Raw genomic sequence first — 72,089 nt, forward strand, 5'->3', positions numbered from 1 at the left:
AGATCTGGGAGGAACCTGCGCTCCACAGGCAGGGGTGCCCCTGATACCCGGAGAGGGGGCTTGCAATAGCTTCTGCCCACTGACAATGAGCATCTTTGGACACTGGTGTTCGGTGGGGAGGTAGGAGGGTGGAGGGGGGGTGTTGGGCTTTCTTGGGTGGCGGGTCGATGGGGTGTGTAATATAATTTCACATATGCTATAAACATTACATAATCATCCAATGAGATGTGTGGACATTGATCTTTGTGTACGAGGCCTTTATTGGCGTACAGTCCACATTGTGCATGTTCCAGACACACACAGTGCCACAAGTCCCGTGTCCATGTATCAGCCACCAGGCGTGAGTGCTAGAAGCATGAATCTATGATATTCTGACGAATTTCACGGGCCTCCTGTGCCTCGCGGACTCCTTGAGGTGCTGCCACATCCCCACCCTCATCATGACCATCTTCAGGTGCTTGTAGTTCTGCGTCAGGGGGCATGGGCACATTTCTACGTACGCACATGTTGTGTAGCATGACACATGCCATGACCATCTTTGCAACCTTCTCATGGCGGTACAGGAGTGCCCCGCCAGACCTGCTGAGGCAGCGGAAACGAGCCTTCAGTAGGCCGAATGCCTGTTCAATGACTACACGGGTACGTGAGTGGGCATGGTTGTAGTCCTCCTCATGCTGGTTCTGTGGGTTCCGGAGTGGTGTAAGGAGCCATCTCTTCAGTGGATACCCGGCATCACCTGTATGTGGACAATAAAGGATGTTTGTGGAATGACATTGCTACGTACGCACCCCCCCCTTCCTGCCAGGTCATTGCCGCATCACATACCCCACATTATCATGCATGAAATGAGACTCACCGAGTAGCCTGGATCTGTTCCCTGCGTGTCGCTCCATGTAGCGTGGTATTGTAGAGTTCCTCAAGACCATAGAATCATGGGCTGATCCAGGAAATCGGGCACAACAATGTGTAAAGACCCTTTCGGAGTCACACACCATCTGTACATTAAGAGAATGATATTGTTTCCGGTTGCGGTACTGGGCCTCCATGGCATGTGGGACAACCAATTCCACATGGGTGCAGTCGATGGCACCAATGCAACCCGGTATGCCGGCCAGTGCATGGAATCCCACTTTTGTGTTTGTAATCTCCTGCTCCGAGCGTGGTAAAGAGATGTAGTCGTCTGCGTGCTTCAGGAGGGCATCGAGCACTTGCGATAGTGTCCGTGACAACAGTGGCTGTGAAATGCCATGCAACTGTCCGACTGTGTGCTGGTAGGTGCCTGTGGCCAGGAAGTGGAGTACAGACACCACCTTCAGTAGGGGTGGGATGGCGGTTGGGCTATCTATCATGCTGACAAGGTCAGCGTGTGTCATGTTCACAATGGCGGTTATGGTGTCCCCGTCCAAACGGTAGAGGGTATGGATCTGCTCAGCAGTGAGGTTGAACGGATGAGCTCGGAGGTGTGGGATTGCGGGCTGCCTGCGTGGTGGTAGTGGCTGTGCTGGTGGCCCTTGCTGGCCCTGCCTTGCCCTCCTCCTCCTCCTGAGTCTCCTCTGTGCGGCCGGTTGTTGTAGTAGTTGGTGTTCGTCTTCTTCTTGAAGTTGTAGTACTTGCAGTGCTATCAGGTCCCCCAGGGCCAACATCGCTAGTCCTGCCGGTAGCATTTTGGAGTGGGTGTGGTTGTGGGAGGGGGTTGGGTGTGCAATTTATGTGTTTTCAGGCTGTATAGCCTCCACCTGTGGTGATTCATTCCACCTGTGCCAGCTGCAATCCCCTTTGGGCGAGCACGTCCCGCACACAACGCTGCAATGTGAGGCATGGCATCTTGCTATTACAATCATGTATTTAATCCCGATGGCAGTGAAATATTGGCTTATATGTTCATTCTGCTATGGTCCCATTGTTTCACATACTATCTTTGCAGTCGCGAACAAATTTGTGAAGGGTCAGTGGAATGTAGTACTCGATTAACGGTGGACCCTCATGCAGCACTGTACCGAGGTTCACCGACGGGCGGGGCGTCCCATTTGTGAGTGAAGCCAGTTGCCATTTTCACACACTGCCGCACTACATGGATGAATTTGTGATTTCAAGCGGTCACAGATGCCTTATCGACGTGATGTTGCAAATGAGGAATTCGAAGGACAGCGCTTTCGGTTTTCAGCTAGCGGCGAGGAGACGCCCACAGGTCTGACTGCAAATATAACGTTCTATTGTTTAATGTCCTTGGGACAGAGGCCATGGCGAGAATGCAATGATTGATATGAATAGTATGGGATGCGCAATAGCGTAGTGGACGATAAGGCAGGAAGTTCCCAAATACATGTTACTTCACAACACTAGAATTCCGGGCTGGAGCACAGTGGATTTTGCAGACTGCATTACGCACAGACTCAATGGAAATTTCAAATGTGATGTGAGTAAATAATCAGGCGTTTTCATACCGGGATGAGGGAATGATGTATGGATGCATGGACAGATGATTTAATTGAGAGTTTGCCATGTACATGGCTTTTCGGAATCTATCCCCTTCCCCTGCGCTATGTGATGCAGAGCTGCCATAGTGGGACCATCGTCTATCTGCCCTTGTTGAACCCTCCCTGTCTCGACGCGCCTTCAGACACTTGTGTCTATGCACGTTACTAATCCCATCTAATGGATTCTGTCTTAACAGACGCATGCACACAAACACTCGTTTGTAATAGTGTTTTCACCTCGATTTATATAGTTATGATTCGCAAGTGATTTTTGGGTGGAAATAATCCTTTTGAGTGGGCTAGCATGCATATGGCTGTAGATTTAGTGTGATCATTGAAGTGAGTAATACGAATGAAGTTCTGATGCCCATGCTATTCTTTTTCATTTCATTTGGGTGACAGGTATCTCCTCCCCTTTTGCCGCTGCCATCTGTATGCCACTCCTGCAGATGGCTTTTACTCCCGACACCTGCTGCTTCGAGTTAATCAGTGGAGCACCATTACGATCTTATGGGACGATCGCCAATGGGCCACATGCCCTTACGCAGTACTAGTGGCTAGGAGCTACATATCAACCTTTCAGCTGGACTAATGCCTACCTAATGGGACGGCCCTGCGGTTCTCGGCGCTTCCATGTTGCCTTTTTGAACGTGAATGTAGCCCCTGTGTACCATGAAGGAACAGGGCGTCACACAAGAAGAAGCTGGTCATTTATTGCGGATGCAGCCCACAGTAATGAAAAATATTTTGGAGTTTATGACCTAATAGCTGTATGGGCTTGGTGAATTTGATGTGCATTAAAATTTGATTCTGATTTCAACCGTGTAGCGTTATTCTTTGCAAGTAATGTAGCATATTCCTATTTGTGGAGCGGTGTATTGTGAGGAGATCTGCATTGGGTTCCGGCTTCTGAGTATAGTTGCGTGGTACTGTACTGGCCGCGTTTGCCTACGAAGCCCAGTAAGGTCAGGGATGGGGCCTGCCATTATGACTGTTTTAATGATGTCATGCTCAGGGGCGGGGGATTAGCTTTTGTGTAACAGATGCCGGTCAGCCAGGTGGATTGGTGGAATTATGTGATTATCAGAAAATGGCTGGTCACAGGTGCCTGTGTTTGCGTGCGTTTCTTGGAGGGAGACTGAGGTCATGTCCATTGGAATAGCTTCTGTATTCGTGCCATCTGTGCCCTGCAGCTCCCATTGGCCCCTCTTGAGATGAGCCTGGCTGCTCAGTCACTCTGCCAACTTGTGTGGTACATGCTTATGCTGATGGTTGGTTTGTTTACTGGCAAGGGTACAGGGCTGGTGCAGTCTCCCTCAGGATACTGCTTTGAATGTTGCCTTACACTGGTGTCAAGCGATGGGGGCCTGTTGTTGTTTTGTCTCATGTTTCAGTTCATATTGCTGTACTTGAACCTTCACGTGCCTGTGCTGCATCAGTACGGCAATGGTGACATGCCAAATATGGATGGCCACTCACAAGGCACTTGGAGCCCCTACATTCATTTGTTCGTTGGCATGCATGGGTGACTTGTACATTTCACTGGTTGCATTGTGTAACTTCATTGCACCTATGAGGTGTTGTGCAATGTGGGCAGGGAGTGGTGTACAGGCACTCAGTAGGGCCATTTACGGTTGGTTCACGATGCCGTAATTCTCACCATGGCGGAATGGTACTTTCCGCCATGCTTGATAGCGTTAAGTAAATGTCCTCTAGGGTCAGCATTCGCGTACCGTTGCGCCATGGTGGTAATTATGGTTTTGCATGGCGCGCGTGCGCGTACTTGGTGCAGTTAGCGTTGGCGTTCACTACGGTGTCGCTGATGGCATCGTACTTTACGGTGACGGGTCATAATCGCACCGAGCGGTATTCGATGGCGGTATTACATTTCCGCCATCGTTTTTCGATTTCCGCCAGGGTCGTAATGAGGGCCAATGTAAAGTTATATTCTGAAGTGACTTGAATGTTCATAACAAGACTGGCTGAGCTCTGCAGGTCTGCAGCAGCCTAACTGAAACTGGATTTAAAACTACCAAAAATCGAAAATGTTTAAATTAACTGAGTGACCTACTTTTGAGTGTCACATAGTTTGTCACTGTTGAAATGTCATAGTTTTGAACTTAGAATCAGCATTCTAGCTGCATATGTAAAAATTGTCTTGACTTAAACTGGGGAACAAAAAGTGACATTTTATCTGAAACCTGGCTTAATGAAACTGAATTCTGCCCACCAGCTACCCCCGACAGGAGTTGAGACTTGCACAACAGCTGTGTTCCCAGGCCTAGCTGCCTTTTGCAGTTCCCACCAAAAGGGATATGACACTTCTCTGATTGAATTACCTGGGCTCTGCAGGAAATTGAACAAAGCCCTGTCCTGACTCAGGCAAATGTTTTATTGGGGGGGATCGTAAAAGTGGCTTCCTCCTGGAAGGAAAGGGGAGGAGCACTGCCTGTGAGAGCAAGCTGGCTTGGCAGAACTGGAAAAACCAGAAATTCAACCTTGTGCTGGGGAAACCACACCCCTTTGGGGACAGAACATAAATCTAAAAAGATGGATCATTCATAGAGCGGACTTGTGAAAATTTTATAAGTGATATCATTATTCTTGTGATTTTTCTGTGCACATTTGAAGACGTGTTAGGACCCGGTGGTATGTTCAGGGGGGTTTTTAGCGGAAAAGAGGATATTACTCTAAATGTATGTATGTTAAAAATCTGACACTCCACCACCTAATGCCCACATGCTTTGCGAACATTTGTGTAAATGCGGGGACAAATCCAATATTGGTAACCCCACCAAAAAGTGAAATATGTTGCCGTTTTTGAACCCAAGCTCCTAGAAACGACAGAATTGGAACAGGGGCTACCATCAGTAAATGCATGATGCGTGTATGCAATGCCAAACAACTGTCTATCTATGAAATATGTCTATTAGGATCAGATATAGATTGTGTGTAAAGTTGACAGGGGTGGGTTCTCTGTATCATAAACAGACCTCATCATGATGACACTTCATTTCATTCCCCCAATCAAGGGGAAGAGGAGGAAGTGGCCAATGACAAGTGGAGAGGGGTAGGGCCTAGAAAGCTAGCCTCTCCACCCACTTTCAAAACACATAAAAGCAGACAGTCAGGACAGATAGGGACATTCTATTCCATCTGCTGCGGGATGCTCTGCCGGGAAAATCTATACTTTACCTCCATCAACCTCCAGGGAGCCAACATAGAGACTTCAATCTATCCACCTTCAGAGACCAAGACTTTACTTCAGAATTTGTAGCAGAGAGGTCAACTACAAGCTAAATCCCTCTTTAGCAGGCCTCAATTCATTGCAACTATTCACAGCCAGGCGAGCTGTTGGAATTCTTTGCAAGAACTCTTGCCATTTGCCAGAAAGCAGTGTTGTATCCAGAGAGAGACCAGCTGAACCGGAGACCGCTGTATCCGGACCCACAGACCTGATCAGAACCAGAGACCGCTGTTAGTAGAACCAGAGAGCTGACCCAGATCACTGTGAAGTGCCGAGACCAGACCGGAGTGCAGTCCAAAACCTGACCAGATCCGTGGCGAGGCCTATTTCTAAATATATTGTGAGTACCTAGCAGAACTGTGCAGAACCAATCTCTTAGTTAAAATAATATAATTCAATCTATTTTAATCTAACCAGAACTGCCTCCTAACTGTCACCTGTCATTTGCAAAGCTGTCACCTGTCATTTTCTATCTGCAAGCTGTAACCTGTCGCTTTGAACTTTTAAAATTTCAAATCCGAAAAACTACCTTTATTTAATCGTCCGTATCTCTGGAACCGTTTGGGCTAGGAACTTGGTTTAACTTCTGAAAGCTTAGAATCTTACCTTTCCAACAAGCCTAGAACCGACTCCCTACTCCTTATACTTGCTCCGTAACCACGATTCTCGCACTCGCGAATTTTACCGCGATTTGCGATTTGGTTAAAAATCCAGCCACGTGTAACCATCAGCAGTCAACTCTTTCCTGACTAAATTTCGTTTGCCTCTTAAGAACCATCCCTGAATCATTGCTAAAGTGAGCCTGAACTCATCCCAAGTATATTTCACTCACCCTGAACCTCCTAAAGGGAATTAAAACCATTTTCAGCATATTTCTCATTGCATTGTCACCATATTCAAAGCATTTTGCCTGTGTTTCAAAACTCCTATCTGTTGTATAAGCTGCTCGGGGGGAATTGAACTGAATTCTATTTGATTGCATTCCTAAGAACTGTGTCATCTTCATCTCCTTACAGTGCATAAAAGGGGGGGTGAATTGTCCAAGAAAGTGATTACATTGTCTTTTGCTGAAATCCTATCAAGTTATTTTCTGTACTGCATTTCATTCCACATTGCATCCATTTGAAACCATAAAAGTATTGTTGCTATCGTATCCATCCTATAACCACTCATCATTGATTATAAAGAAGTGTGCTAGTGCCGGACTATCCATTATTGATTACTGCTCAGATTAAGTGTGATATTCAATTATTAATTTATTATAAAGTGTGATATATATATATATATATATATTGTTTAAATTATCAAATAAACCGTTTAAACTTGCAAAACAGAACTACTTCGTGGCTCAGTGGGGTCAGGGGGATTCCAAGAGAGGGGTGTTATATAGGGGTAGTCATCCAGAACGCATGAACTGGACGTAAAGATATATCAATAAGGGTTTCCATTCAGTATCCCAGACTAGGCATTGACTTAGTTGTAGTGTTGAATTGAATCCTCTTACAAATTGGTGGCTCGAGCCGGACGTTTGGGTTAGATCTATCTCTTGTGCAGATTAATACAGTGTGCCAGCTGACCAGATACACATATCCGGTCGGATCACCACGCTGTGTTACGCTGTAAAGCACTCCTCAAAGGAACGCTTTAAGGAAAAGGTCTGTTTTGCAAAAATAAAATATAAACTTCTGTAAGTCAGGAAGGAACTCAAATTCCAGAATGACGACCTTGATAGATATGAAAATAGCCAGAGAACACTTCTTACATAAGCTATTTGAGAGAGGTGAGTGGAATCATCAGGACCAAACGGTCTGGTTGCAGGAAATCGCGCAACAGGTCACTGAAACAGGGTCAGATATATGGGGAGATCAGGGTCCCCTACATGTGGCCCTGAGTGAACTATACATGGCCCCGAAGGCCAAGGATGAGCACCACAAGATTGCCAGGGTAGCGGCATATTTATATTTACATATGGGAGCCATGCAGGACAAATGTGCTGAAGGCCAAGATCTGGCGAGTAGGCAACTGCTGGCACTACAGAAGGCCCAATCTGATCTGGACTCTTCTGAGCAGAGGCTGCTCAGGAGCCAGGAGTCAGAAAATGACAGCAGACGGTACATCACTAAAATAAAGGAGGATATGGATGTGCTGCAACAGGAAAAGGCGGACCAGGATACCAGATTTCTGGCCTTGCAGAAGGAGCACCAAGAAGGTTTGGACTCCCTACTGCAGAGCCAGAAAAAGCTGGAGCAACAGTTAGACTTCAATAGGGCATGTGCTGAGCAGGTAGTCACACTGCAAAGCCACCTAGATAGGGAGAAGGCAGAGAGCAATAAACTGATTTTGAAAGACCTGGATACCCAGGCAGAGTTTGACCAGGAGCGCCAGAAAACTGGTGCCTTCCAAAGGCAAAGGGACGACCTGGCGGCACAGATGCAGACTCTTAGTCAGGAAAGGGATACCTTAGGCCAGGAAGTCTGCCACTTAAAAGGAAAATGGAAGAAAATCACCTGGCCCTCCAGGGACTGGGTGACCTCCAAAAAGAACACCAGAACTTGTTAGAGCACACCAGGAGGGTGGAGGATGCTCTAGCAGGAAAGGAGCATGCCAATAGGGACACAGCTCAGGAGGTAACCCTCCTGCAGCAGACACTGGCCAAGTACTCCAGGACCAATCAGGAGGCACAGAGAGAAAATGAGGCTCTCTGTCAGCACAATGATAGGCTCCAACAACAGGTAGCGATGCAGGAGCGACTGATAGAGTCTAGAAAGGCCTTAACTGAGGAACTGAAAGCGCAGGCTCTTGCATTGCAACAGAAAGCAGGGGCGGATAGAGACCAGGTTCGCTGGGAAAGGGAAACTCCTGAGCATAACCTCAGGAGCCCTAGTACCAGAGGCATTTATCTCTCTCAGTCCCTGGACTCTGCCACCCCCCTGTCCCCTGGCGCACATGAGCACCGGGCCACAGGGATGGCAGATTACTATCCAGCCAGAAGCATGGGGCTCATAGGCCAGTACCTCCCAGGAATGGATGGGCGGGCATCCGGGTATGGGCACCCAAGCACAGTGCAATTTAGTGGGGAACCCCAGGAGAATAGGCCCATTAAGGGCATCCTGAAAACTTCTGCCCAGTTAGGTCAGTGGGGGGGGGGTACCCATCAAATCCTGGCAGCAAGGAGGAATCTGAAGACTCCTCTGAACGGCGCAGGACACAGGAGACCAGGTCCCCACATTCTGCCAGCCAATCCCAGGCCCGCAGAATCCGGGAAAACCTGGAAGATCAGACAGGAACCTCTGGGAGCAGTGCCTCTGAGTCAGAGGATGAATGGACCAGGGTTACCCGAACCAAAAAGGCCAATAAGGCAAAAAAGGGCCTTGCTTAAGGACCCATTGAAGCAAATAAAGGCAATAAGGAGTGTCATCACGCCTTATCACAAGAACGCCAAGTATTCTGTTTGGGAACACTTGGAGCTTTACGAGCAAATGATGGAGACTTTCCATTTGAAGGACAGCCAAAGCTCTATTCAATATGTAAAGTGGACCTTCTCACCAGAATACTCAAGTTTCTTTGCGGGGCAGGAGGACCAAAATCATTTAAGATGGTCCACCTATAAGGCGGCCATCTTAAAACATTTTTCTGTTCACAGAAATCCTCAAGAGGCTCGCAAGGCAGCCTACAATTTGCAATGTGGGGAGGATCAGGCCCCACAAGAATTTGTGCAAGAACTGAAACGTGCCTTTGCGCAGACCACCAGAAGGGTGCGCACAGACAGCAGAGAATTTGTCAATACATTCTTCCATGCCTTGCCCAAATATATAATGACCCAGCTCGTGAGAGATTTTCATGAGAAAAGATCTTTAGACTGGGTCATTGAACAGGCTACCCGGATCTATGAGGTGCAGAAGCCCATAGAAAATAAAAGCAATACCCAGAAAAATCCCAAAACCAACAGCACCCCTGCTGCTGCCAAGGTGGCAGAGGTAAAGGTCACCCCCGTTTTGGACTTGGAGATGGGGGGGCCTAAAAACCTACCTGCACCTAATAATTCACAGCCCAGAAGGCCCTCGGGCCAGTCACAGACAGGGAGTCGAGGAGGTAGTCCCACAAATGGGGTCCCCCGCTCCCCTGACTATGTAAGTCCCCGCTACAAGGGAAACCGACCAATCCTGGGTTATGTGTGGACAATTTTAATTAAAACAGTTATATTTTGCCAACTTCCTAAGTCAGTTTTATTATTGGTGTAAGAGTAAAATCTGCATCCCCATCCATCACATATTGCACTACCTCACTTAAAGGGCCTACGGGTTCACGTGGTAGCAGAGGGAGGGTGGTTGAAGTGCCCATTGACCAGTAGGTTTCCAGTGCTTCGACTGATTGGACACCCTCTGCCATCTAGCCGGAAGATCGCAAAGTTTTCTGTGGAGAGTGGCCGATATAAAAAACTTGCAAGAAGATCGATACAGGTGTGACAGGTCCCTCTTTGATGAAATTGCTCCTGGTTTCCACAGGCACTGAGCAGACCAAAGATGATGGTGGTCGATTGGAGGAGGGGAGACGATACCAAAGGTCTTGAGCTGAAGAGCGAATGGTGAGTAGATTGAGGGGACTGGCAAATTAAGCGGATGGGAATTGTGGTAATGAAGAAAAGTAATGGGGGGTTTGTTTAGTATATAACGAGAAGTGTTTAAACAAGGAGCGTTTTATAGAGCCTGGTTTTAAATGACTCCTACTGGACCTCAAGGCAGGTCCAGTAGGATGCATTTAAAAACCCCAAGGGGGTAAATAGGCAGCACACAAACAGGTTTATGATAGAGAATGACTCAAACTCCAAATGGGGTACTTTATGGGCTACAATAAAAGGAGTACCATGGTGTATATGTGAAAAGTTGACTAGTCTGTCTGTTTGTGTATTTCGTAATTGAAGAGGTGCTGAAAGCGACGAGAGTAAACTGTGAGGTTAAAGAAGAGATAAAAAGTTGTTATCTACTTTAGGTCTTTGTCGGCGCCGACTGAAATGATAGAGGCTCTGAGCGGTGAAGGTTGGAGCATGCTCATACTTGTCATTTTTCTGAAACATATTTGTGTAACTAATGGTAAGTATTGACAGTCAATTGAGACTTGTCACAATGGGGGATGTTACTCCACTGATGCATCTGTGCAAGACATTGCCAAAACACGTGCCTAAGCTTAAACAGTATAGTGTGGAATGGGTAAAGGGCACAGCAGACAAGAAGTTCATGCCATGGTCACAAGGGTGATCACTGTCAAAAGTGGTTTTGCAACACATGACCACATACTTGCATGCTGTGCACACAGGGCAGAATTTGGAGAAGAGGCTAGCTATTTTAGAACTCTGGAAGATGTACCAGGAGGAGCGGGAGGTTCTGCTTAATGAGTGTAGGGAGGAAGGTGTTAAGCCATCTACTCCCCTTACCTCACCTGAAGTAAACCGCAATAGTACAGAAGATGTAGGATTGCATCCATTAAAGGACCTAAAAGCGCCAACAGGATATAGTAATCTGATATATGAACTGCCTGCTTACAGCAGTGACGATAGTCCAGGAGAGACTAAAAGAAAGGAAGATATCTTTAAGATCTTACAGGGCAAGGAGGAGAAAAATGAACAACCAAATATATCAACAGGGATAGAACGATAGATTAAGAGATGAAAGGGGAAAAGGATGAAGCTGACGAGGTAAAGCTCAGACAGAACAAATGGATGGGTGGACAGATATTGCTCAAGCTCAATGGGAAACAATCTAGGAAGTTAGGCAAAGGGAGATCAAGGCGAACAGGATATAAAAGACAGGGAATGAGAGAAAAGATTGAAAGAAAATGAGCACAAGAGAAGAAGAGGCAGAAATGAGAACAGATGTAGCAGGAAGAACAGCAAGAAAAGGAAGAAAGGGCAGAGAGCAATCGAAGAAAGAGAAAAGACAAGAAGAGGAAATGGTTAGACAGGAAACGAGAAAGCAAAGAGAATTAAACAAAGAGATGGAGCAAAAAAGAATACAAAGGGAATGTGATATTGATCACATTCAGAAAGAGTTCATGGAACCGAGTCCAGTAATATCATGGGGCAATATAGAGGAGTTCCTCCCATCACAGGGAGAAACGTCAGGGCTGTCTAGGGTAACCATAGAGGAGAATGTTGGCATAGGAAGCATCAGGGAGAGGATCGATAAAGCCTATCGAGACTTAAGAGAAAGAAGCAAATTGGGAAGCCGCGGGAAGGGAGAACAATCCCTGGTCTTCCAATCATGAAGCAAGGAAGGAGACCTGTTATTTTTCAAGCATAGAGCCTTGTCCTTAGACAGGCTGACTTTAAATAGAGCAGCCTAAGGATAGGGTGCCAGATCCTATAGCTTATCCAGAGCGATCTAAAGGATGATCCTATAGCGAGAAGGGAGAGTCACCGCCATATGTGAGCAGGCTGAGGTCATTGCTAGGCAGAAGGTGATCAGGAACCATTGTCTCCCCTATGGATAGGCAAACAATGGTAGCTGATTGCGGATTTAGACTCACACAGTTCTCCTTATTGGAGAAAGGAGGGGCCAGACCACAATATATTCCATGGCCACAAATGGATAAGGATAACTTAAGGTGTAAACTTCCCAGTTTAATAGCGGGTGCAGGGAAATGGATTTATGAGCTCGAAAAGATGACAGGGGGAAATACCATAGCAATAGGGGACATTAAGGGTCTCCTAGCAACCGTTCTTGGGGAAAGGGCTGATGACATTTGGACGAGAGGAGGATACTCAATTATCAAAGCACAGAACACAACGCATGATGGAGCACCATTTAACAATTGCAGAGCAGATGTCTGGAAAGCACTGAGGGTGCAATATCCTGATACGTCAGCTATGGGTGCAATTATGGCACGTAAGATGAAAGATGAGGAGGATCCACTTGCTTATATTGAAAGTGTTCAGGAACAGTGGACTCTTGAAATGAGGGAGCTGTGCGGAAAATCAGTGGCAGTATTTTACCACATTCTATCTCAGGGATTACCAGAGCAAGTACAGGCTCAAGAAATTATGGGGAATGGAAGGAAAGCCATGGGCAGAGATACAGTTGACAATAGCGCATCACTGCCGGCAGTTGCAAGAGAACAATAAAACAAAGGAAGCTGGTAGAAAACTTGAGGACACCAAGTTAGTTCAGAAGAAATTGGTAAAGTATGCCATAAAAGGGGTGGTACTGACAAGCGGAGAAGGATTAGGAATGCAGCAAGCAGAGCGTGCATCTCAAGTGAATAATCAATAGATCAAGGAGGGAATTGGTTTATGCCACAAGGCAGAGCAATGGGCTACAGAGGAAGGGGTGGTTTTCAGAATAATTAAGGCGGTTTTCAGAATATGCAGATTGATAATCAGAATGTGCAAGGTGGATTCAACCAAGGGTGGCTAGTCAGAAGAGCGCCTCCTGTATGTTGGACATGTGGAATGAGAGGGCAAATTGCTTGCACATGTGGAAGCCAAGGGTATGTATAGAATGAGCAATTCTCAAGAGGGGGGCATCTTATCCTCCAGCATATAGCTCACAAGCTTAGAATGGGTTTGCCAAGATCAGACAGTATATCAAGCACAAGTGCTGCAAATACAACAGGCATTGCAGCCACAGCAAGCACCATTGAATCCGCCACAAGGGCAGTCACAGCACGCACCCATGCAGATATAGCAGAATGCAAACACGGGGCAGTTATTGACACCTAGAGTAGGGGTGTCACTGTGGTAGGAGGAAGTCCTTTTACAGGTACAGGGCTAAGCTTGTACCCACAATAGGACAGCTCACAGGGTAACTTGATGTGCTCAGTACTATCAGTGACATCAGACCCTCAAGAGGAACCAAGGGTTGATGTGACTATAGGAGGGAAATCTTTTTCTTTTTTTAGTAGACACTGGGAATTCTCGTTCATGCATACGAGAGGGAAAATACACAATGTCGGGAAATGCCATGAATGCGCAAGATTTCTCTGGAGCTATGAGTCGAGTTCCTTTTACGAATGAATTACCAGTCTCCATAGGAGAGTGTAACATGTCTGTTCCATTATTGTATTCAAGGCAGACACCGGTTGACATTCTAGGACGAGATTTAATGGCAAAGCTTAATAAGACAATTTCCTTCATCGATGAAGGTATAGTGTGTTCTACTCCAGGGATACATTATATGAATGTAGGTTTATTTATATTGGTATTTACAAGGCAACAGGCTCTGCGAGGAATACCACTAGAGCCAGTAGTCTTTCGTTATGGGGTATGCATTTTGTTGACATGGCTACCCGGCTTAGTGGGAAGGATTATGAGAATACCTGATGAGTTTTTGTTCAGGCCACAGAGACCTATGGACGAAGACGGGGGGATAGACTATTCCCCTAGATTTAAATGCAGCCATAGTGTGAGGGGAATTGGCCATGCTCGAAGGAACAGATGATGAGGGCAGACCATGGAGAACAGTGATTGCCATTGGGTAAGGGTATAGATTGTCTGACATCACTGATGAGGATATGTTTGGAGATGTTCCATTAGATGATGAAGTAATATTCGAGATGAGTATTACATATTGGATCAGAATAGAGAAAAGAGAAATTCCACAGTGAATGGTGATAGAGCAGCAGCGCTGAGAATGTTTTGATGAAGACTTGGAAAAAGTACCAATCTCTTTGTGGACTAGAGGCCCCTATGACATGGGCCAATTGAAGGGTATAGGGGAGGTTGAGATTAAGCTAAAGCCAGGAGCACTTTTACCTTGAACAAGGCATATCCAATGACTTGAGAGGCGGATGAGGGTGTTTGTAAGACTATATGAGCCCTGATGGAACAAGGTATTTTAGTGACGTCAGAGTCACCGTGTAATATCGCAGTGTACCCAGTAAAAAATTGAAGGGAGGGTCATGGAGAGTCATACAAGACATGAGACTGATTAACTACATTGTAGAGGGGGAGTTTCCTTTAGTTCTGAATCCGGCGACGATATGGTGTAGTATCACAGCAGAAGCACAATATTTTTCGTTGATTGACTTGAAGAATGCGTTTTTCTCAATCCCGTTTTATAAAGACTCCCAAGAATTTACGTAATTTACGTTTTGTCAAACTGAACTGAAGAGCACTCGTTTGCCCCAAGAGTACTGTGAGTCTCCATCGATCTTTAATAGAATCCTGCAGATGGATTTAGGCAATATTGATTTGAAAAGTGTTGTGCTGAAGTATGTAGATTATATTTTGGTTTGTAGCATGACAGTAGATGAGTGCAGACAAGATTCAATTCAGTTAATGACTATTCTAGCAGACCAGGGATATAAAGTGGATAAGTAGAAGTTGCAATATTGTCAAGAAGAGGTGTTGTACATAGGTCAGTTAATCTCATATGAGGGGAAGAGAGTCACACAAGAAAGAGCTGAGGCGATTATGAAAACAGCAAAACCGCACACAATAAAACAAATTCAGCGTTTTTGCGATTATGCAACTATGTTAGAGTGCGGGTATTTGATTATAGTTCAAACACAAGACCCCTTTTACAGGCTCTGTAGAAAGCACAAGTGAATAAGAAAAGAATGAAATGGACTGAGGAAATGGAGGAAGTGTTTGAAGAATTGAAGAAAGCAATTTGTACATCTGCAGTTTCAGGAATTCACAACTATGATGAGGAATTCTTTTTGTTTTCACATACGAATGGGCCAGTCATGAGAGCGGTGCTTACACAGAGGACTACATCGGGTTATAAACCCCTGGCATATTACAGTGGGATTTTAGATACAGTTATGAGAGGGCGCTCCTTGCGAACAGTCGCTGTGTTAGTTCTAAAACATGATTAACCCTGCCTATCCCCTTATGGGCAACCACTTGCTAGTCTCCAAATCTACCTCGGGGGGTGTGGATCACCATGCCCCCCCTGCATTTGTATCTCAGGCCGATTGTACACTGTGTTACTCCTAAATTACTATGCTATGGACACACAATCATAACCACACACTAAGAATTGACACGAGAAATAAGATAACAATGGGCACACAAAAACACACACAAGTCAGTTTCAATTATAACAATAGAATACATTTATTCATGCACAGCAATGCATGATGCAAACACTACTATAATGCTAATCTCGAATTTGCACCTTTTATGCTCTGGGTGCAAATCTGCAATGCAATAACTGTAAGCCTTACAGGCTTCTAATGCAAGCAATCTAATAGCAACTATTCCAGTGTATTCATACATATGGCAAGTGTCAGCATTCAGCATTCCTCTCCAATCCTCAGCATTCCTCTCCAATCCACACCACACTTCACACTCTCTCTCTAAGACAATCCCTGTCTGATTTCCCCTTCTCTAAACCCAAAGCTCTGTGTGAGTGTCTGTTCTAATTCACCATTGGCACATGTCTTATTCAGATCAATTAGGTCTCATATCAGCAGTACTCCCCTCTTGCCATGTGCAAGCTTCCTACTCTGCAACCAGCCAGTCAGTCAGGGCCTCTCCTTGGCCTCTCAGTGTTCTGGTCTTCCTGCCAATTCTCTCTCTGCCAGTCTCCCTGACAGATCGATCTGTATCAGCTCTCATCAGAATGTTTCCCCAATGCTTCCTCTCTCAGAGAGCAGCTCCATCCAAAACTCCCTCGATCTCAGAGTCAGCGCCATCTACATCTAAACACTCAGAGAGCATACACTCCTACTGCTCAATTATAGTGTCAAATGGTGTACATACATCTCTATGGTTACATGTCTCTGTAAGCTAAAATGCACTCTCTTTCTCTCTGTCAGCATTTCTAAATCCGAGCAGTGCCTGAAAGTCTGTGTTCTTTTCAGTCACTGCATGTTCTGCAATTGTGACATTTGTACATCATATCTTGTACCATGCTATCTGTGTTACGTGTTACCATACCATCCGTCTCCCATATTCCTCTATTCACTCCACTGTTAGCTTCTTAAAACCCTCTATCCTGCATGTCTCTCTGTGCAAAGCTCCTCGCTCTCTGCTGCCTGGCCCCCACCTTCTCTGTCTGTGCACACAACCCAGGGCCTGATAATAAAGCCAGCCCTTCTCCGCTTCTCCACTCGGACAAGAGTCACATTATCTGTGTCTGCCAACCAAACTCTTTATGAATTCCTCGCTCACAGTGGACCATAACATTCTCTCCGCAGAACCAAGTGGCACTTCTCTTCTGTCTCATTCAGGATTGCTTCAAAACCAGAGGCCTCATGCTTTCTAGCGGTTATTCTCTCTCGCAATGGCAAGCGCTATACATAATGTCTCAATACACACTGTAAGTGCACACTCATGCGTTGTGTCTCTAAATGCATACATAATACATAACAGTCAGTCTATCTTTACATGTGTCTACATGTCACTTCAAATATAACAGGCCTCATTCTATAGCAAATGCAAATGGCTACATGACATGTGGATAATGGATAACTAATCACTACTAAATGGGTAATGATTCTGTAATGATAACAAACCAGGCTTCTCCATACAATATCTGGTTTTACAGCTGGCAGCAGCCACGTTTGCAATAGAGAAGTATATTAGTATTGTGATGGGGTGTTCTATGACATTGTTTGTTGAGCATGCTTTGTTTGCCATTTTGGAGAAACCTAAGGGTACATTAACATCTCACAGGGTTACCGCATATGAGGTAGTTATATCAAATCCAGCAATCAAAATATTCAGGTGTAAATAGTGAACCCTGGCACGTTTGTAGCTGAGCCTGTGGCAGAGGGTGAGCATGTGCATGATTGTGCTAACTATGAGGAGTTCTATGATGACATTCCACACGTAAAGGAAAACGCTCTAGCAGGGGGGATTTTCTTTATTGACGGGTCTTCAAAAATTGATCAAACTGATGGGGAAAGGCATTCCGGTTCATTTGTGGTGAGACACAGATCCAATGGTGAATTTGAGGTTGTAGCAAGTGCAAGACTACTGTCTCACTTTTCAGCGTAAGCAGCAGAATTGGTGGTGCTTATTGTTCCACTCGAGAAACATGCAGGGTAGGAAGTAACGGTGTACAGTGACTCCACCTATGTAACGTCAACCGTGCTGCAGGGCTAGCACGTCAGAAAAGGAGGGGCTACCTCCGAGCAGATTGCACTCCAGTGCAACACGCATCATTATTGGACAGGCTCATTAAGGCACTACAAATCACAATAGCCATTGCAGTAGTAAAATGCGGAGCACATACTAAGCAAACTGACTTTATCTCTCGTCGGGATGAAGCCGCAGATGAAGAGGCCAAAAGGGTTGCATATTCACCAGATATTTTAAGTTTTGATACTCCAGATGTAAAGGAGAAAAGGAGAAAGTAGTCACAATTATGATTGTAAATGAAGGGTTTAATCATTTATCAAGAACACAGTTGATGGAGGTTCAAGGTGCTGCCCCACAGGAAGAGCAAGAATTGTGGAAACGGAGGGGTGTTCTTTATCCCCCTCTGAAGCATTGTGGCGACAGGAAGCACTGGAAAGCCGGTGATGCCTGTAGCCTTATTAAGAGTAGTGCTTGAGCAGCTGCACTACCCTGCACATGTAACTAGGGAAAGCCTTGCAGCAGCGATTGCAGAGGACTGGTTTGTACCAAACCCATTAGAACACATTGCATTTTATGTAGTAAATTGCATCGTATATCAAAGGTTTTCCACTGGCCATAATCTGCGACCGATCAGAGGAGTGATTCCTTGACCGAACGGTCCTTTTCAGCATTTACATATTGACTATGTTGATATGCTGCAAGTATGTAGTGGATACAGGTGTATGATAGTGGTGGTGTGTCCCTTTTCTAGATGGATTGAAGCAGATCCTTGTACACACCCTGATGCCACTTTCACAGCAAAGTTTTTAGTCCGAGAAGTCTTTCACAGATGGGGAGTATGTGAGGTAATGAGATCCGACAATGGGCCCCATTTCATTAATGACGTATTTGAACAGATTAGATTATTGCTTAGTACAAAACAATAGTTTTCTTTGGCATATCACCTACAAGCAAATGGATTATGTGAGAGGCTCAACGGTTTCCTTAAAGAGAGAATTGCAAAATTGAAATTGACATTCAAGAAGGGATGACTGTATTGCCTGCCCCTTTCATTATATGCATTTAGGAATCAGCATGGGTCAGATCACCACCTCACACCCCACGAGTTAGTGAATGAGAGGTGAATGAGAACACCTTTGTCTCCTCCATCAAGGAGCAGACGTGATGCCCAGAAGACTGCAGAAATTTTAGGAAATTAGTTACATGCTTATTTGACATGTATGACTGCTAGTATCTCTGTCATTTCAGATCAGCTCAAGCATAAGGTGGCTCAGTCTCAGGACACAGATGAAGAACATTCAAAAGCCAGACTTCAAAAACTACTTCCTGTACCTAAACTATTTGTTGGAGATTCAGTCCTAGTGCGTAACTTCACAAGGACGTTTGTACAAGCCCCATTCTAGTGGTCCCTACATTGTTGAGAACAGTACTCCCTCAGCAGTAAAAGTCAAAGGGAGAGGTGCCTGGATCCACTTAAGTGATGCAAAGCCTTATGGTGGTGAGACCTATGAACCCCAACCGTTGATTTGGAAACAAGACAAGAAGAAGTTCAGCATGTGCAGAATCGATCGATGACAAGGAAGAAGGACGCCAGGCTGCTGATTAAATACATGCAAGTGTGCATTTGGACTGTGGCTCACCCCAAACACTCTTTATAGATATTCAGATATAGTCTTAGGAGGGTAGCTCAGCGGCAACATAGTCACTCACCTTGGAAACAAGACGACACAGAGCAACACATGTTAATTCCCCGGGTCAGCGCTTAGAAACATCTGGGTATTAAGCACATTATAAATAACCTATCATATCATACCTATCATATTGTAGCAGCATTGAAAAACTAAGTTCTTGAGTCAGAGGAATCTTTTAATTGAACTGTGTTGACGTTCTAAATATGACAAATCTGGAGTTTGAGTTTGATGCCTGGAAACATAAGCAGTTTCCAGATTCATTTCTCCATGAGTTTCTTTTTGGTTAATTCAGATGGTCCTGTCAGATGTTGATGCCGATAGACTACTTCTATCTGCATTTGTTTACATACTTCAAGCTTATGTTGCTCTTGTTGGGGGTTGTACTAATATATGTGTTTTTCGTCAAGATCCTAAAAATGGCCCTGCAATTAGGAAACTGCTTATGGCAATAGTTGAACAGATCCTACAGTTACCTGATCATTTAACAAGGGTTCCTAATTAAAAAGGTTTTTTCCTTCCTTAAAGCAGTGCACAGGCACAATGAGGACTGTTGAGAATGGTGCAGTTTCCGAAATTGAGCAAACTCAACGAAGTGTGGAGAATTGTAAATGGTGGGGATTAATGCATTGGTCCATAATATATGCGTGCTCAGCATTTATTATAGTTTTTCTGATTTTGCTAATCCATACTGTATATTTCATTGGTCCAAGTAAGGCAGAAGTCCCTTCTATTCTTCCCACTCCAGTGATTCTCACAGATCTATCTGTTATAGAAAGACCAAGGCCATTTGTGATTATCTCTCCACCAGTGACACATGTAAGGTCACCCATTTCTCTGACAAGTGTTCCTATGATTCCCCCTTTAGGAGGGGCCCTCATGGATGTACTTCATGCGCATTATGCATGCACCCTCCTTGCAAGAAGGAGACACAGGAGAAGCACAAGGGAAGATTATGAGTTAAATAATTATTTAGACAGTACAGCACATTTGGGGAATAACATGTGGTATCAGCACATGAAAATGGTGGAAGAAAGGACATCCAAGGAGAGTTGCTATGTCTGTGCTCTCATATCTTATGCCATTGGGAATTCTAAGATATTCATAGCTATAGAAGCAGCCCAGAAAGCTCACTGCCTGATGCACCTTGCACTTTGCCATGCGAGAGGTCTGTTCCAAGGTTGAACGGCATCCTTGGTATGGGTGACCAAGAAGACGGCTCCAGAAGAAGATGATTATGTGCAAGATTTGAAGAAAAGAGAGAGATCCCACACCAACTATCATGTGATAAGATACGACCAGCTTGGAATGATTGAGCAGTAATCAGATGGGAAATAAACAAAAAGATAAATTGTCAAGGAAAGAATTAGAAATAAATACAAAGATGCAAGGAAAAAGGTCAGCTGCAAATCAAGTGAACAGTGCTTTCTCCAGATGGATGGCCTGATTGTGTGCAAGGTGCCAGCACTTACAGGACACTATGAACCAGGTATAAATACTGCAGAGAATGAATGCAAGCATCAGAGGCTGAAGATTGCAAAGTTGCTGACATGTATTGATGACAAAGGAGGCATGTTGCACATAGTGACTCTGGCTAGTGCAAAGCTATGCTTCAGAAACAATGGCACAAGAAAGGTTGGAGTGAATCATCAGTGCAACCGAATTTTCGATGTACCAGGAATGAAGGATGGAACAGTAGTGATACTGGACCACTACTGGACCTGCGGCTCCAGAGCTTATATGAAGTTGCCCAAGGACTAGGGAGGGCTTTGTTCTATGGTGATTGTCCATGTTCCAGCATTGGTGATTCCGAAGAGTGGCTTGAACATTGGAGAGTTTCCAAAAGCAGATGCTCACCTGAGAAAGAGATCAATTACATTTCTCAATCGAACAAAAAGGGAGAACTACTTTTCAGCTAAATCGATAGAAGCCTTCCATTCTATTCCATATGAACAAAGGTTGTTCAGTCAGACTTCGGCAGTATTCGCGACAATCTTCATGGCAGGGATCCAGACGATGGTGTATGCCAAATGGTTACAGATTGCCAGATGGGAGCTCCTGCAGACGATCAACATTACCATAAAGGGATTCAATGCAATCAAGGAAAAAGTGAGAGCCATAAAACTGATGACTCTTCAGAATAGATGTGTCCTGGACAAGATTACAGCTATGGATGGAGGTGTTTGTGCCAAAATCAGAGATCATTTTGCACATTCATACCTTCTCACAATGACGAGAATGGGACCTTGACAGAGGCCATAACGATGCTGACGAACCTGCACCTCAAAATGGAAGACGAAGTAGAAGATATTGCAGATGACAGCTGGTTTGCATCAATCTTCTCATGGGTTCCACAATGGATGGCGAATATTTTCAAGTTTCTCTGAGCATTGTTGGTGATGATCATGTTTGGAGTCAGTGTGATCAGATTAATAGCAGACTGACTCTGAACTGAGGTCTGCCCTCCTTCGCAATCAGATGTCTGCCGTACATGCACCCGTCTTGTTTACACAAGCACACGCTGATCCCCTTCCGTCAGTCATTACCTCCTCCAATCTGGAAAACACATACAGCTCTGGCAGAGATGCTGCTACTGATGATATCACTATTGCTGCTAGTGGCTCCGTTACTATTATTAATACCACATCTAGCATCTCTGGACATACTGACATCATACAGGACAAAACCTCCCCCTTTCCTGCTTGGACTGTAGCCCCTCCAGAAAAGAACATCACATGTAAAAGAACTTTAAAATGCTTACTGCTTAATACACGCTCACTACTGAAACATGAGCTTGAAGTCGCATCCTATATATCCTCAAATAATATAGATATCTGTGCTATCACAGAGACCTAGAACCATCCATCCTCAGGCCCCACCCTAGCCTTGGCTCTACCTAATGGTTATCATATTTTAGCCAAGACAGGAAAGAAGGAGTTGGAGGTGGAGTGGCCCTTATCTTTAAAGACTCCCTATCAGTGTGGAAAGTTGACATTTCCAAAATTGACTACTGTGACATACTTCATGTTAAATGCAGAATGCATGCATAGAACACATTAAATATTTTCTGGTTTATCGGCCACCAGAATCCATGAAGGATTTTAGCAACTAGCTCTCTGATATGCTATTTGCTTTCTTAAAACCGTTATCTAATGTCCTTTTATTGGGCGATCTGAATTACTGGTTAGGAGATAGTACTGACTCATGTGCCAAACTCTTGGATCGAGCCTTATCTAATCTAGGTTTTTCTCAATTAATTAATGTGCCTACTCATGTGAAAGGACACTCTCTTGACTGGTTGTGTGGTCTTAATACCACCCCCACCAACATAGATGTTAGTCTTTGTCCTGGTCGGATCACTTTTTTATCTACTTTGAGATGACTTCAGGTAAAATCATCGACAATAAGAAACCTGTTCTTAGCATCACACGTAGTAGAAATCTAAAAAAACTGATGCACGAATCTCTTGATCCATGGATTACTAGATTTAATCACATGATTAAAGACGACTCCTCCATAGAAGATATCACAGTGGCCTATCAAGTTACGCTCCAAGACGCTGTCGACACTTTAGCTCCCATCTCTAATTAAAAAAACAGTTTACCCATGATCTTCAAGACCTTAAAAGTACGAAAACCAAGGCACTTTATAAATGGAAAAAATCCCAGTCGGAAGTCGACAAAGAAATTTATAATAGTCAAGTCAGGGCTTATAAAAAGGCAGTGATCGCCGCAAAAATAGCTTATCTTGGTGATCGTGTCATCAAAGCTCAGTCTACTCCCAAGGAACGCTTTAAAGTGTTCAAAGAATTGGAATCTAAAAAGAACACCATGCAGGACTCTATTATTAAAGATGCCAGGAGGTGCAACCTAGTACAGGAGGCCATGGATAATAAACTTAACAACATTAATAATGGTATCGGTGATGCCAGAGCCTCTTTATCCTGTAAAGGTCTCAAGGATACTATTACACCTGCTAAATGCTGGAAGGAAGATGGACTCTTCTCTTTCAAACCCATTACAGAAGAAGACTTAACTACAATTATCCAAAATCTCAAACCATCTAATTGTATGGGAGATGTTTGTCCTGCCCTAACAATTAAAACCTGTGCTACCTCACTTATCCCCATCCTCTGTAAATTTGTCAATGCATCCTTCAGGGACTGTGCGGGGCCCACATGCATTAAGCACTCTTGGGTGACCCCCTTATTAAAAAAATCTGATCCCTCCCCAGATGACCCATTTAACTACCATCCTATCTCTAACTCCCCATTTCTCTTTAAGATTCTTGATAAAGTGGCCTATTTTCAATTACTGGTACACTTTTGAAATCAAGGCTCCTCAGACACATGGATCAAGGAGACCACAGCATGCTGATGATGTTGGACCTATCCGCCGCCTTTGACCTGGTAGACCATACTTTGATGGTCTTCAGGTTGAGGGAGGTAGCGGGCTTCTCTACATCGGCAACTGATTGGATCACTTCTTTTCTGAAAGATCGTCATTGGAGAGTGAGCAGCAATTTGACAGATGCCAACACCAAGGAGCTGACGCAAGGTGTCCCTCATGGAGCCTGTCTTCATCTCATTTTTTATAATCTTTTTACGGTGCCGTTTCTTGATTTTCTGGACATTAACAACATAGAGTTTACCAATTACACCGACGATACTCAGTATATCATACCCATCACTGGTGTCTTTTCAGTTGATGAAACTAACATCAACAGAATGTACCTGCTTATTCAAAGTTGCATGTTTTCCAATGGTTTGGCTCTTAATACAAGCAAGACAGAGCTTATGCTTGCGGGCAATGTCCCCAAGATTCGTAAACCTGAAGATCAATATTCAAAATTGGTAATTGATGAATGTGTTATAGTGGTCAAGAAAAAAGTCAAGACTCTGGCCATTTATCTTGACAGTAATCTTAACATGAAAGCACAGGTCGGTAGTCTGGTGGCTTCATCCTCTTACCACATTAAATAGCTTTCACATGCCCACCCATTCCTCTCCATACCAGCAGGGAAATGCTTGCCAGAGCATTGATTAGTTCCAGGCTTGACTATTGTAGAAGCCTATTGACTGGTTTATGAAATGGTGAACTGAACAGATTGCAGGTGGTGCAGAACAACGCTGTCAGGGTTGTTCTGGACAAGAAAAGGTCCCACCTTATCTCAGAGGTGAGAAGGGAACTTCACTGGTTCCCTATTAGGGAACGTATTCTCTGTTGGCTCCTATTTCTTTTAATTGTATGAAAAACTCTGGCCCTAGTTAGCTTTACGAGGAACTAAGACCAAAGTTGAGTAAACATAATCTCAGATCCAACAATCAATTTCAGTTTATGGTTCCGGCATGCAGATTATCGCAGACTAAGACTGGTGCCTTTTTTTCTGCAGCTCCAGTGGGTTGGAACAATCTGCCTCTGAAATTGAGATCAGAAAACTCCATTTATGTATTCAGAAACGGTCTGAAGACACACCTGTTTAAATAAACATCTGTTGGACTTTTTGAAACTTATTCCACCTTCGTACTCCTCTCTCTCCTGCTGGTCTGCTAAGTCGAATATGTTACTTGTTTGTCAGCGCCCTTAAGCCTTAGGGTCAGTGGATTTTGCGCTATACAAATGCTAAATAAATAGATAAATAATTACACAGTGCAATAAGACAGCAAAGAAAGCATTAGGAAAGAAGATCATGATCAATTTCGAATCAGGGTTTGGACTCAAACAGCTGACAGATGAAGAAATCAGAAAGTATATAAAAGCAAGTATTCTAGCAACAAAGGGAACAAAGATCGGGTATCCGAGAAACCACAAGAGGTATGTGGGAAGATGGATCTACTGCGGCCCGAATGGACAATGTAGTCACATGACCTGGAGTGTTTATGAACATGTAAATTGAGCAGGATCTCTGAAAGGAGTGATGAAGATATGGACTCTGAAGAAGCACTTTTTCAGACAAGGATGTCTAGATGTGAAGATTGATGGGAGAGTGGTCGATGAATCAACCAGAGGGAGGAGTGTAGAGGAGGTGCCAAATGCCTCTACGGGAAGTCCCGCCCCCATTTTTCCTATATGTTGGAAACCGGAAATTGTGACATGCACAACGCCAAAATGGTTCCTATACCGCAAAGAATCCTTGAAAGTAGGTATCCATTGAGAAAGCCCGATATGATGTACCTGCAGAGAAATGACAGTCTTTTAAAGAAGGTTCCGGAAGAAATGTGAAGATGAATGAGAGAGAAGACTGGTGATGTCACATGAAGCTGAAATGATGCACCCAAAGGAGATGCCAATGAAGAGGGTATGTAGACCTTATAGAATCTCATGGCGAAATGAAGAATTTAACAACATTTCATGTGCGGAATGAAGATTGCACGTGCAGAGAGAACTGAGGAAAATGCAAGCAGTTTTATAATTGTACACATGCTGAAACGCAATAGACTATAGACTAAGTAATCATAAGGCTTGCTATGCGTAGTGTATAAACTGCAGGCAGTGCCACCAGTGTATATATATATATATATATATATATATATATATATAGAGAGAGAGAATATGGATGTTCCATGTCGTGTTTTACCAAACTAGGACCCAGTGATCAGAAGGGCTGAAAGTGTGGCGCAGTAGAAGAAAACAAACAAAGGTTATCTGGACCCGTGTCAACGGTTGGGACAGCCAAGTAACTGGTTATCTATTCGAGAAGATACAATGAACGTGAGAAGCGAGGTGAGCTCCTGTTGTGGTGTGATGGAAAAACACTACAAGTGCCAGGTGTTATACATTTAATAGTGTTAAATATGAAAGAAAGAGCTCAAACACAGTCTCCTGTCACATGGTTTAGATGAAAATAGACTTTGGGCAAGCTACAACGAGTATTCTTCCTCATTACAGGCTTCCAATAACCCCATTTTGCTCTTCCTTGTCACAGTACACCATTACTGATCCCTTCTTATGTTAGACACATAAGAAGAAGGAACACTTGATAAACATGCTCACACTCCCTTCTATTCTGAGGCGCAGTGATACTTTACAAGGCCGAGTTCGAAGACAATTTGAATGGCAGACAGAAGGAGTGAGGATGGATGATAGGTTAATTGGGTGGGGAGGCATGGTCAAGTCCAACCCACAGGCACCTGGGGTACCAGCGTGCGTGCGGTGGGTGAGTTGAATATTCCAGAAGGGTACGTGCGTGCCAACCAATCGTAGAGGGCCACATAGTAAAGAGCCCTATAGTTTGAAAGCCAATTAAACGTTGTGTATTTCATAACAGTGAAGATGACTTGCACTAGGGGTGGGCATAGCTGTCCACCTGACCTTAGACACCGAATCACAATCCTATCCCCCATAGAAAGTATACCTTGATGGTAAGGGGTATACCCCTTAAGCCTATTACATCCCCAAGTAAGTTTTCTTATTTTGCCAAGTAGTATTACGTCAATGATGACAAATTGTTTGCTATAAAAGAACTATTTTTTATAAAATGCAATGAGACTTATGCTGTGCGACGTCCGTTGACGTCCGGTGTACTGCCTTTTTTAGACAATTGCAAAAACAGTTATGCTTTTTGAACTTCCTGAGTCGGTTTTATTATTGGTGTAAGACTAAAATCTGCATCCCCATCCATTACATATAGCACTACCTCGCTGAAAGGGCCTACGGTTTCAAGAGCATTGTAGATAGTGGGTGCTCAGGCCCCGGAAAGCCTTGTGTATTATGCAGAGGGACTTGAACTTGATCCTTGCATCCACCAGGAGCCACTGCAGCACCGGAGAGATGTGGTCCCTGGGCTTGAGGCCAAGGATAAGTCTTGCGGTTCTGTTTTAGATAAGCTGACGAGGTCGGAGAGTAGTAGTAGGAAGATTGAGAAAGAGACTGTTGCAGTAGTCAAGTCTGGAAAGAACCTGGGCTCTGGAGACAGTGAGCCTCTGGGGGAAAGTGAGTAAAGGCAGACTACATCTGAGGAGGTGCAGTTGGTAGTGGGACATTTCTGACATCTCCAATATGAGAAAGAAGAAGGAGAGAGAAGAGTCAAAGATGACCCACAGGTTTTTTGCCTCACAGGTGGGTCGGGCGTAGGACCAAGGGAGGCCGTCCAGAGTGAGAGTGGGAAAGTGGGAGCCGGTGTCTCAATGAGAATGATCTCTGTCTTGCTGGCATTAAGGCAGAGGTTGTTAGCAGCACACCAGAACTGAATTGCGAACAGTCAGGAATGAGCGAGGTGGTGATGGCATTGTTTTTTAACTTTTTTTTCAAGTGTTATGCCGAGATCAAGAAGTGGTGCGAACGGGGGAAAAAGAGTAAATATACGAAAACTATCATACATTAGGATGTGGTAATCGGTGTGGTTGCTTGTTAGGGGAAGATGAGTATTTGAAGTTAATTTAGGATTTATTTTGTTTTTTGAAAACATATTTTAAAAAGTATTTCTAAATTAACTTAAAATGTGTATGGGGTTGTATTAAAAGTATTGAGAACTCTTTCATTAAACTTTATTTTGTGAATATAAAGTGCGTCACTGAGATGCGTTCATGGCTGAGGCATGGTTACATTGTATTTTGTTTTGATTTGATGAGGTTTTCACATTTTCTGGAGGAAAGTCATGCTGTCTACAGAAGTTTAAAAAGTTGTTTTTAGGATTGTTTGATTGATTGATGTGTTTGAAGGGTAGGTGTGAGGGGCATTAAGAAGGCAGAGTAGTGTTGTTAGGTTTGGGGAAAGGCAGTGGACACAGAGATACATTCAAACTATTTTGCATGATTTCTAAATTCATAAGACATGACTAAAAAGAGCATACAATGTAAAAATGTTGACTATTATTTTTCAAAAATATAAGACATTTTATTGTATTTTTGTATATTAGAAGTTGATGGTGTTGTGTTTACTTTGTTATGTTTGTATTTATATGAAAACGAGTACAGGAGGATTTGGCAGTGGTGTAGCATAAGCTAAAGGTAAGTTCTGTGTTTTTTCATTACGTTCCTAGAAGACAATCAGGATGCTTAGAACGTGGACTGTATTCTCCGGTATCAGCCTGCATTATGAGCAGCCTGATCTGAGCCAGCGCCCTCTTCCCCTGTACATCCTTCCCCTCCCCACTCCTCTCACATACTTCTTCTCCCCGCTCCTCCCTCGCCTCTTAGTATCTGTGTAGTTTCCTATGTGTGCCTTAAGGGTGTTTAATAAGAAAGAAAAAAAAAAGAAATATGATCTTGTGTTGTGAAACTGTTCTGAAGTTAATTTTCCTGTTGATGATGTCACTGAGGTGTGCCGCAAGGTAAGTGTGTTTTTTTAATTGGGGAGGAGAAGGATGTGCAGGGGAAGAGGGCACTGGCCAACATCCCCCAGTCTGCTCATGCAAAGGTTCTTTAATTGTAAAAAAAACAGTTACCTTGCAGTGCACCTCAGCGCCACAGCCTAATCCATGTAAACCGTTTCCTATGTTGATGACCATGACATCATCAACAGGGAAATGGAATTCTGATGGTTTAATTGGAAAAAAACACACTTACTTTGCAGCACATACTGAAAGACAGATTTTTACATGAATCTAGAGCTTCTGTGTCCCAGTACTGTCTTAGATCTCGATCTGAGTATTATTTTTGCAAACAAAATTCATTTTTATAGGTAGTCCATAACAGTTCTGTGTTTATAATATGTAAGATACATTTGTGTATTGTGTATATTTGTGTACAAACTCTTCTAAGTCATCCTCGTCACAGTCCGCCACCACTCCATGTCACTCTTCCTTGTTGCAGTTCCTAATTACCCATCTCACTCTTCTTCGTCACAGTCCCCAACTACACAACTTTAGTATTCTTCCTCATTACAGGCTCCCAATAACCCCATTTCGCTCTTCCTTGTCACAGTACACCATTACTGATCCCTTCTTATGTTAGACACATAAGAAGAAGGAACACTTGATAAACACAATGTTATGTAGCTTAAGACTAGATATTAGTAATAAATGATGTGGTATCAGGTATGCTATCAGAAAAAAGATAGAATTCCAGGTGGTGGTAGGTAAAACATAACAAAACCCTTGAAATTCAATGAAAAAACTTGAGTTTAGGGACAGTTAAGGTGAATAGGTTCAGTGCAACAAAACCCTTGGAATTCAGTGAAAAAACTTTTTTTGAAAAACTGTTAAATTGAAACCATCTGATGCAATGAAAACGTTTAAATTCAGTGAAAAACCTTAGTTAAAGTGATGATAAGGTGCCAATGTAAAGCCACAAAACCCCTGAAATTCTGCAGGAGACCTTAACTATGAAGCCCCCATTGTGCCACCCTTAATTAAACAAACTGATGACATGGCAAATGACATCACTGATGATATCACATATGACATCATGAGTGACATCATGAGTGACATCACTGGTAGAGCAGATCACATGTGCAAGAAAATGAGACGCAACATTTAAACAGCATGTTTGTAAAGGTGGATTCACGTGTAACGCATATGCATATGAACATGCACTCAATGTAATACATACATAATTCCAACAACTATATTCAGCCAACATTAGCATAACCAAACACAACGGATGCACTAACAACTGTGTACCCATTACAAACATACACCCAACCCCACAGCATATACATTCCAAAATACATTCAAGCAAGAAAAGATATAATTCCATGAACAATATTCAGCCAACATTACCATAACCACACACAGCACGTGCCCTTAGCCCCAATGTGTATGCATCACAACATCCCCGTAAGCAAGGAAATAATATGCTATAGAAAAAAACAGCACATTACTGTGAAACATGACATAGGCCTTCAAGTATTGGCCTAAAAAACCAATTTCCTTCATTTGTCAAATGTACTCCACCCACCTGAAACATACTGTCAATTTGACTCTTAAATGTTTGGCGAAAAATAAAATGTAGGCCATCTTTAACTGAAAATGTATATATATCTATTTACAGTTGTGCGAACTGAATGCATTTTCCTATGATTCGCACTTCCCCGCATCCACGCTTTACGTCTTGCTAAACACGAAAACATAATTTGTGGTTCTTTATATAATCCTGCTTGGTGTAGCAGATCAGTTTTAATGTTATTTTGGCTCCTCTTCTGTAGCTAAAATAAAATCTGGAGGCTTGACAAACTGTCACAATTAATTAAACGTTTCTGAAGAATGCCTTGCCATTTTCCCGTATGTTAAGCAAGCCACTCCACCTTAATTTTTACCAAATGGTGAAGCTCTTGGCAGTTGGCATACGTAATGCTTTGGCCAATGCAGCCACGCCAACAATCCTGGGTGCAGGAACACTTTTTCCTTAATTTAAAAAAAAAGGTTTAAGAAAGGTTTAAATGACAACACTCATGAGAAAAAGACATATAAAATGCATGTGTAATAATAGATACGTGGATATAAATATGAAGACGGGCATTTGAAGTGTTGACTACAATAATTTGCATTACATACAAAACAACATATGTGTATGCATGCCAAGCATACAATACGCATCATTTCGTACACACTCATAGAGCGCATTTATACTGTAATAACACTGCATGTATATTTATGCTCACATTACTGTAAAAATGCTGCAACACTACTAATACGTACGCATGCATAATTACTGGAATAATGCTGCAACACTACATATATGCACGTATGCGTAATGATAAAGACACATTGCGGATTGATATGAATATTTTCGTTAAAAGGTTTTAGATCTTAATATTGACAAGTACACATAATACATACACAACACTTTTGCTTATACACTGCCTGGTGTTTCCTTTTGAAAAAACTGCAACGTGAATTTTTTTCCAAGAAAAACACTTTGTGGTTTACAAATGGCATGTGTGAATAATTAGCAACTACACATGTTTTTGTTGGTTTAACCTTAATTCTTTTGAAAAAAATATTTCCCCATATAGTATATATATATATATATATATATATATATATATATATATATATATATATATCTATTCAGTGAAAAAACGTTGTTAAAAGGGACGTTATGGTTAAGTTGAACTACTAAAAACCTATCAAATTCAGTAAACAAACTTTGTTAAAGGGACGTTATGGTTCAAAGTAAAACCGAAAACCCCTGAAATTTGGCAGTTATGGTAAGATAAGCAACCATAACTCGCGCCACCGTGCACTGCTAACACTAACACCCAGGACATGAAAGATGACATCACAAATGTCATTGATGACATCACTGATTCCTGACTTTATATACATGTAACATAGAACATACTGAACCCCTAGCTAGTGATTTCGATGTCCGCAGACTACCGCCATGTCCGCGGACATATAGGAAATCTGAGTAGGGGCACTGACATAGTCCAAATGGAAACCACCATAATGCAAAACTACCACATGGGGACTGTTGATCCTGCCCATATCTTCACAAACTTGTACAATTCCCTGTACATTGCAATCAGGCACAGTGCTCCACACCACCTCCATTCCTTTAACATCAAAATTCTTTGCAACATGCATGCATTGAGCATACTGTTGTAAACCATGCACAAACATATCTCCGAGCACCAACACCCTGACTTTCTCCACTTCTGCCATCTTCACTACACACAGTCTCTTTGAACACAAATCCACAACCTCAACATCTGATTGGCTGATCCCTACAGACTTCTTTCCATGCTGGATTTGCTGGAAAACCCCGGATGTAGCACCCCCTGTCCGCAGACCACATAACTCTTAGACAGCCCTTCTACCATTTCCACTTCATTCTCTGTGCCATTCCCTCATTGGATACAGCTAAGCAGGCACACAATACAGAGAACGTCCTCAGAACACCCCCATTTTGTTTATTTTCGAACATTTCAGGACACCGCGAGTGTTCTTAGAACACATTCAACTTGCCAGCGAACAATATGGACAACGTCCTCAGAACACCCCCATTTTCTTTATGTACGGACATTTCAGGACACCGCGAGTGTTCTTAGAACACTTTCAGCTTGACAACGAACAATACAGACAACGTCTTCAGGACACCCCCTCCGAACATTCCAGGACCCCGCGAGTCTTCTTAGAACACTTTCAACTTGACACCTAATCCATTCTGCTATTTACGAATATTTCAGAACAGCCGTGTTGTCCGCAGACAAATCGAACACAACAAAAGTGTCTAGCACATAAAGAAAATACAACATTGCACCTATCTCATATTCCCCCACCCTCCCCAAACACTCTTACACACCAACACACTCCACTAAATACAATTTTTAATCCAAGTTTCACCGTGCTGTCCGCGGTCGTCCGCGAATGCAAGATGGCGGGCGCCACAAATTATCTGACGCACTTCACGCACCACACCGTCCAATCAGCAAACACGTCGCATGTCCACAGACATCACGCAAGCCGCTCGGCCAATCAGGGCACAGTCCGCGGAGTGAACCGGGAACTCCGTCCGCGGAGTGAACGGAGATATCACTAATTTTTTTGCCTTACATTTTGGTCATTTAAAAAAAAAACTACTGGATGGATTTACGCCAAATTAGCGAAAGCACACTTTAGGGACCAAGCCCCTGCTCCTGCCGCAAATTTGGTGTAAATCCGTCCAGCGGTTTGGGCTGTAGGCGTGCACAAAGTTTTTTCCCATTATGTCTATGGGAAAAAACACAAGTTTTGGGACCCCCTCTATAACTTTGCCCCCCCTGGACCAAACCTCTCCAAACTTTGCAGAAAATTCAGAGTTGGACATATACTTTTTTTGCAAAGTCCAGACTTCAAAGTCTCTAAATGTATATCATTTAGAGAAGGTTTTTGTTTTCCCAGTTCTGATAACTATAATTGTTCATTTGTGTTTGGTTTTCTATCTCTTCAACTGGTGCGAAGCATCTTATGTGAATAAGATAGTTTTCATGGTTTTGCGGAAGGTGCTGAGGGTCAATGTCAATTAAAAAAATCAATGTCTAAATTAAAAACAGTGCTATATACAAACAAAATTACTAATTTGTTTCCTTTACAATTGCAGTGAAGACCATTCTCCTGAAAAGAAGCAGCCGAATTTGAAGTACAAAGAACAACTAAGAAGAAACCTGCTCATTCCAGAAAAAAAGTAAGTCGAAAACCACCATAATATTTGTAATATTACTCAAACACAATGTAAGGTTAATTCATGCTATTTCTGCCCCTAAAAATAGAGATTGTGCACCATTCTGTCCACAAATCCCCATTTCTTAAACAGAGATTTACAAGCAGAATGGCGCACAAATTCCTATTTTTTGGCACACAAATGACCCAACTCAGCCCCTAGAATTTTGATATTATAGAACAAACAACTGTTTTAATTGTATATCATTAGATTTACTATTTGTACTTCTCCACACCACTAGCTTACTTTCTACTGTCATCTGAACCCCAGTTTAGTAGCACATAAATTCAAGAATACACATCCAAACTAGTTGTAGTTGCTCAATGCATAATCACACACCATCACATACATCTTTGTCATCTTACTAAGACACTTTTGCACACAGCACACATACATTGCAGAACACCCCAACCCATACCTTCTTTATTTTTTTCAACAGACCCTAAAGAATGCCTACCAAAAATCAAGTCCGTAAAAAGCAACGCAGAAGCAGAGCAAATGAAAATAGAAGTGTCCAAAATAAGCATCCATCTCTAGCAGAATTTGTAAAAAAAAGTTCAAACAAAACAGCTTATACAGTCATTTAGCGAAACAAAACAAGCTTCAAGTACAGCAACTTTGCCTCCTCTATCAAAATGTAAAACAAACCAGAAAACAATTAACAAAAATTCAGCTACCACTACAGATAAAACTGCTCCTATAAATCTTGATATAGTGCAAAGTAAGCATACCAAAAAAAGTATTTTAGCAAAAATGTTTTGTCACAGAGTCCTTCAGAATCTTATTAAAACAGGAGAGGAAATCAGGCACAACCCTTAAAACCTATCGTAGGAAATTAATCTTAGACGCGTTGATAGACAGTGCAATGCTTCTCAAAAGAAAATGATTTATTTTAGTGTTAAACAAAATGAAACCAATAACAAAACTAATGACTAAATTACAAAAAAGACTTCTCAATAAACGAAATGTCAACAGAAATAACTTCTTAAGTATCTGTGGAGGTGAGTGGAGTCACACTATAAGCACAGAACCATATTTTAATGAAGAAGCATACAAACAAAAGCAAACAAATACAATTGCCATACATAGCAGTGGACGAGGTTATGAAAAAGTTAATAATACCATAATGGAACAAGAAATACTGCTTACAAAAATGTCCCCAGAAAACCTAGAATTACCTCTCCATTCAACTGAATCAGAACGTCTAGTATACAAATGGCCATGCACGTCAATGTGTAACATTCCCAAAAAATCTTTACGCCAATTCCTCAATCAATATGTGAAAGGCAAAGACAAAATCAAAATTAAACTACTGCAAAATATGGATACCTGTCCAGTGCGCAAGTACACAGGACTACAAGGACATTCATTGGCCTGCATTTCAGGACCTACTTGCAAAACCACCTTTCATTATATCAAAATGATATCAACACATTCAACTATAAGAAATCTAGTCTATAAACTGTATTATGCTAAAAGTCCTGTTTTAGCACTAGCCAATTTAAATAACATTCTTCTACATGGTACAGCAAAAGACCTACTTGAAGAAGTCGACCATATCCAGAAAAAATATTTTGGAAGTGAAAGCCACTTACAGAATGAAATAGCTTTAAAGCAAACCTTCTACTACACAAATACAAAAAAGAAATACTGAAATTTAAAAGTACATCTGCTGAAGTACCAAACCATGTGTGTGTATGTTGCCGTAGAACGTTTTATAAAAGTAACACAAAAACTGTAGACCTAACATACAAAATAGAAGACAATGAAGATTCTAAATGGTTTGAATTAGCTCTCTACCTTATAGCAGAAAACAAATATGAAATAACTGACCCCTTAATACTTTGCAGTTACTGCACTACAAAACTTGATAACAACCAAACTCCTTCACGTGCCATCACAAATAATTTGGAATTATTTCCACTACCAAAACCCCTACAACAACTCAATTTATATGAGAGCATCATAATGCAAACAGTGCACCCCTTTCAAGCAATGATACGCCTTCAACCAAAAACAGCAAAATGACCTCCCTCTGAATTAGTGAAAGGTATTCGTGGAAAAGTAGTGTATTTACCATTAGATCTAAAACAAAATGTGCACACTCTAGGAGTGCAACGTCCCATGGAGCAATCTTTAATTATCTTAGTAAATGGTGTACCTACAAAAGACAAAACAATTTGGCAACAACTGGTAGATTTACATAAAGTTAGACAAGCCTTGCAATATCTAAAAGACAATATTGAATGCTACAAAGAAATTAATATTGAAGAAAACTTGAAGGATACCACTGGAATAATTCAAGAGACACAAGAAGCTGGTCAATTTGAGCTCCAAGATCCTGCTACAATATCCAATACTTTAGACCATTATACAATTCATCCATTGCACTCTAATGAGACCGTAGAAGATGCACTAGAAACATACCAAATACGTCAAACAAAAGGATCACCAATCAGCATATGGGAAAAAAGTATAGAAGCACATGCTTTTCCTCTACTCTTTCCTACTGGCAAAGGAGGAAGGTACGATGATAGACCTATTCAAATAACAGCATCAGAATACCGCTCGTTACAGATGTATTCTGAAGATCCCAGATTTAGACAAAATATGGAGTACATATTCCACCTACTCTTTGAAAGTGAACTAGCAACTTTATGTTATGGAGTTGTACACACATTAAAATAAGGATCCCACTTTCAAAATATGTCAGCTACACAATTATTACAAAAAGTGCAACAAAAAATTAGGTTTTACAATCAAATATTACAAATCTATTAGCAGACATGCGTGGTACAAAAGAGTACTGGTTCCGACGTCATGGAGATGTACTTTGTATGATAAGAAACCTTGGCCCATCCACTTGGTTTGTTACATTAAGTTGTGCAGAATATGCATGGGAAGATTTACATGATTTCCTACGCATATCAAACAAAAACAAAACAAACATAGATATACTAACACCTGGAGAACTTTGTTCTCTAGATCCTTGTTAATGTTTCAAGATATTTTCACCATCGCTTCATTGTTATGCTACACTTTATTTGTAATAAAACTGCTCCTCCCCTCGGAGAAGTGCAACACTTCTTTTGGATAAAAGAATACCAAGTCAGAGGAGCACCACATATCCACATGCTTTTATGGATTAAAGATACTCCTAAATTTGGTCAAGACAATGACGCCACTGTGTTACAGTTTTTTGAAAAATATGTCACTTGTGAAATTCCATTGGAAGCAACAAATAGTGATCTTCATGCACAAATTGTACAATTTCAAAGACACAAATGTGGAAAATATTGTCGCAAATACAAAAACAAAGGGAAATACTACACCAAATGCTGCTTTAGTTTCCCTAGACCGGTTACAAAAACAGGTCAAGTGAACAACTTCATGTCTTCAGTTAGACATGGTGTTAAAGGTAAATCACCTAAAAATACATATTACATAAAAAGAACAGAAGAAGAAAAATAAATCAATGATTATAATACAATCATTGCCCACTTATGGAATGCAAACATAGATGTGCAGTATATTGCAGACAATTCCACTGCAGTTGCATGATATGCCACAGCATACTTACCCAAAGCAGAAAAAACAGAGCTCCAAGACCTCTGGAATGACCTGTCATCAGACAAAACACTGTCTCAGAAATTATACAGCTTGGGCATAAACATGCTCTCCCTTAGAGAATGTGGCTCCTATGAAGCAGCAGATCGTTTAACTGGTACTGCTTTGTATGGAAAATCTGAAAATATAGTATGGCTAAGTCTTGGTCCTGCTAAATCTAGAAAAAGAGTTCTAAAATCATACAAAAATATAGAAACAATAGCCAAACATGATCCCAACAGCCAAGATATTTTAAAAAACAATTTACTGGACACATACTACCCAAACAGAAGTACCACTTTGGAAATCATGTGTCTATACCACATAGCCCAAAACTTCACATATAAAAATAATATAAAACACGATGAAAAAAAGGTAAATACAGAGTGACAAATTGTGAAGGCAGCTTAGTAAAACTCACCAAACCAAATTTAATTAATCATACCAAATTGTCATTAAAGACTCCTCAACATAAAGAACTATATTACATGTCCCTGCTACAACTCTTTAAACCATGGAGAAAAGAAAAAGAAATACTAGATAACTATGACTCCTATGAAGATGCTTTCAAAGAAAATGAAAGCACTATAACTTATGTAAACTTTACACTGTACAAAACAATGTTGCACAATGAACAGCAACATGAAGAACGTAGCATTTTTGAAAAAATAACAAAAGAAATTGCACATGGTGTACAACATGAAAACAAAGAATGCACCTGCCACATTACAAACCTATACTACTGTACGTAAGTGGTGAAGCTGGTTCTGGCAAAACATTCTTAATCAAAATCATCAGTAAATTCCATCAACAATTGACAAACAACAAACTGTCAGCTGTTGTCACTGCCCCCACAGGTTTAGCTGCCTACAACATAGGCGCTGTCACTTTACACCGATTACTACTCGTGCCAGTAGAACACCAAAACAAATTAGACTATTACAAACTTTCTACAGAAGCTGCAATGGAACTACGCAGAGTATTAAAACAAATGAAAATGCTAGTAATAGATGAAGTGAGCATGGTCTCCAACCTAATTTTGGCCTTGATTCACCTCAGATTACAAGAAGTACTGAAAACAAACTACGAAGAGCTCTTCGGAGGAAAACACATTATTGTTTTCGGAGATCTTCAATTGACACCAGTGAAAGGTGAGCCTATATTTAAAACCTTAGGACACAAACTCTGCCGTAAAACTGTTGGCAGCATTGGCAATGTCAACCTTTGGCAACATTTATAATACAGAGAATTAACAGAAAACATGCGGCAATCTGCAGATCTCACTTATGCCAACATCTTTAAAAGTATTAGAGTTGGTATATTATCTCAAGAAGCACAAGCAATATTGAAAACACGGCACATTCATGCACTTTATGGCGATAATGCATGTGCTACAGATGTTATAGAACAATTAGCCCACAAAAATGCCAATTGTATGGCCTTAATGCCAACTCTTGCAAGCTGTTTCAAATTCAGTGAAACAATGTTAAAAAAAGAAATGCAACCAATAATTGAAATTAGCGCCGCAGACAAACTAGACATACATGGTATGACACTACCCATATGTGAACAAGCCACAACGAGACTAAATAATTTAGAAAATTCAATCTCTAACACAGCTGGATTGGAAAAAATATTAACATTAACCTCAAATTGCAGAGTAATGCTTAAACGTAACCTTGATGTGGATCAAGGACTAGTTAATGGAGCACTGGGTACATTGTTGGCTTTCAAACATACCCACGTGACAACAACATTCAGTTTGTCAATATTCTCGTTGACAAACTTTCAGAAGTGAAAAGGGTAGGACGCCAACAGCTCGATTCCTTCTCTTCAAAGACATGTATGTACACAGAGAACAATTTTCTCTAACTCTTGCATACGCAGTCACCATTCATAAATCACAAGGTCTTACTCTAGACAAAGCATTGATAGACATTTGTAACACAGTCTTTAAAGAAGGCATGAGCTACGTAGCACTATCACGCTTAAGTACACTTGACGGTCTAGTTCTAATCAACTTTGATGCAAGTAAAGTAAATGCTGATATTCCTTGCATTTCAGAATACAATAGACTTCGTTCACTATACACCCTCATCTAAAAACATATCCTATTCCACAAAAAGTAAAATGTTCTAAAAGAAAACTAAATCAAACAGAAATGCAACAGGATGTCACAGCAAATACTCCAAAGAGATTAAAAGAAGCTAATACTTCATCAAGTACCACAATAAAAAAAGAACCTATTAGGGAAAGTAAACCAGGTCCTTCTTCAAAGAAGGAAGACAAACTCCAAAAAAGCACTCAGATACAGAACTACCTGGTCCATTTAAACTTTCAAATGTAATTGGTGTAAGTTGCTACGCAAATGTAGCAATGAATATCCTATTTCAATTACCACCTATAGTTGACAACATTTACTTACAGAGTACAGACCAATTGTGTTTGTGAATGTTAGTACTTCATAGAAACGCAACAAACAATATTGTAACAAAACTGTTACAATATGCCAACAGATATATAACTGCCCCAAGATTCTACAACAACTAAACAGATAAATGAATACCACTAAATTATATCAAATAATAAACAGTTATAATACGCCAACTGGTATCTAACTGCCCCAAAATTTTACAATATCCAAACAGATAAATCAATACCACTTCATTATAACAAAACATAGACTGTTAGAATATGTCAACAGGTTTCTAACTGCTCCAAAAATCTGCAACAAGCCAATATATAGAGCATTAGCCAGAAACAACAAGTGAACACTGAATACAAACAAACAAATAGAATGTAGCATAACACAAAAAGTTTTTTTTTATCCAACATGGATTTTTTTCTCTCCCACAGACCCAATGATTTTAGCAACAAACACAGAAACTGAGCAAATTGCACAGTACACTGGTTTGTAATCTACTAAATATGAGGGTAAAAAGAAAAGTTGATTATTCAATGTTATAAGTCGTTACAAAATACTAATACTAACATGATCTTTTATTTTATCACAGAAATAAACAATAAATACATTTACTCCAGTTACTAAACCAAACAGTAAGTATATTATATTAAGTACAACCATCACAGCAAATCACACCCACAGTGACATAACTTTGGTGCTTATAAATTTGGTCTTGTCCATGCACCCAAGACTATAGGCCCTGCCCACAACCACCACAGCATATCACACCCATAGTGGCTTATAACTTTGTTGCTTATAAATTTGTTCTTGGATCCCAAAGTTGGAAGCCACTATGGGTGTGATATGCTGCGGTGGTTGTGGCCAGGGCATAGAGTCTTGGGTGCATGGCCATACAGGACACCCCCATTTTGTTTATTTATGAACATCCCAGGACACATAATGTATTCTAAGAACACTTTCATCTTGCCAGCGAACAATACGGACAGCGTCCTCAAGACACCCCCATTTCATCCATTGACGAACATTTCAGGACACTGCCTGTGTTATTAGAACAGTTTCAACTTGCCTGCAAACAAAACGGACAGGCATACCATCCTCAGGACACACCCATTTCGTTTACTTTCGAACATTTCAGGACACCGTGAGTGTTCTTAGAACCGTTTCAACTTGCTTGCGAACAATACGTACAGGCCTAGTGTCCTCGGAACACCCCCATTTTGTTTATTTACAAATATCCCAGGACACTTCATGTGTTCTTAGAACAATTTGAACTTGCTTGCGATCAGTACGGACAGGCATACCGTCCTCAGGACACCCCCATTTTGTTTATTTTCGAACATCCCAGGACACATGATGTCTTCTTAGAACAGATTCAACTTACCTGCGAACAAAATGGACAGGCTTGCTGTCCTTAGAACACACCCATTTTGTTTATTTTCGAACATTTCAGGACACTGCGAGTGTTCTTAGAACAGTTTCAACTTGCTTGCGAACAATACGTACAGGCGTAGTGCCCTCAGAACACCCCCATTTCGTTTATTTAGAACATTTCAGAACATCCGCGTTGTCTGCGGACAAAGCAAACACAACAGGGGGGTCTACCACCTAAATAAATACAACATTTAACCCATCTCTTACTCCCCCACTCTCCCCAAACAGTTTTACACACCAACACACTCTACTAAATAGTATTTTTCCGCCAAGTTTCACTGCGCTGTCCGTGGACGTCCGCGAATCCAAGATGATGGGCGTTCCCGAAAATCTGACGCGCTTCACGCTCTTCAGCGTCCAATCAGCAAACACGTTGCATGTCCGCGGTCATGACGCAAGCCGGTTGGCCAATCAGGACACTGTCCGCGGAGCGAACAGGGAAGTGTGTTCGCGGACCGAACATAGATATCACTAATTTTTTGTGACCTTTTTTTTGGTCATTTTAAAAAAAACTACTGGACGGATTTTCACCAAATTTGCAAAAGCACGCTTTCGGGACCAAGCCGTTGCTCCTGGTCTAAATTTGGTGAAAATCCATCCAGCGGTTTGGCCTGTAGGCATAGGCAAAGTTTTTTCCCCATTCAGTCTATGGGAAAAAAATAAGTTTTGGTACCCCCCCTATAACTTTGCTCCCCGGACCAAACCTCACCAAACTTTGTTTTCAGCCTACTCCCATTAAATTTCCCATAGAGAAAAAGTACAAATTTGGGCACGCCGAGGCGCAAAAAGTGCTGGACGGAATTGGACCCAATAAGAAACAACAGGCACACAAATTTTACTTTCCAGGACAGGTCTGGGCCGTTCCAGTCCAGTAGTTTTTTAAATATTGGACCGGGAAAGGGGTGCTCCCTTCTCACAAAATTATTGGTATATCTCCCATGATGTATTGCAGCAGAGAGGCTTTTCAGAAATCATTGATGTGAGGGCTATCTGTGGTTATTCCAGGGATATGCGAAAATGAAACGTGAAAAAAAGGCTATTTGGTGGAGTAAAAACGGTGAAATGGCATCAGACTAGAAGCTGGGGGGAAAGAGGACATCATGTAAAATTGGGGAGTTGAGGGTGGTCTGGGTAGTGAGTTAGAGTCTGAACATTTCCGCATTATTGTGGCTACAATGGAAGATGTGATCGGGAATGAAAGTGCATCACATGATATGATATGATAGTTTATTTATGACGCGCTTAATAGCCAGAGGTTTCTAAGCACGGACCCTGGGATCGAACCTGTGTGGCCAAGGGCAAGGTGGGAAAACGAACTTGAGGGGAATGAGTGGACTGTGACAAGAGGAGGGGAGTACTTGGGAAGTGCCTGTGAGGGCAGGGAAGAGTTTAGGAATTTTCAATCATTTTTGGATAACTGCAGGCATACTGGGGGCTAACCATGGGCATTTGAAAAGAGTTTAAAAAAAGGAAATGGGGTCTTTTTAAGAAATCTATTTGGGCAAGATGAAGGCAGTGGCCATTGCCCTATATATTCAGGGCAAAAAATTTGAGTTAAGAGAGAGTTAAGGTGATGTGATTTATTGCAACAAAGCCTTCTTTGAAATCAGTGTGCTTGTATCTCAAACTAATTTGGTGCTGCATTGCTCCTCGCGGAGCATGTCACCTACGTGGCTTAAATCAACTGCTTATCCCCAGACCTCGATTCGAACCGCCGGAGTGTCTCTCACTAAATTGGGCCAGCAGTTACACAAACGATTCTACCCTGCTCGACCTACCTCAAATTGCCACTTCGTCGAACCGCACACCGGAGCATCATGATCAGCACATTGAACCATCACTGACCATCGACTCAAACCATGGGAGCATCACTCGCCAACCCTACCCAGAGATTACAACCCTGACTTCAACCAGCTTGACCCCGAACTGGTCCTGGTGACCACTCCAACTTACAATGCTCAAACTGTGTCATCCTACCACTCTGTGCCCTAGCTCAACGCTAGCTTGACGCTTGGATCAACATGACTCACTGCACCCAAATTACAAAAAGGTTCTATTTGTATTTATTTGAAGAACAGGAATGTCAATTTCTAACAGAAATTACTTAAAATAAACCATTTACAGATATCAGAAGCATTCACATGAAGGGTACCTGTACAATAGTATAAAGATGAGATCAAGTAGCGAGCCAGTTGATGTTGATGTAAAAATACTAGGACATATACCAAGGACAAAACAAAACAAACAGAAACAAAATATATATACAAAAGGGGCAAGATTAAAGAAGCTTTGCACTGGTGCAAGTGCAAGGTTTGCACAGTACTAGCACTAGGGCAGAGTTTGCCCTATTTCTTAAAACACTAGGACATATTAGAAAACCATTGCACAGTGACAAGTGCAGTTTGGCATGGTATAAGCATCAAGGCAAAAATTACCCTGGTCCAAAAAAAGATACATTTTTGATGCATTTTTGATGCATTTTTAAACCAGGGCAAAGTTTTCCCTAGTGCTAATACTATTCCATATTAGCATGAGGGCAAACTTTGCCCTGGTGCAAAAATACTGTGAAAATGTATCTTTTTTGTACAAGGGCAATTTTCACCCTAATGCTTATAACATGCCAAAATGCACTTGTCATGGTGCAATGGTTTTCTAATATTTCCAAGTGTTTTTAAACATAGGGCAAACTTTGCCCTTGTTCTAATACCATGCAACTTTGCACCAGTGCAACGTTTCTGTAATCTGGTCCCAGGTGACTTAAAAAGATAACATTAACCAAAGGAGGGACATGTGCTTCAAACTAAAGACCAGTACTAATTAAATGTACACAATTACATCAGCAAGCATCACTGGAGGCAGTGGTGGGGTCAGGTAGGGAGGGCGGGGTGGAGGGCAGAGGGAGCTCCGTCTTTAGCAAGTAAGTGAAGTTTAAGCAGAGCTTTTAAGAGACCCACAGTTGGGATGGCTTTGATTGTGATGGGCAGTAGGTTACAGTGGAGTGATGTGAGTATGGAGAAATAAATGAAGAGAGAGGAAGCACAAGGAGGGTATGGGATGGTGAGGTTGAGTGGAGAGGAGGGTTGGAGGGACCAATATGGTGACTAAACTGGGATACAATCAGACAGGTACTGAGGAGCTAAACCATTGATAGACTAGGAGATGGAACTTGAATAGAGCTGTTGTGCTTGGTGAGCCAACCAGCATGGTGTCGGTAAGTAGAAGTGGGGGAAGAGCTGGGTAGGTTGTAGATAGGTAGCAAAGTTGAGGACTTTCTCTACAGGGAGGAAGCAGTAGAGAGGAAGGACAAGGAGCAGGCTTCAGCAGGCAGCAGTCCAGCCCGCTGAGCACAAGCGTGAAGATTAGAGTTTTTGTAGAGTGGTTAGTAAGAAAAGAATGAACTTTCCTAATGTTGAAAAGGTTCATATGAACAGCAGAGGCAGTGGTAGTGATGAATTATTGCATTCATGGCTCATTATCAAAGAGAAGCACAAGATTGCAAGACTTGGGCGAGGTAGCAAGAAGGTCAGATGGGAAGGAGATAGGAGCGAGGAGGATAGGGATGGCATTGACAGCTGGGAGAAAGATGACTTCCATTTTTGAAGAGTTCAGGATGAGGCAGCGGAGAAGCATCGAGTGATGAATTGGAGTGAGACAATTCCTAATCTGTTACAAGATATCTGGGGTGAAGGAGGGAAAGGAGAACAATATTTGACTGTCATCAGCAAAAAGGTGGCAGTGAAAGCCAAAGGATGAGATGAGCCACCTAGGGCAGAGATGTTGAGTGTGAAAAGCAGAGGTCCAAGTACTGGTCCTTTGGGGACACTGACAAGGAGATGTGTGGGGTTAGATGTTTGTGAGTTCCAAGAGATTTTAAAGGATCAACCTTCCAGGTAAGTGACAATCCAGGCAAGAGCAGATTTTTTAAACCAAATGTCCTGAAGAGTGAGGAGGAGAGAAGAGTGGTCGACATTGTCAAAAGTGTCAGAAATGTCCAAAAGATGAGTAGAGAAGAGAGTTTGGAATGTTGAGCATTAGAAAGAAAGTTGGAGACATGCTGAAGTGCCGTCTTGGTGGAGTGTTTCTGTTGGAAGCCAGATTCAAGTGGATCTCCAATGCCATTATCTTCCTGGTACTGAGTCATCCATCAAAAACGACCTGCTCAAGGACTTTTGAATAATGGGGGAGGAGAGAAACTGGGCAATATGTTTTGGGTCAGAAGAGGGTTTCATCAATAAGGGTAATACAGTTGCAGATTTGCAGGTGCAGGGAAGAGCCCAGCAGAAAGAGAGGGGCAAACAGCCCGGAGATACAAGGGAACGTGATTGAGATTATGTTTTTGACTATTTTGGGATTTAAAGGGTCGATAGGAGTTCCAGATGGATTTGCACTGCGAAAGACCAGTGCCAGGTCCATAGGAAAGGTAGGGGAGAAGTTGTTGAGCATAAAAGAGGTAGGGGTTAGAGGTGGTGGACAGAATAAGGGTTGGGGAGTTATAGAGAGGAAGGATGTGCGAGTGTCATGACTTTTAGAGATTTTAGAGGAAAGGTAGTGAGCAAAGTCATTAGCAGAAAGTGAGGAGGTTATGGCTATTGGATACTCACGAGTGCTAACCTCTCCCTTGGTCCATTGTTGGGCCCTAGAGACTGGATAGGTCATGTTTATCCCTTTTTTACCCTATAGAATATATTTTTAAAGAATATTGTGGCTTATACCTATAACATAAATCCTATCTCGTCTCAAACTAAAATAAAGATACAACAATGATTACTGACTCACCAGTGCCCGCTAGCAGTTGTGTGTTCAGATCCTGTTCTTCTTCGATGCACCTTGCTGTACTTACATTCTCTAGGTTTTATGCAATCGGTCAGATTATTTCAAGAATGTTGCTTTGACTGTGGGTGATTAGAGGCTATTTTAGGCCATAAAAAGGACTTCGAAGGAAAGGGATGAGTTCAGTTCCTAGGATCCTCCCTTTTCCAGGTTGAGTGTTCCAAGCTCTATACTATATATTATGTGATCATAAAGCCGCACAAGTGTACGTGGTTCTATGTGATTACAACAAATCAAAAAATATTGAATTAAATATTAACGGCAAAAAGAATATCAAATTGTTTTGTATTATTATTGGAGGGGGCCTACCCACCCCAAACCTCCTGTTTCCCCATGCTTTAACCCCAAGCTTAAACACAGTTTGCCACCATACATCATGGTGCACCCTGCACCATTATAGACTTGGAATTCACAGCCTTCTCTGCCAGACAGTGGATAATGCGATAACGTGAGTATGGCCAAAATCTTCCGCACGGGCAGGTCGGTGTGCATATTATGCCACAGCATGGAGAACACAGAGAACAGCTGGTTGGAATATAGGCCTTTAGCCAATGGGGAATAAATTTGCTGCTTGCTGAGACAAATGATCTTGTATGGTGGTAAAGGGTGCATGCATTGTGTGTTGGATGATATTACAACCCCCATTGACAAATTCTGTATGCAGTTCAATGTCTCAAACACTAAATGACAGCCCTGTATTCAGTAGAGTCTGATACAGAGCCACTTGAGATATTATCCTTGCTGTATTTAGCCTCAGCTGTCTCATATTCTGTCTCATATTCTTACCTGAAGGCAGGATGCCCTGGTATAATATTCAGTTGGTTATTTCCAAGGAGAACCCAATTGCTCGCTTATGTGTTTTTGTACAGCCCCTGAAACACCAGGAAATCAAATTAAATGTATGATTGTCTCCTCCCTGTCCCTTGCAGCAACCTATTCGCCTTGTACATACATTCGAAAATAGTGCCCTACGAACTATTTTCCTCCCTCCTTCCTCTCTTTTCCTTGCTAGTTCCTGCCATCTTTTGCCCTAGTTTCTCATTTGCTTTATAGCAAAACGTGCTGCTGCCTTGGGTCTGACGAGAAGCTCTCTATCACATTAGAAACATTCAGACATTTAAAACCATAATAGCTAGGTAATGAAAAAGAAACGCAATTCTGTTGGCAGGTCTGTATGAGATAACAGGATTTGTTTCTTCCACTGGCTTACGGGGAAAGTATAATGATTCAGGAAAAAAGAAGTTTAAAAAGGAAAGTTTCTTCCTAGGGTGTTGTAAAGACGTGACGAAAAAATACGGCAGCTGACTTCCTGAGAAAAGTGGAGCAGTGTGACTCACATCTTTTCCAAACAAGCTGTACATAGTTACATGCATAATTGTTTATCTTTTGGAAGTTCTATAGCGCCCATTATCAGTGCTTTACTGGCTGCACGTTGTGTCTGACACAGATGCAGATGTGAGTTACGCATTACCGTATGGTGGATGTACCAGCTTTATGGTGGTATTATTGAAGTATTGGAGGCTGCATTGACATATGAAAGCCAGAACCTATTGGTTTCCTTCTCGTACATTCCCCTGCCGCATCCTCTTGATACAACCAATTACGGTGTATTCTAATGGGATGCATACATTATTCTATTAATGTTTCTTCTGAGAGAAGCTAAGGAAACCAAAATGGACTCCTTATGCACATACATCTATAGGCACATGGAAGAAAGCAGTCACATGACATAATATATGTGGTTATTGTAGTGATATCACCACTCTTAGAATTTCCCCTCAAACACCTAAATCCACATAGCCTCCACTCCCCATCTAACCTGAGTATGGGAAATCTGCTCCCTGCTTCCTTCCCTGATTCCTTGTAGATTCTTTGCTGCCAAATAGCTTCCCCTCCTCCGGTGTTGCTAGCTCTCTGCTCCAATGTTGGAAGCTCCCTGTTCCCATGTATTGATCCCTTGTAATCTGCTTCCCTCACTGTGTACATCCCCCTATGACTTGCAGAGCACTCCATTGCTTCCCGAAGCTCAATATATACCCTAATAATAAAACGAGTAATGATAATGATCATTTTGTCAAGCTACCCGCATTTATCTTTCCATACAAAAGCAGCCATTCCATGCGTAATCATATAGTGCCACTCTGGCTATCTGTATCTTCACCGCTGCGCTCCTCTAAATGTCATTCAGGAGCTGCGGCGACAAGCAGAAAATAAAATTAACAGCAGAGGATGCGGAATGGTGTTTCCTGCGGCGTTATGTGCCTCATTTACCAAACCTTTCTCAATGGGATTGCACCATTGTAAAATACTGTTGTAAATCAGGCCCTCTGTCACCTGCCAGGTGGGCATGGATTACTGTCTATTATCTAAGTAACTCAGGCGGTTTCAGCATAGAATTATTTTTAAAGAAATGTGACATCAATGCAGCCATTTTGACATTATACTAGAGATGCATCGTATTCCATCGTGGACTAAAAGAAAATAACAAGGCCTGTTCTATCGCCATTGTTAGGCACTTTTACAACCATTTTGTTTTACGCCTAGAGTAGTGGCCCTCCAAAATACACAATGGGCCTCATTACGAGTTTGGAGGTAGCCATGCCCTACCCCAAACTCAGCATCGGCTCCGGGTCCAGCAAAAGGGGATTTACCGGGCCATTCCGACCTTGGAGGGCCCGGTAATTCCTTTTTGCGGGACCTGGAGCCGGTACGTCCCCATTCCCATTTGAGACCCCATAGGGCTCAATGGGAATGGGGAGGATGGTAGTAGCGGTACCGTTCATAACGATACCGTTGCTACCATCCTGGTCTGCTCGCGGGTGCCGCTCTGCACTCCTGGTCTGACCAGGCGTGCAGAGCGGCACCCACGAGCAAACTCGTAATGTTGCGGCATGGCCACAACGGCGCTGGTAGCACTACCAGCGCCGTTGTTGCCTTACCACAACTGTCGTAATGAGGCCCAATATGACCTTCATTGGTATGCTCTGTTCCTCTTTAAACTAAACTCTTAGGTCAAATTGTTAACATATAACAGGCGGGATACAACTGCTAAAATACTCTGCACAGCTTTGTTATGCATGGCTTCCATAACAGCTCTATATCTTACACAAGGACTGTATCCACCCACTGTGGCGACATGGCAGACAACTGTGGAATTCTTAATCAGCTGCTATAACATCACAACAGGAAGATACAGTATTTTCTCTTCCAGGTATTATTTATTTTGTCTTTTTGTGTCACATCGGCTGAGTGGAGATAAAACTTGGTGCTTCATTATGAATTTGGTGGTCTGGTAAGAATGTGGCAGTAACGGAATAACTGCCACTTGCACCACATCACCAAATCTGACATTGGAAAAAAGCAGGAAAACTGTGCAGCACTTTTCTGGAGTTTTTCCTCTGAATAACCACCAATATACGGAGGAATTTCTAAAGGCAGAATTGCCAGCTGCAGTAAACACACCACATCCTAACTGTGTCCTGTGGACTCCATGAATGGGGATTAACACTGCCATTCAACTGCTTGCAATCTGTCAATTACTGCGATTATGGGTGATCGAAACAGTAAACAGTTTTGACAGTATTTGTGTAGGAAATATAGGCAAACTCATAATGATGGTTCACAAGGGACAGTGAAGTTGGGAGAAGGGACGCACATGGTCCATACACAACATATAATCTGAAATTATAGATGGGTAGCTTGCAACCATAGGCACTAATCTGCCTTGGTGTTCCAGTTGACATTATAAACCACTTGAGCTGCACACTGGTCTATCAGATGTCACTCTGAACCCAAAAGTGCAATATGATTCCATAGTTGATTTTTACCCATCCATAATTCTGCATATAGGCGGCCCTAGGGGGAATGTGAAGCGTTTCCCCCTGGGGTGTATTTTGGCGCTGCACATGGCCAGCGAGATGGCCTGCGAGGAGAGTGCCTTCGGGGGGGGGGGCGTATTTAAGGGGTCAGGGAAGGTTCGGGAAGCAAGTGACGGTTGGACGTGGAATTGATCAGTCCTGGTCGCCTGCTCCCGAGCCTTCCCTGATTTGGGCCTGTGAGGTTTTTTTTTGAGTGGAGGTGAGGAGCTGGGTAGAGTAGCATTAGCGTATTTTGGGTAGGCAGTTTAGAGCATATTTAAAAAAAAATAATACGTTTGTAAAAAGTTAGCGGAGGATTTGTAAATAAGGTACCTCCACTTTATCTTGGTCCGGGTGCCGTTGGCTGTCCCTTTTCAGGGCCTCTGCGTGGCCCGGGGGCTTTGCGTGTGCCGGTTTCTGTGGTTTCTTTGTTGGGGGCCAAGCGGTTTTCCTTCTGTTCACGGGGGGAGGCGTTTTATTTTGGGAGGGGTGAACGGAGGTTGTCGGGGTCGCTGGGGGTTGTTGTGGGTGATTTTGTTCTTGTTCTTAGGGCAGGTGAGGAGACAGGGGAGGGGGCTTTTGAAGGCAGGGGTGTTATCCAGGGGGAGTAAAAAATAAATAAAAAAAATAAAACATTTTTCCCAGGATAATAATTGTTTCTATATTCTCTATCTGGGAATTATAGAGTTTGATTAACACTTTACTGTGATATTAGGTTTTATAGCCCAATTTTCTTTTCTGGGTATCCCAGTCTAGGGGTATTGGTCCACGGGTAGGTGCTGGCTTGGGGGCTTAGTTTAGCTAGTTTAGTTTCAAGGGGCATATTTTAGTGCACAACCAGATTATTGGTGCACGATGGTGGGCCAGGGAGTCAGTAAGATGAGAATGGTGGATGCTAGGGCTCTGAGGGAGGCACTGGAAATTATTAGCAGGGCATCTAAGGCCCAATTGGAAGGGGCGGTCACGGGTGAGGGGGAGTTAGGCAGGGGTAGGCCGCAGCATAGGGCTGCAGCAGATGGAGCTCTGACGACAGTGGTGGCTTGCACCCCCGTGGCAGGGAGAGGGGAGGTTTAGGAATCTAGGGGCAGGAAGATGAGGAGGGAGATTGACAGGAGAGCGCCCAGGGGAGAAATGAGCTCGGGGGGGGGGCAGAGAGGGATGGAGTTAATAATGACCAGGGGGAGTTAGGGGATGTTAGGAGTGCTCAAAAAGGGGTGGGTCAAGGGAGTCACGGTGGGGGGGTGATGGGGCGCAGAAGGGGGCAACAGGGCAGAGGGGCAAAGGGGGTAAATACCTGCGGAAGAGTGCAGGTGGGAGAAGGAGAGAGAGGTCCCCATCAATTAGTGAGGTTAGGGAGGGGCGCGGAATGGCCCCCCGGCTAGGAGGAGTGTGGGCGGAGGGTGCTGCGCAGCCCCCGCTGTTCAAGAGGATGATTATGGAGATTGTTGAGGAATGGCCCCTACTAGGTCGCCGCAAGGACATTCTAGAGGGCGCAGCACGGCCCTTAGCGATGAGGATCACAGGGTGGAGGAGTGCACACCTCGCCCGAGAGAAGAGGACCAGGAAGGGGTTTCTGCGGCCCCACAGAGAAGACGACAAAGGAGTGGTGGAGCAGGCGCCCCGGGCTCACAAGAAGAGGATCGATTCAACTCGAGCATGAGCTTGCATCAACAATGGTATTCCAGGGGTGATGAAGTTGGGTTGGAGGAATATGTGGGGCAGGGGAAGGGTGAAGGTTATAGGGTGGTAAGGAGGAGGGAGAAGGAGAGAAGGGGTTTTAGCTGGGATTATGAAAGACAAGAGCAGGGGGTTGGGAGGTAAGAGGTCGGGGGAATAACTGGCTGGGTGAGACTGCTGACATGTTTTGTCCCACAACAGGAGCCCAGTAAGAAAAGAGATGAGGAGCATTGGAGTGGAGGCCAGGCCACTGATGGCCGATGGCAGGTCGGAAAGAGGTGAGCGGGAAAGGGAATGGTCAACTGCATGGCAGAGGGGAGATACAAGAATGGGGGCAGGGAATGAAGGGTCTGGTTTGCAAGGGGTAAGTAGAGAGGTTGGTTTACAGGCTATTGGAGCCTTGGTGGGTGAAAAGGACAACTGCTCTGTGGAGGTTCAAATGGACAAGGTGGTTGAGCCATTGGCGCTCGAGGTACAGGTTTCAAAAGAAAAGGAGGTTGAAGTGACGGGCAAGGAGAAAAAACTACCGTACATGGGTATCACAAAACCTTTGGGGGCGCACTTGATGGCAGCGACCAGGTATAGGATTCAGGCGGGGGAATTTGTGGATGTTTTTAAGCTGCTCCGATGTTCCATAGGGAAGTGAGAGTAAAGGAGGGGTCTAAGGAAGAAGAGAGAGAACTGGCTTCGCGCCCAATGGTCCCAGTGACACTTGAAAATTGGACGTCAGCATTTATTGTTTACGCCAGTGTCTATTGTCAGAAATTTCTGGAGCGATGCGTGGGTCTGCTAAAATATATGGATGTAATTAGGAAGGCATTTACAAGTTTTGGGGGCTTTGCGTGGGTGCGGTACGATGAGGAATTCAGAGCAAGAATAGCTGAGGACAGTCAGGCTGTCTGGGGGGAAATAGACATGGATCTATGGCTGCAATGGATGGCTCCAATGAGGCCTGCACCAACATTGCACACAGCAAGTGGTCTGCCTGTGCCTTTCCGGCCCTTTCTTGGTCACCCCGCCCATGAGGGGGTGGGGGCAGGAGGCAGAGGGCAGTCCTCAGCAGCGTGTTAGGCATTTAATAAGGACGGCTGCACAAGGAACTTATGCAGGTTCAGGCATGAATTTAGCAAATGTTTCCAACAGCAGTGTTTCCAACAGGGAGACAGGGGAGGGGGAGAGGATCCGGCAGGGGGGTTGTGGGGAAAAGCTTTACTCCAATTAAATTGGAGGTGCTGGAGAAGTGGTTGCAATTTTATCCAGACAGGGAAGGGGCTAAGAGTTTGAGTGAGGGGTTTTGTCATGGTTTCAGGCTGGGTTATCAGGGACCAAGGGTGCGTCGGTGGGCGGAAAACTTGAAGCCAGCCAAGGAAAATGGTGAGGTGGTGAGACAAAAATTGGGTAAAGAAATAGCGGCAGGGAGGATAGTAGGGCCATTTGATGATCTTCTGGGTGATTTAGTTATATCCCCACTGGGTGTGGTGCCCAAGAAAGCCCAGGGGGAGTTCAGTTTGATACACCATTTGTCATGGCCGGAGGGCATGTCGGTCAATGATTTCATTGCCCCGGAAGAATGTGGGGTTGTATATGCAAGTGTTGACCAGACAGTGGAGCTGGTGAGGAAAGAAGGGCGGGGGGCCTTCATGGCCAAGTGTGACATTAAGGCGGCTTTCAGGTTGTTGCCAGTGCACCCGGAGGATTTTTGGCTGTTAGGTTTACAATTTGAGGACCGCATATACATAGACAAAGCTTTGCCAATGGGGTGGGCAATTTCCTGTGCTTTGTTTGAGCGTTTCAGTTCCTTCTTGCAGTGGGTTTTTTCATACAGCTCAGGTTGGGAAAGTGTTCTGCATTATCTGGATGATTTTCTGTTTATTAGTGGGGCAGAAAGAGAGAGAGAGTGCAAGGAGATGCTAAAGTTGTTTCAGGAGTTGATGGGGGAGTTGGGGTGCCTCTTGCGGAAGACAAAACAGAAGGGCTGGCAGTGGTGTTGACATTACTAGGAATTGAACTGGATTCAGTGGCCATGACCTCATGCTTGCCGCACAACAAGGTGAGCAAACTGGTAGGACTGCTGGAGAAAGCAGTGGGGGCCAAGAAAATGATGCTAGTGGAAATGCAGAGATTGGTGGGGCATTTGAATTTTACATGCAAGGTGGGGGCCCCAGGGCAGACTTTTTGTAGAAACACGGCGCGGCCTGTGGCAGGAGCTAAGTGCCCGCATCATCGGATAAGAGTATCAGGTGCAGTGCGGGAAGATTGTCGAATTTGGCTGCGTTTTTTGGAGAGCTTTAACGGAGTGTCCATGTGGTTGCAGGGAGATCCGGTGTCATGGGAGGTGCAGATATTCTCGGATGCAGCAGGAGCGGGAGGTTTCAGAGTTTTCTTGGGAGGAAAGTGGTGTGCGGAGAAATGGCCATCGCTTGGGTTGAAAGAAGGAAGGAGTATAGCATTCCTGGAATGTTTCCCTTTGCTGGGGGCATTGGAGTTGTGGGGGAAGGATTTGCAAAATAAGAAAGTGAATTTCAACATTGACAACAAATGCGTGGTTCATGTAGTGAACAGGCAATCAGCAAGGGATCAGAGGGTGGCGAGACTGATGAGAGAGTTTGTTCTGCATTGCATGGAATGGAATGTGGTGTTTAAGGCAACACATGTGCCAGGGAAGGATAATGGCATCGCTGATGCATTATCTCGTTTTCAATGGCAGAGATTCTGTGGATTGGCTCCAGATGCGGATCAGGAGGGGCTGCAGATTCAGGAGGAGCTGTGGAAAATAGGAAGCTGAGAGCGCTTACATTGGTGGAGGGTTCGCTTGCCCTGACATCTAGAGAGGCGTACAGGAGTGCTTGGGAGGATTTTATAGGAGGGGGCTTGTAGTTGGAAGGGAAGGGGGGATGCGGAAGAGAGGAGAAGGGATGATGTCACAAACTTCCTCTTGAAGTGCATGGATAGGGGCTGGTCTAGGGCAACCATAACGGGTAAATTGGCAGGGATTGCTTTCAATGGGAAGTGGTTGTGGGGTTTTCAGCCGAGCGGTGGAGAAATGGCAAATAGGATGTTGGAAGGATGGGCAAGGGAAAGTAAGAGGGAAAAGTATAAGAGGAGACCGATATAGGCGGAATTGCTAACAAGGTTGTCTCAGGCTGTGTGGGGGGGGGTTTGCTGGTCGGCAATGGAAGGAGAGTTGTTTGCGACTTGTTTTACTTGGCTATTCTTCCGGGCCTTTATGGTTTCTGAGCTGGTGGGGGGCAAAAGTGGGGTAGGGGGACTGCAATGGGACGATGTTCCATTTAGAGAGCTAGGTTTGGACATCAAGATCAGGAGGTCTAAGACAGATCAAAAAGGAAAGGGCTCTTGGGTTTTGCTGGGTCGGGGGAGCAAGGACTTATGCCCGGTTCAGATAGGGTTGGTGTGGAAGGAGCGTTGTGGGGGAGGACAGGTTTGGTTTTTCAGCATCAGGATGGGGCACTGGTATCAGCGGCACAAGTTCTGGGGGTACTGCGAAAGGTTCTGGTAGCAGTGGGGGAAAAGGCGGAGGAGTTTGGAACACATTCCTTTAGGATGGGTGCAGCATCTGGGGGTAGTAGGCTGGGCTTTTTGGAGGATAAGGTGAAAGGTTTGGGGCGTTGGAGGTCCGGGAGATACAAAGGGTATGTCAGGGACTTGGGTAAAGGGGATGTTTAAAAGAAGTCTTCAGAGGACCTAAGGAGACTGGTATGTGGAAGGATGGTTTGATTTGTAAGTGATTTTGTAATTTATTTTTCAGATGCTGCTCGAAAGTCAGGGGAGTTGGTTTAAATCTGGATTGTTGGCCATTCAATTGTTAAGTGGGCTGGGAAGAAAGCAGAGAAAAGGGTTTTTGGCAGGCAATTGGGTTGCAGCTATAAAGATGTTTTGGTAAAATGGTCCGGTTTAGGGGTCTTCACTGGGATCAGTTACTTCCTATGTTGGCTGCGTTGAGGGAACGCTATGGGTCTCCAGATGGGGTGATTATTCATGCTGGAGAAAATGACCTGGTAAGGGATACTGGTGTGGCTCTTCTTAAGAAAATGAAAAGCGATTTGTTATGGGTCCGTGGAATGTGGCCTCAAGCATGTGTAGTTTGGACTAAGTTGTTGCCGCAGAGAGTTTGGAGGGGGGCGAGAAGTGAAGGAGTGATAGAGCGGACAAGGAAGGGGATAAACAGAGAGATGGTAAAATTTTGTACCTGTGCGGCAGTGCAGGTTTTGGACCACATAGACATAGTTTATGAAGGATTCATGATATTTAGAGAGGATGGGGTCCATTTGTCAGTTATTGGAAATACTTATTACCTGTCGGAATTGATCTGGTTGGTGAGAGATATGTTAAAGAGTTGGAAGTAGGAAGGAATGGGGCGTGGGGCAGAAAGAACACCTTGGGGGAGGGTTTTTCTGGTGCCGGGGGCATGGCCCCTTTAGATGTGGGGGAGGGAAGCACAATGGGGGAATGACACGGGAAAGGATGGGGTTTTGCTGTTTGCACAAACAGGCTACCCCGGGGGAACAGGTATTGAACCTGGAGGGGCATGGCCCCGCGGAGAAAGCGGGACGCCTTAAGAAGTGGTAAGGAGACGGTAGGGACCAAGGGATAGTTAGGGAGGAAGTGGAATTATTGAATTATTTAATTGTTGGGGAAAATGAAAATGTTGAATTATTAATTGGTTGTTTCAAATATTTCGTTAGTCTGTAAGGCCATGGAGCCAGGTAAGCGGTTATTTGTAAGCTTTGACCCGTTACATTAAAGCAACCTTTTCCACTATAAGCGAGTCTGGGTTTTTGTGCAGTAAGCCAAAAAGATGCAATGTATAATTACTGCCCAACAAAGGATGAGGCACCTAGAATTCAACCAGTACCTCCCTCAGATAAGCAACGTTTTATTGGACATGCAGCACTTTATGCATGCTGATGTCCATTTCCCAAAGGCATTGGGAAAGGTAATATTTGTCCTTGTTCCAAGCCCCAGATATGCTCATGGAGACTGGATAGAAAAGATCAGTGCACACTGAAGTAGCAGGGTACCCTACATATGAAATCATTTTAATTTACAGTTTGCCCTCATCTGAAGCGAGATTCCACAGAAGTCCTGTGGTTTGTGAACTGCCCAGGGAAGGCATGAGGAGTAATTGAAAATGGTAAGCTGCGTTAGAAATTAATTTCAGCTTTCCGTGTTCCATTAGGGATTGTGCTTCCTTTACTTTGGGATCTGGTTTGATCGACTGTCATGTTAATGGGGCTTGTAACTAGTGGAATCTGTATGATATGATTTGCATTTTGAGACAACCAAGCTCTAGGAATCACACCTCTATCTAGGATCACAATATTCATTTGTGATCACACTTTTCAGAAAGGGAATGCCTAATTTATATAGTGATAACGCGATGTGTGATATTATTGCAGTGGTGATGAAGCTTTGCAGCACTTAATTTAAACTGTAAGCTACAATCAGACTAGTTGGACCACTCAATAGCGAAATTCAGTCCGCTTTTTAGGATATCTACAAATTATATGTATGAGCCACATTTACATATGATGTAATTGAGTGGAAATAATTTTGTTATTTTTAGACGTTTAAGTGTAATCTGCCTGAACTTGAGCAGCTCTAGAGCAACACATGTTTTTGAAATGCAATGCCTGAAGTGAGGTATGTAACGCTGGTGTGGATGGAGAGTATGCCAGTTAAATGGTTGTATAAGAATTGATAGTTTTACAACTGCTCGAATGACAATTGACCTTTTCACAATTGACCGAATTATGAAGGTCAATTGTACCATATATGTGGGGGGAAACCCCCCACAACCCCCCACCCAACGCCAAACCCCCCAAAACCCATATATATATTACCAAACCTATATATATATATATATATATCTTTTTTTCTTCACACTGATGGAATCAGGTAAAACTGAGCAGCACTCTTCATTTAGCCCAAAAAGTTAATCCGGACATCCAATTTCACAATTAAAAAGTCATCTTTATTGGTGCCTTGCAGGACGGCACAAACATATTAAAAAGCCATTAACATAAGGCTCCCCCAAAGTGCAAAAAAGATGTGCGCGTTGGGAACGTTAACGCGTTTCGCGGCTTTCCCTGCCGCTTGGTCACAACAATTCGTTCCCTTAGAACCATAGAGTTTAAAAACAGTGATGCAGAGTGAGACGGCGCTCATTACCGCGGAAATGGAAGAGGGACTCTGATGAAAAGTACACCCATCCAGAGCAAGTCAGAGGCTGACATCTTTGACATATAAAAACTGTGTTGACTAAAACACAGTTAGATTGGAATTAATATTCTAACCCCCATAGATAGTACATATGGGGATATTTTCTATAAGGAATTTAGACCAACTAGACATATGTGAGTTCCCCACAGTGGACTTCTCATAACTTGCCCGTAACAGTGGGTGCCGATCATGGGAGACCCTCTATGCCATGTGTGAGCTTCAACATCTTATAACTGTTGGTCGCCCATCTCATGGACTACTATTGGTGAAACGGAGAAAGTGGTCAACAATATTGATTGACCACATGATCGTCAGTTGAGAGAATTCAACATTATAAAATGCCTAGTGCATCATCATTCAATGGTAGAATGTCCACATTTCTGTATAGTGCACGGCGTGTGGATCTACAAATCAAAACTACACACTTTTGATCAAATGTGTTACTTAAGATGGCATGCCCCACTCATTAGTCTGATGCATAGTGCAGCTAAGTAATGCTCAGATTGAATTCATTGTTGTCCAATACATGGTGTATGGAAGTGCGGCAGGAGGGGACTGTGTACATTAGGACAGGATGTTATCTTATCCACTCCTCATCCCTCTAACACGGCAAGAAATTCCTCACTGCATATCCTGTTAAAACAAACTCTAATGTGCATAAGTGTATGTAAAAAAGTGTATAAAATCATGATCAGTGTAAACATAGTGGTGCACAGACAATCAGCTATACCATTAAAAACCTATAAATCTATATCTGGTGACAAACAAGTTAAAATCATGTTAAAATGCAAACAATTAAGCGTCTCTCCGTTTCATCGGACTGTATAATTCCAGCAATTTGTTGTGTGTCTCAATTCTCAATGTTTGCTGGAAGATTATAAGTTGGAAAAAACCCAGAAAACCACAGGACATTGAACCATATTGGGGACAAAAAGGAGAGAAACTGAAGACCAATTTCCAACAATTAATAATTATTATTATTGCCCCAAAAATGTGTAAAGTTCCTCATCTATGTTGTGTCCTTGCGGAAATTTGCTTTCAAAGTCCAATATACAACAAGTCTCTTTCTGTCTCAGAATCTTTTCTTTGTCTCCTCCTCTTGGTCCCGTCTCGATTTTATGAATGCCAAAAAACCCAAAACTGCTCATGTCCTTTTCATGATATTCTGCGAAATGTTTGGCCATTGGGTAGTTAGCATCGTTGTTCGTGATTGCTCTTACATGTTGTTGGATACGTGTTTTGAGTTTACATTTAGTGCTTCCTATATACCACTTGTTACACACGCAGGTCAGCACATAAACGACGTATTCCGTCTCACAGGTAATTTTTCCTAATATAGGAACCGAATGCCCAGTGATCGGATGTTTGAAAGAGTCTTGTGTTGTGGCATACTTGCAAATGTTGCAACGGGTACATTTAAAAAAGCCCTCTTTCTTGTGGTCTACTAGCCACCTCCTCTCTCTGCTTTTTTCTTCCTGGGTCATGTAGCTTTGAACCAAGATGTCTCTTATCGACTTGTTTTTTCTAAAAGTTATCCGTGGATAATTCTGGAGATTTTTGTTAAGATCCTGATCCGCCATGAGGATTCTCCAATGATTGTTGAGAATCCGTCTAATCTTGGGTGCTTGAGTATCAAAAGTTAGAATAAGTCGCGTACTGTCTTTCTCTATAGTTTTCTTTTCATTATGTTCGGTTCCTGCTATGAGCTTCGAGCGGTCCTTAGCTCTTGCTTTAAGGTATGCCCTCTCCACAACTCTCCTTGGATATTGTTGTTTGGAAAAGCCTTGCGCGGTGATTCTGCTCTCCATATCATAGGATTTTAGGGTACTGTTGTTTCTTCGTAGCCGGATGAATTCGCCATAGGGAACACTCCATATCAGATTTTTTGGATGTCCACTTTGTGCATGGAGTGGTGAATTGGTCCCTGTGATTTTTCTGTGTAGTTCACTGGTGAGTTTGTTGTCTACTATTCTCACATTCACGTCGAGAAATATAATCAAAGTACGACTGTGTGTTTCTGTGAACCGGAGATTGTTTTCATTGATGTTTAAATATTTAACAAACTCCATCCATCCTTGTTCGGTTCCTTTCCATATTATGAAGAGATCGTCAATATATCTCAACCAGAGGACAATGTTGTCTGTGTATTTTTGGTTCTTCTCCGTCCACACCTCACGTTCTTCCCAGGCGCCCATAGTTAGATTGGCATAGGACGGCGCAAAAGTAGTGCCCATGGCGGTTCCTTGTAGCTGTTTGAAAAATTCATTGTTGAATAAGAAGATGTTATTGGTAAGACATAAGTCTATCATTGATAGTACCATTTGCGTATGCTCCAAATAGTTGAGAGATCGAGTTTGTAAAAAGTGTTTGCATGCCTGTTTACCATATTCGTGGCCAATCGAGGTGTATAGTGAGACCACGTCCATGCTTGTTAACAAATAATCTTGCTCCCAGGGGATGTCCTCAATTTTAGCTAGAAAATCGGTAGTGTCTCTGAGATATGATGGTAATGTCAAGACAAATGGAAACAGGACCTCATCTATGTACTTGGACATATTTTCCAGAGCAGATCCTATCGAACAGACAATCGGTCTTCCCGGTGGCTTTTTTATTTTCCTATGTATCTTGGGGAGGAAGTAAATAGTTGGTGTGATGGAATTAGTTGTTGTAAGAAATTTGCAACTTTCTTCAGACAGTAGGCCTTTTGCTCCCCATTCTGTGAGTAACGCCTTGATTTTGCTTTCAAGTTCCTTGGTCGGATTGTGAGCGATTTTCATATAACATTGATTGTCATTGAGCTGTTTGTAGGCTTCACGTATATAGTCCTCCCTGTTCTGCAGGACTATATTGCGCCCCTTATCAGACGGTTTGATGATACAATTTTTGAGTTCATGCAGCTCTTTCAATGCCTGTCTGTCTGTGAATGATAAATTGTCATTGCGGATGTTTTTCCGTTCCTTTCTTCTAAGTTTTTTCAGATCTTCAATCACTAAACTCTGAAATGCCTCTATGTTATTGCCAAGGTTAGCCACGGGATTGAATTTGGACATGGGTTTCAATTGGCTTTTGGGTGTCCAATCTGTTCTGATGTTAAGTTCTTGCAGAGCTACGGGTTCACCTTGACCTCCCACGGATATGCCTCTCTCCAGGTCAACCAGGTCTGTATATATATTCGGTCAATTGTGAAAAGGTCAATTGTGACCCTTTAAATTCGGTCAATTGTTCATTCGTAAACGACCAATTTGGGTAATACCAGTTAAACGCTCACTTCAGTTTGTAGGCATGCTCCAAATGGTGCCAGCAGCTAATAATGATATCATTCAATGTTTTACGTTCCACTTACCCCAGGTTAATAAAGGGTCTTGCAAAATGTGGTAGAACTACCAACATACCACCAGCAGTTCGCCTACCCCAACTGTCACGCGCTGAATAAGTTGTACAGTGTTCCATATGTACACATACAAATATTTTTTCCACCATGGGGCCTTATTCATAATAGCTTATTTATGAGTTAGCATTAATGGGTACAGGTATCCCTGCCAGATATGCAATGAAGTGTTCCTGGCATGATGATCTAAAAAGACAGATACTGTTAACAAAAGCTGGTTCAAAAAGGTGACAAAGACCATTGGTTATTTTAGTCAAAAACAATTAGTGTACATCAAGCTTATAATACATAGCAAATACATTATAAATCAACAACAGTTAATATGTGTAACAAATATAAAGTATATAGATTTCCAGAGAGAGATGTTTTATATATTAGTACAATGTTTTGAGTAGAGTCATAGCATTACGTGTTGGTAAGATCAAAAATGATCTTTTACAGGGTTGTCTCATGTGGTTCATAGAGATCCCTGATCTGGCATGTTTCAGCGAGAAAACCTTTAGATCGGCTCGCTTTGTCAGAGTATCTTCGCAGACCCTGTGGGTTACACAGTATATGTGTTTTAGTAGTATGCCAGGACTAGACTGTATGTTATTGAGAGGTGGCCAGTATAGCTTTTGTCATCACTTACCCAGTATTCAAAGGGTGAGTGGGGGTCTCCAGCATGCAACACTGCATCTGGTGGAGGGGCAGTAGGTGGAGGGACAGTCAAAAGCTTGTGGTGAAGTTGAGTGGAGCCGGGCACATTTCAAGGTGGCTTCCCCAAAAATATGTTCCTCTCAGAGGGAATCTGGTATCTAACAGAGAGATGAGAATGAAGCACTGTAAGGGGTATGGAGGTGGGGCTTTTCAAAGGCAGTGTGGTTAGAGTATTTGATGAAGGTACACTACTCTGTTGTGATTGCAGGGACACTCCGCAATGGGTGTGCATCCCTTTAAACTGAGGTGAAGGAGGATTGCCAATGCATCAGTTCATGGAGCTAAGTCCCAATTGGTGCACTCGTAAAAATGGGTTACTTAGTGCGTGCATACCAGTGGGAGAGCGAGGGCCATATTATGGATAAAGGTTGTCACAGTCCTTGTTGGGTGTCCAAATGTCCTCTACGAATGAAGTAGAGTGGCATGCAGAGGTGGTCCATGCATAGAAAATCATGTGTTCATGCACGTCAACATGACCTTGCACGTCAACACAACCTCCTGTTGTTATTCCAGATTCTATCTTCATCCGCGGGTTGGTACTGCGGGAGATGGTGCTCGCTTACATCACAGAATGGTCCATCTAAATGGAAAGAATCCATGTCAAGGGTTCATGTCTCTGGTTGACAGTGGGGGGAAAGACCTGGCGAGCTTGCTGGTAGCCAGTTGTAACTTACCTGGAAGAAGCTGTCTCATGTGCATCGGCTGGATCTGTTTCAGGGATTCCGCAGCCAGGCTGGATGTGTTGTCAAGGACGTGGCTGTAGCGAAATATGTCTACAGAGCGCGCCAGAAAGCAAAGTGTGAGTGTCTGTGCGTCGTTGTCATCAAAACCTATGCTGTCCTGTTCTCAGGATGTGCATAGGTGGACTAACTTCCTACCGTAAGTGGGGATGTCGGTGTTCATTATGTCTTGTCACATATCTTTGGAGCGTCCTGAGCGTCCTGTTGTGGTTGGAGCTGGTGTTGATGTTGTGAAATTATAATTAAAAAAGAAATAATACGTAGTGCCAGGAAATCTAATAATTCATGTTGGTCACTGGAATTTCTTAACACATTTCTATGCTATGTAAACAACATTGCATGATCATAATCATACATCTCTCTGGATTTGTGTTGATGGACGTCCATATTTTCAGGTCCCGTAAAGGGTCACGCCGATCATTGTAGCAGCTTCGTTCGTGCAGGGGCTTCTTAGGTATGTTGTGGAACAAGAATGCCCTTAGAGCTCGCAGTGGCCATGTATTGGTGCATGTGTTGGATATCGCTAGGCGACACTGCGTTAACTGCACCCGGAGTGGCTCTGGTGTCGAGTGGAAAGAGTTTTTCTAGGTGAGGGGTAGAAATTCCTTGTTCAAACCATGATTATATGTATCCATTGTGTGTATCCATCAGGTCTCTTTTACAATCTTGCTTCTCTGCACATTGGGTCCACTTCTTACTGTATCCAGGATCCACCATAGTGGGTCATACAGCGAGTGTTGGAATTACATGTAATGATCCACCAAAGGGGTTGTGACATTTTTGCAGCCTATTTTCAATCTGTGTTCAGAGATTCTTCTGTTCACCGCTCTCATAGTTTGGCCAACATAATGTAGTTCGCACGGGCATTCAATGTAAAAAATTGCTTGATTAGTTTTACAGTGGTCATGTTCCCAATTGTCCATGCTATTTCTCCTATTTTGAACATTTTCATTTGTCTGGTGAATTGACACGCAACACAGTTTCCACATAGGTAGTGTCCCGTTACCACTTGTAGATCCCATAGTCCGGTGCAGGATGTTTCTTTAGTGAACTGTGAGTGTACCAATTGGTCACGTAGGTTCTTACCCCATTTGAGGGTGACTCTTGGCAGTGGTTCTTCTGAAAGGTTGAGCCGTACTAGTGGCCAATATTTTTTTATTCATTTTTTAACCTGTAAGGTGTGTGTGCCATGGGTGATGGCACAGGTCATTTGTTTGTTTTGAACGTCCTCTGTGCGACATCTGGGTGTGAGTAGGGCCTCTCTATCTGTGAACCTTGCTTGCTTTTTGGACCTTGAAAGTAATTTCTTGGGATATCCACGCAATTTTAGCCTGGCATCCAAATCTTCTGCATGTTTGTAAACTTCCTCAAGAGAGGTGCAGATTCTTCTAATCCGCAAATACTGGCCATAGGGCAAATTCTCTTTGATGTGTGATGGGTGGTTGTTATGGAAGTGTAGTAAAGTATTTCTATCACTACTCTTGCGATACAAACTACACTCCAATCTTCCATTGTTGTGTTTGATCAAGTCCACGTCATTGATTTTTAGGCCGTTATATTCCAGTGTAAATTGGATGTTTTAATCCTGCTCAATAAACCATTGGAGGAAGTTTTTCAGTTTTTCTTCTGTGTCATTCCAGATGAATATAACATCATCTATATATCTTCTCCAGTTGTTGATGTGTTCCTGGAAAGGGGTAAGATCAGTTAGGATGTGTTCTGCTTCGAAACGTAATGAAAATGGCCAGACTAGGCGGGAAGACTGTGCCCATTGCCGTGCCTTTAGTCTGAAGGTAAAATTGTAGATTATAGACAAAGAAGTTTTTGTACAAGACTAGGGCCATTAGTTCTACTATGAAATTGTGTGGGACCTGTAAGGAAGGCATTGTATCAAAGTAAGACAGACACAAGTGACCACAGTTCAAGGGTGTTTATTGAACTTTCACAAGGGGGTGAGAAATGCCTATCTAAACCTAAATCTACAAATGGGAGCAAGCTACAATCATCAAATAATATTGTGGTCCTAGTGGAGTCTAGTCAAAATAAAAGGGCCTATACTAAAAAACCTATTGCCAATTCTTACTGCTAATTTATAAATAGAGTGGGGAATGTTCATGCAAAAGAAAGAAGTGTTCACAAAATGATAAATCAGGATGTTCGTGCCGTTGGCCTCCCTTGCCCACGGTTTCAGCACGGGGCAAGGTGGTTCACTCGAGTCAAGTACACACTCTGGCTTCCTCGACACAAGGACACAGTTCCAATTCCAGCATCAGGGCATTCTGTGCCCAAGTTTCTTTTCTCATCAAAGTCTCTTGATTCAGAGGGCCTGATGTACAAAACAAAAACAGAAAGTTATTTTCTTCTTACAGTTATATGATTCGAGTGCCTCAGCCTGGATCCCCCTCAGACGGGCTCAGATTCCTTTTCTATTACGGTGGATGCCTCCTCTTCCAGGCTCAGATCCTTTCATTTTAAGGTTCCAAAAATATTCCTTCTTGGGTGACTCATGGTTCACCACGGATCCCCCTCAGCCAGGCTCAGGTCCCTTTTCCACTTTCAATTAGTCTCCCTCAGCCAGACTCGAACCAATTGCAGTTCACTTTATACATATCGAAGACTTTCGAATGTGCACAGGGTTATGCGTGACTTGTCGCAGGACCACTTTGATACAAAGCTCCTTTTTTAAAATGCAGTTACCATTCAGTTAGATACCTAACAGAGACCTTTGAATGAGCACCCACGTGATGCCAGATCACTCTCTCCACAGTATCTTATTTGGCTTTTTCAAAGTACATTCACTCCTTTAGTTTCCACTTGTTTGTTCCGCTCATTACATGCACTTCAAACACTGTCCTTTGTTGATTTCTTCATACAATGTTGCTGCTTGCAACCTTGGTTCAAACACAAGCTGATTCTGTATCAGTTTCTCCGACTCAGCGGCTGTGCTGCTTTTACTGGCACGGCTTTCTTGCAGGAGCCAAAGACAGTACCATGGCACCAATTGCTCCTCCCGGCCAGGGTTATCGGCACGGGAGCGCCCGGATACCTTTGATGCACAGTGGAGGATTGTTCAGCTTCAGTTGCTAGCCTTAGGCGTCTCACTTTCTAAAGCTCGTGAAAATAACGGTTTCAAGAGGTCAAGGCTACTTCCCTCCTTGCAACCATCTCCGGGCCCACTTTTCTTCTTGTGTTAAACTCTCATCTTGGAACTGCTGTTTCCTCATGTGCTTTTTCTTGCTCAGAGTGTGCTTTTGTGCTGTGCCGTTTATCCGTGTGGGGAAGTGTGATAGGAGTCAGGTGTGTGTAATGATCAGTGATTGCCTGGCCTTGCCTGACCATGGTGTTGGGACATGTCAGGTATACGGCTCTGATGTTAGTCCATTGTCACTCATGATGAACTGTTTGTGAGAAAGTGTTCATGTCGGGAAGGTTGGGGGTTGAGTTTCTAGGTATCCTACTTGGCAGAATGGGGAAAAGATGTTACAGGGAATGGGATACCGCACCTCACCCTTCGGTGTCCCACTTACACCTCCGAAGACCCCTCATCCAGGTGATCTTCCCGCACTGGTCAACCCCCAGGGACTGTTTTCAATAGTGATGGCTGTGTCCTGGCCACCTGGATGAAAGACCCCTGGAGACTAATGGATGAGAACACTTCATGTTTCTCACAGACCCTTCTTTGCAGGTTATATGTATTTAAGTGTTGCTGTATGCATTCAATGGCTTGGTTCTGCGTGATGCTGCAATAGAGGGATTTAATATCCATGGTGATTAGAAATTGCTTATTGGGGTTAAAGTTTAGTTTCTCAAAAATGTGAATGATATGCGTTGTATCTCTAAGGTAAGTTTCCATTAGGATGCTCATCGGTTTGAGAAATGTGTCAATAAACGTGCATATGGAACCACATCCTGATACAGTTGGTCTACTGGGGGGTCTGCAAGGTCTTTGTGAATCTTTGGCAGGGCATAGAAGGCGGAAGTGCGTCTTTAAGTGGTGGTAAGGAATTCTGCTTTTTTTTTTGGGAAACCCATCCTCTTTGGAGTCCATTGGAAATTTTCTTTGAAATGTTGAGACTTAGTACTTTCGTGGGGTCCTTTCTTAGTGGTGAATAGCTGTTTGTGTCGTTCAATAGTGCATATGCAATTTTTTGTATTGATTGGTGGTCATAATCACTACCCCTCCCCTTTAGCTGCTGGTTTGATGATAATGTTCTTATCATATCCTAATGTATTCAGTTCCTCCCTCTCTTCTTTAGAGATATTATGTTGGAGAGTGACTTTTTTACATTTTTATCTATTGAGATCATTCAAAATGTGTTTTTCAAAGGTGAGAATGTCCTTCGGTACCTGAGTATCCAATGGGGTGAAGGTTGAGCGTGGGTGAAGTCCTAAGTCAATTTCTCTAATCTGTTCATAGTGTTCTTTAAATAATGTACGTAAATGTATCATCCTAAGGAATCCACACACTTCCATCTCTGTATCAAACCAATCTGTGTGTCTAGACGTAACAAATGTGAGGCCCTTAGCCAGTACAAATATTTGAGTTTGGGACAATTTGGTTGTAGAAAGGTTAAAGATAGATGTATTATGCAGTCCATCGGTTGTCTTCCTCCTCCTCTGCACAGGCTCCCTTGCATTCTTCCGACTCTGCACAGACACCCTGGCGTTGCCTTACTGTCCCGACTCCCCTGTCGACCTCGGCTCCTCTGCCATTGCCCACTATCTTGCCACCCCTGAGGGGACCACCGTCCCCTGCACCCCGCCATGGAAGACATTCAAAGATGGCAAACTATTCCATATTGCTATACTAAACTCTCACTCCTGTGTCAAACATTCGTCCGACATCTGCAACCTACTTGAACGCATGGACCTTGATGTGCTCGCCATCATGGAGACATGGTTCAAGGACAGCTCTGTCACAAGCTTTGACACACTCCTCCCTGAAGGATACAAGATCCTCTCTGTACCCAGGAACAATCGAGTCAGGAGGGGAGTGGCATGGATCTTCCCAGAATGGATACCTGCATCCATCATCCCCACTCAGGCCTACTCCTCCTTTGAATGGCTAGTCTGCAGGTTTTCACTCTCTCCTAAATCTTCCCTCCTTATAGCCACATTCTATGGGCCACCAGGGCAATCCACTCTCTTCCTCTCAGAAAGGGCTGACCTGACCTCCTCTCTACTCTCCTCTTCATCTCAACTCCTCCTTTCGGGTGACCTCAACATCCATCTTGACTCTGCTGACTCTTCAGGACCTTTCTGCAACCTATGCGATTCATTCTCGCTCTCTATCTTACCTTCTGGCTCCACGTGCATAGCGGGCCACACTTTGGATGCTCTCATCTCTACCGACATCCCTCTCTATATCCCTCTCACTACCTCTCTCTCTTGGACAGACCACTCTCCTCTCGCATCGGCACACCCACTCGGATTCAAAGTCACCAGACCCATGAAAAGAGTGACAGCGACTGCCTTTGCCTCCACCTACTCTCCGCCTCCTACTCCTGTGGCTGACTCCCACCCTGACAAAGCCCTCGCTAACCCCAATCTCTCTATCTCCAACACCCTTCACATTCTTGCCCCTGTCATGAGGGTCCGACTAAAGCCTTCCAAAAAGTGCACCTCTTGTTACGACTCTGATCTGGCTGCCCTTAATCGTAAGTGTAGCGCAGCTGAATGGAAATGGAATGCATCAGGTGGACCCTCTGACAAACTGGCTCACCGCCTCCTTCAACGGCAATATCGACTCTCCATCCACACCAAGAAGACTCTTTATTCAAGCCCTCATCCCAATGGCATCAAACAAAACGGTCAAACCTTTCAAAATCTGTAAGGAACTGTCCAATCCTGCAGCAGCCTACTCTTCTGTCAGACCCACCCAGGACCTTTGCTCAGTCCTGGCTGCACGCTTCACTGCAAAAATCCATGACATCCTTTCCTCTCTTACATACACACCACATCATACACCAACACCGCTGGAGCTACCCTTGGCCCCACCACCACTTCTCCTCTCACTCCCATCATACTTGATGAGGTTGCCAGACTAGTCCAGTCTATGAAGGCCTCGTCCAAATAGGTGAACCCCTGACCCTCCAAAACCATTAAGGACACCATTGACTCTCTCGTTCCACCCTTGGCTGATCTCTGCCATCTCTCTTTTGCCTCTGGAGTTTCTCCAACTTCTCTTAAGCACTCCCTTGTGCACCCTCTGCTTTAGAAACCCTCTGTCGAACCCTCCATTCCAGTAAACTACTGCCCCATTTCTATCACTCCTTTCCTGGGCAAAATCATGGAGAAGCTGTCTATCTCTAAGCTCACCCTCCAAAAGGAATCTGCTGTTGGCCTCCACGTTCATCAGTCTTACCTTAGAGCATCCAGAGGCACGGAAACTGCTTTTCTGAACACCTGTGAAGACCTGCTCTCAAATCTTGACACTAACACTCCCTCTGTCCTCATTCTTCTTGACCTCTCCTCTGCCTTTGACACAGTAAACCACAACATCCTGATCCCACGTTTACATAACACCCTGGGAATCACTGGTCAGGCTCTGGCGTGGTTAACCTCCTTCCTGTCTGACTACCCATCCCAGGTGGAACTTGGGTCCTTTCTCTCCACTATCACTATTTCAATCTGTGGCATCCCGCAGGGCTCTAACCTTTCCCCCTGGTTCTTCAATGTCTACATGGCTGCCCTGACACGTGGGATTGTCAGTTTCACCTCTAATTTCTAGTGTTATGCGGATGACATGCAACTCTCCTTCAGGCTACCATCAGCCACCTCCTCTATCTCGCTCATATCTGACTGTCTGTCCGTAATTCAGTCATGGTGTGCTGCAAACAACCTCTGCCACAATGCCAGTAAGACTGAGATTGTTGGAATTGGGACTCCTGCTCCCGCTTTCCCACTCTCACTCTAGCCCGCCTCCCTTGGCCCTGCGCATGCACCCACATGCGAGGCAAAAAACTTTGGGGTCATCTTCCACTCCAATCTTTCCTTCTGCACTCACATCTTGGACATCACTAAAAACTCCAACTACCAGCTGCACCTCCTCAGAGGTACTCTTCCTTTTCTCACTTTCCCCCAGAGGCTCACTGTCTCCAGAGCCTTGGTTCTCTCAAGGGTTCACTACTGTAACAGCCTATTTCTGAACCGCCTGCCTCTGCTCTGCAACCTCTGCAACTCATCCAGAACAGAACTGCAAGACTTATACTTGGCCTCAAGCCCAGGGACCGCATCTCTCCGGCGCTGAAATCCCTCCGCTGGCTCCCCGTTGCTGCAAGGATCAAGGCTTACTGGGGCCTGGGAGTCACCTATCTTCACTGATGCCTTCCTAAATACACACCTCCCGAGCCCTCCGCTCATCTACCTCCAACCTTCTGCGAGTGAGATGGTTCTCTAGGCAGAGATTTGGAGGGAAATCTTTATCCTCAGCAGGGGCCTCCTTCTGGAATAGCCTTCCTGCCGCCCTCCGTATTGAGCCTGATCTCCTTAAGTTCCGGAAACTCTTCAAGACATTCCTCTTCTCCTCTTCCTTGTCTCTCCCTCTACCCTATTAACCTTTCTCTCCACTCTATCCAGATGTCAAAGTGGGCAGGAGCGGTTGGGAGCATGCAGTCCAATAAATGTGTCACTAAATGACAATATTCCACTCTAGTTTTGCTCAACTTTCTGAAAACACAAGGGCATTATATACCATGTGCAAACTGTGCATCCACGAGAAGGCGGGCTTTCCTACTTGCTCACCCTTCATGTGGAAATCTATTGCTGTATGATATGATTGAGAGACAGCTTGCAAACTGGGCAGTTCGCATACACCTTGACAAAGCTTGGTTTTTGGTCCAGGGGTGGACTGGCCTTTAGGGAACTCTGGAGATTTCCCGGTGGGCCTCTGCACCCTGGGCCTCTTTTCTGTGGTATTTACAAATTTTCTCATAGGAAAAGCATTGGGCTTGCTGAAAATGTGTCTTATAGGGCCACTTTGAACTTTATTTCCAGGGCCTCTTTCGGCCCCCAGTAATTATTTCCAGGGCCTCTTTTAGTTCCCAGTCCAGCCCTGGTTTGGTCCCTCTCCTCAGCCTCACGACCTTTGTTTATTTGCACATTATCTGTGAATCCAAGTGATTTGAATCATCCCCTATGACTAGTTCACAATGTACCCCCAGAAAAGGAAAATATCTAAACTTACATGCATTCAGACACCAGTAGTCTGTAAGTGTAGGGCTGGGAGCAGGAGTCAAACGTTGAAGGATAGCTCAGGGGCAACGTGCTCGCCTTGGAAGCAAGATGACAGAGACCCCCACAGGTTCGATCCCGGGGTCTGCACTTAGAAACCTTTGGGTATTAAGCGCCTTATAAATAACCTATCATATCATACTGCTTCACATTGCCTGGCTTTCAAGACAAGAAACACGTTACCCCAGAACTATCCTCCCAGCTAGGTTCTCCTGGTTTCACTTCAACCTTTAAAACAATTGCATCGGTCCTTTCTCGCATATAAGGTGTGGGACGACATAAATACAATATTTTGTGCTTTTCTCCCAAAATCACAGGTGACAGAAAAGAAGCAAATCAGCCCACTTCTCTAAAGCCTAGTTCAGAAAATGTGTTCCACAGCATTTTCCGGGCTGCAACCAATCCAAGCGTCCTATTAGTGCATGGTTTTGACGCAAGAAGGCCTTCCTGGCGCAAACATCTGTTTCCCATGCTCTCTTTACACTGCAAATATGTATTTAATAAATAATGACGAGTGGGAGTTGGGCCAAGAGGCCTTTGCGTGCCTTCGCCTGTCAGCGGTATGAAAACCACGACGCGCTTCGTTAATACTCTGCTCTGACTGACTGCGTATGGGGAGCACGCACGGGGGCGGGCCGCTGTGCCGCCGTTTCCCGTGTGACAGAGAGTACAGCAGGATCCTGAAGTGTATTCTGTTTCATATCCTCGCTATGGTTCGTGCCTGACTGTTAGTTTAATGTGTTCACATATATCTACAGATCACCAGAGAGTACCAGGGTTCGCTGAAGCCTTCATGTGTACGAATTAATAATTTGAGGTCATGCACGTTCTGTAACCTATTTCCTCCAATTAGCCGCTTTATACTTTTTATTTGTCATATCTGTATGGAAGAACTTTAGGTTGCAGTTTTAATGAGGCAAGGCTTGTGTTTATCTGGCCGTGTTCGATTGTTTAGAAGTTGTAATGTAGAATATCACGTGTTTAAATGGTGTAATATTTTTCAAATATTGAAGGCCGTACACCCAAAAAAACAAAAACTAAAATTTGTTGATTTTGTGCAGCCTGCAATATATCGAAATGTCACTTTTTACCACCCTTTAAATTGGCACAGTCTTAGAGCGTTCTTTCTAAATCTGTCTTTACACTTTGAATAGCTGCAGAAGTGCACATTGTGACATTGCCACACGTAGGTGCTAATTGATTAGCTTTATAAGCGATAGTTTCAGTGTTTTAGGAGTGGAGCTCACACGCCTAACCTGCTTCAGCAGAGGAGGGAGTGAAGGAGGACAGGGTTGTTCATACAGCACATTCTTTTAGTTTTAGATCAGAGGTGGCGCCTTAGCACCACTTGTGCCCAAACTTTTGCAAGGTAGCAGTCACTCCCCCAACTTTATATTCGTTCTATTGTTATTTGTTTCTATGCTAGGTGCGTGCATGTGTGTGG

Source organism: Ambystoma mexicanum, chromosome 3p, assembly GCF_040938575.1.
Source record: "Ambystoma mexicanum isolate Mex_15411 chromosome 3p, UKY_AmexF1_1, whole genome shotgun sequence".
Taxonomy (NCBI): Eukaryota; Metazoa; Chordata; class Amphibia; order Caudata; family Ambystomatidae; genus Ambystoma; species Ambystoma mexicanum.